The 72089-nt window shown below is 36.6% G+C and overlaps 3 protein-coding genes and 1 pseudogene across 5 annotated transcripts; 2 read left to right on the top strand and 2 right to left on the bottom strand.

The window, feature by feature from the left end:
* Window positions 1-36158: 36158 nt before the first annotated feature.
* On the top strand, window positions 36159-38466 carry LOC136218675 (transcription factor bHLH104-like). Its single transcript, XM_066005711.1, has 5 exons — window positions 36159-36484; window positions 36720-36788; window positions 37432-37515; window positions 37706-37868; window positions 38006-38466. Exons 1-5 carry the CDS (start codon window positions 36381-36383, stop codon window positions 38246-38248), a joined length of 663 nt encoding a protein of 220 aa, XP_065861783.1. The 5' UTR covers window positions 36159-36380; the 3' UTR covers window positions 38249-38466.
* A 924-nt stretch (window positions 38467-39390) lies between these two features.
* LOC136218674 (WAT1-related protein At5g07050-like) lies at window positions 39391-44405 on the bottom strand. 3 transcript variants are annotated; one of them, XM_066005709.1, is made up of 8 exons: window positions 44357-44405; window positions 42051-42271; window positions 41902-41964; window positions 41719-41835; window positions 41247-41481; window positions 40993-41151; window positions 39972-40123; window positions 39392-39900 (listed from the first exon to the last, which is right to left on the bottom strand). In XM_066005709.1, exons 2-8 carry the CDS (start codon window positions 42263-42265, stop codon window positions 39735-39737), a joined length of 1107 nt encoding a protein of 368 aa, XP_065861781.1. In that variant the 5' UTR covers window positions 42266-42271; window positions 44357-44405; the 3' UTR covers window positions 39392-39734. The 3 variants fall into 3 exon arrangements, with proteins under 3 accessions (XP_065861780.1, XP_065861781.1, XP_065861779.1); XM_066005708.1 differs by lacking the exon at window positions 44357-44405 and having other exon boundaries at window positions 39391-39900; window positions 41719-41796; window positions 42051-42362; XM_066005707.1 differs by lacking the exon at window positions 44357-44405 and having other exon boundaries at window positions 42051-42359.
* Window positions 43038-43156, top strand: LOC136221393 (5S ribosomal RNA; annotated as a pseudogene).
* Window positions 44406-47265: 2860 nt separating the features above from the next.
* LOC136218673 (uncharacterized) lies at window positions 47266-54756 on the bottom strand. The gene is made up of 8 exons (XM_066005706.1): window positions 54622-54756; window positions 50045-50196; window positions 49649-49944; window positions 49389-49562; window positions 48688-48874; window positions 48549-48622; window positions 48353-48454; window positions 47266-47594 (listed from the first exon to the last, which is right to left on the bottom strand). Exons 3-6 carry the CDS (start codon window positions 49813-49815, stop codon window positions 48605-48607), a joined length of 546 nt encoding a protein of 181 aa, XP_065861778.1. The 5' UTR covers window positions 49816-49944; window positions 50045-50196; window positions 54622-54756; the 3' UTR covers window positions 47266-47594; window positions 48353-48454; window positions 48549-48604.
* Window positions 54757-72089: the final 17333 nt, after the last annotated feature.

Raw genomic sequence — 72089 nt, 5'->3', positions numbered from 1 at the left:
TTGCCTATTTAAGGCACGGATCCCAATGCATTTGAGGGGGGATTTGGGAGAGCTTCTCACACTATAACATTTTCTAGAGAGAGAAAGTTGATTTTTTTGGGAGAAAACATTTTTTTTCCTAAAAATTGAAAATCTCCAAAAAGTTAAATATTTTATCAAAAATATAAAAAACACCGAAAAATTTTAGGTATTATCCGAGGACTAGACTCGTTTTATTTTATTTTATTTTATTTATTTATTTTTATGTTATAATTTTATTTATTTATTTATTTATTTATCACGTTTTATTTAATTTTTCGTATTTATTTAATTTTTGTCTCGTATTAGATAAACGATCGGTTTTATTTTAAAATAAAAACCTCGTTTTAACATCCCAATACGAACCGTGATCCGACTCAAAGGTAGTTCGGGATTAATAAAAACGTTGTAATTATAAGTTTTAAAAATATTTCAAAATAACGTTTTAAAATAAAAACGTCGTTTTAGGAACCTCCGTTATAGACTATGATCCATTTTTGGTAGTTCGGAAGTGCAAAACGATAGAATAGATCTAATTTAAAGCTTTTGAATAAATCTGGAAATAGTTGGAGCAGTTCTGTAATTTTCCGTTTTCTGTCAGTAAATGCTGTTTACCGACGGATGTTCCGTCGGTAAAGCTGCTGAAATGTAAAAAATGCTGTTTTGATCCCTCTTTCTCAACTTTTAGACTTTTGGTCCTTTATATATATATGTATATTTATGTAATATATATTTGCAAGCTATTTTTAAATATTTTGTACATATATTTATTTAATGTGTTTATATATCATTTATTTTCATCAATTTGATTTAGAGTTTATCCTCTATATATTATTATGTACAAAACTATTTTGATTTAGAGTTGATTTACTTATTTATGAATTTTATTTTCTATCTTTACATTATTTCTTAAATAAAAATCAAAGTGTATTTTAATTAGCCTTATCCTTATTTTCACCTATATATGTATTATTACTTTTCTTATCATATATTTGATCTACATATATCATTACTATTTTACCATTTTTACATATATGTATAAATATGTATATTTATTCTCCATTTGGATTTCCTATAGGTATATATTCTTTAAGTATATTTGGGTTGGGTGACTTTGAGATTCAATTTATTATTTGTTGATTATTGTATTCAAGTAATGGTTAATTGAGTGAAAAGGGAAAAATGAAATCACAAAAAGAGAGTTTAATTTGCTTATTTAAACTTAAAGTTTTCTAGATATTCTTAAAATGTAAATAACGTTTTCTTGACCTTTTTAAACCATTTCTTAAAACATCACGTTTTAAAACCTTAATTCGTTCCAACGACGGATTAAGCGAACCTTGTAATTAAAATTGCTTTTAATTGTAAATAATAGAGCTTTTGAATTGTTTTCATGACTAAATGGTTTTTGAACAAAATAAATCGACTTGTATGTTTAATCACGTTTTCTTGTTAAAGCTTTTATCTCAACATTTTCAAAAGCACGAGTCGTTCCAACGGCGATTCGAGTGAACGTCATTAAACGGGGTTTTGAAACGTACCTAAATCGTTCCAACGGCGATTGAGGTACAAACCATGTAAACAACCTCATTTTTGGGAAGTGAGTTTAGTTTAGAGTTAGTGTGTAATACGAAGCATAAATCATATTGTAAACAAATCAATTCTTTCCTCTTCCCTCTCTCTCTCCTATGTATTTTGAACTGATGTAAATGGGTGATTCTTTACCAAAATGGCTTTCAATAATATATGCTCAAAATGGTTTTTCAAAACGAGAAAGAAAAGGTTTCAAATGAATTTTAAACTTAAAGAAATATGCGATTAGTCCGTTATCGCCTAACACGCTGAGTAGGAGGCCGGTGGTTCATAACCGGGCGATGTCGGGGTGCCTAGTAGCCTTTCTCCGGAAAGGAGCTAGCCTTCTCGGCTCGTACCTAAGTTTCCCAAACCCTCACCGGTCTCCCGCAAGGGATCGGTGTTCATTTTCCCATTCGTGGGTGGCGACTCTTCCATACTCCGAGCTCCGGTCCTGCCGAGCAGCTTGATTCCACGATTGGTTGCTTTCAGCGCCAATCACCGCTTACGTCGCCATGAGGTGTCCACCCCCTGGTCCGCCCGGGAGATTAGGCCGCGGCACCTCGTCTAACAAGTGGCGACTCTGCTGGGGAAGCGAGAAATTTGATTCCGGAAGGCGTGTATTAAGCCCTTAACGGGGACGGATCGTATTATTTCTTTTCGTATGCATTCATAAGCATTATTGCAAACCTTTTGGGTAATTTCCGCGAAACCTCGAGCGAGAGTCCATTCGTCGCTTGAAAGAGGCTAGTGTAAGTTCCCCCTTACAGTAAGGCGCCAAAGGGTCCCCATCCATTCGTTAGGGGCGAATTTGTGCGGTCCTGTGAGGTCCCATGATCAGCTGTGTCCGCATATAGTAGCCTTAGAAGTTGCCATAGGATTACCTGTTACTATTTTTGATGTGATAAATGAATCAGTTCGTGTTTTCAAATTGCCATGATACGTGTCTAATCCTAAAAAATGTAAAGAAAATGAAACGATACGTTAATATATACTCGTAAACCGATGTACAAACTACCCCGAAACATCGAAACGATTCGAACTAAAGACGACTTAGTCATCTCGTATAAATGAACTTGTGCGACCCGCCTGGTCCCTTTCCGTGTCCCGAAGAAGGCACATGTTCAGGAAATATGTTGTGACGTAAGCACATATTAGTTCAAGTCGCTTTGATATCAAGGATAGTTATATCTCGATTCAAAAGACTATATTAACAGTAGCCGTTATTCACATTCTTTAAATAGGTTGGGATAAAACGAGATTATGACAGAACGAAAACAAAGAACATTTCTGTTTTGAATGACCCCGTTGTAACGTAAAGAGTTTCACAAATGTGGCCCGTCCTTTCCGAATAAAAGACGAACTCTTACGTTATGCCTTGTGTCGTTTTGAGAGAAATGGACGTGTCCGCAAAAGTGACTAAGAAAATAAAAGGAAAGCAAAAATAAACAAACGACCAAAGTCATTCTGTATCTACGATATATATCCATCCCGAGGGTAGTTAAAGAAAATGAACCAATATCGTTAAATACATGTCTCGAACTGGTATATACGCCGCTTAAAAATCACGAAGCCGAATTAAACCAAACCGCATAATTGTGCCATATGGACGAGACTGTGGATTTAACTAATGGCTCGATCATTTCGACCGTTACCAAAACTACAAGAAATATGGCCCGATATGCGTGTTTGCTTAACTCGTGCCTAAATGAAAAAGAACGGTAATATCCCTGCTTCGAATAAGCATGCGATTAAACGAAGCGTTGATTTTCTATAACCACGCTAAGGTGATATATCCCGTAGATTGGAAGGAATAAAGAGTTGTTGCTAACCGAAAGATTACCATGCGCTCGAATAAGACTCACCGTCTTTTCACGTAGCAAAAACGAGCAAACGGATTCTTAACGCTAAAAACAAACACGTTACGCGATGAGTCCGTTCCTTAAAATAAAAAGTGATTTCATCACTAAACAAACACGTGGTTGCGTCTCTCGATAGATCCAAAAGATCCCGTCGTAATCCAAAAATCGAGACACGAACCCACGCGAATAAAAGGGAACGAGTCATTGTCAATAACGAACGGTTGAACTAAAAGAATAACTTGTACCACGTCTAAAAACCGAGATGCGCTCAAAGGGAGTCAAAACCCAAACTAATGCGTCTCGCAAAATGACGAAAGACGAGTTATTCTGAAAAGACAATCCAATTTGGTCGATATCTTAGTCACTGAATGTTGATACGTCAAAACGAACTGTATTGTCTGATGGATGATTTACTTTTTCCGCAATAATCGACGGCATCACGCGTCCCCTGGACCGCAAGGTGAGCCCCAAACCAAAATCCTAGGAAAGAGACTTGGACCATCGAGTGTGTGGAGGAATAAGGGTGGAAGAGAGATGTTGTGATACGTGTAATTAGACTAACGTTTGTTCTTCTTATCTTATATATCCGTAAATAAATAAACGCACACACCACAAATCATGCATATAAAACCATGCATACATACTAATGGATGCTGTTCGCGCAGACGTCATCATTAAGCGATTGTGGTTCCGTGAGAGCAGTCGGCTAGTTAGGCAGTTTGATCAGTTACAGATTGACAGTTCCGAATCGGCAATTGTGGCTTCTGATTCATCTTCATCCTGGTATACTCATTCTTCCGTCAGTATGTCTGCGACCGATGAAAAAGTGGCCGGATTGGAAAACTCTGTGAATAACATTAATGAGCAGTTAGCCGCGATAGTGGCCCAGATAGCTAAGTTGGCCATGAAGGATGACAAGAGTGGTAGTAAGCACGCTGAGAACGAGGTGGACGATGGGCCCCGCTTTGGTAATGAGGACGACTATCAGGATTATATCCGGAAACAGCTTGAGAAAGAAAAAGCTAAGGAAGAGGAGTGGAAGCAACACATCACTCAGGAGGTGCAGGATCTACGTGGGGGAAGTTCCGGGAGTCAAGACTTTTATAACTTGAAGAATTGTTTATCGGCAACTGCTTTGCCTTTGAAATTCCGGCTCCCGGACATGAAAAAGTTCGATGGAACTGGAGATCCTACTGCTCACATGAATCAGTATGTTGCCATGATGAAGCAAACGATCCTGACTGAGGATCAAGTCCTGGGGCTATTTAACACTTATCTGGAGGGGGCTGCCCTCACATGGTTTCATGCGTTGCCAATGGTGACGAAGAGAGATTGGAAGGAGTTAGCAAAGTCATTCATCGCTCAGTATAGCTTCAACACCATGCTTGAGGTTACTTTGAAAGAGTTAGAGAGCACTAAGCAACAGACTGGGGAATCTTTCTCCGATTTTGTGAGGAGATGGAGGGCCAAAGCCGCAGTTATGAAACAGAAACCGCTCGAGCAAGATCAGATCCGAATGGTAATCGGCAACACATTGCCATATATCAAGAATGAGTTGCGGTATATGCCTTTCACCGATTTCAGTCAGATGTATAGCTGCGCCTTGACAGTCGAAGGCGATGGAGAACCGAAAAAGGCGTATACCAAATGGACGAAGTCTGGATATAGTGCCGGAGGGCCAAGTACGAGTGCAGAATCTGCAGCAGTGAAAGTGCTTGATCTTAATGCCATCGAAAAAAGGCAGTTCGCCAAATTCGATCAGACCTACGCAAAAGTTTTCGAACGATTGCAGAAAAAGGGGTTGCTGAAAGCTCTTACTCCTTATAACAAAGCTCCACCTTCTCCGCAGATACAAGCTAGGGGATACTGCGAATTCCACAGCAGTTATGGGCATACTATTGAGAACTGTGAGAGGTTGAAGCACGAGATCCAAGATTTGATTGAGGAAAAGAAGATAGCTGATCCTTCGTCATTGAACCCTTCCACTAGGCGTAATCCATTGCCTAATCATAGGGTGAGCATAATCGGAGTCGGTCTGAAAGAAAGTGTAGTGATGGAATCCTTCGAGGAAAATGAAGAGGAGTTGTTGGACTCCGACGAAAAGAGAAATGTAGGAAATGGTCTATATGTGTCCTTCCTTGGCGAGGAACAGGAAAGTGAACCGATGGATGAAGGTTTGGACGGTGGAGCACCGTATGATGAAGATAGTGTCGAAGAGACTGGGGAAGGGCCATCTCGGACTATTGTGCCAGAATTGGGTCTGTTTAGTGGTGGAGAGGATCCCGATGTGCACTTGCGTGAATATATGCATAATATGTTTGTTGAATCCTTCGGAGTGGACGAGATTGCTCAGTGGTTCCACCATTCACTAATAGGCGAGCCTTTGGGGTGGTTCCACTCGTTACCCGAATCTTGTAAGCATGATTGGGAGCGGTTGTCAAATTTATTCCTAGAAAAGTACCAGAGAGCTAAGGACAGGACCGCAGAGCGCTTTGCGATACAGATTGGACCTATCAAGGCGTCCGTTACCGAGGGTCAGTAAGTATAATGTCAACAAGGATCCGATGGAACATCTTCACTTCTACTTGTCGGCCATGGGGCCTTTGGGTTTTAATGAAGGAGAGATCACCAGCTTGTTCTGTAATTCGCTGATGGGTGAGCCGTTGATGTGGTATATGTCACTTCCGATGCATGTCAAGACCGACTAGGCGGCAATGACGAAGAGGTTTATCAAAGAGTATACGATATGGATGCTGGCAGAGCAAACCCCGGACTCGCCCTCTTATGAAACACCCGAGGCAGTGTTAGCAATGCCTAGGTATGGTGGATACCGAGATCCTATTGAGCATGCGAGGATATTTCGCAACCATATGTATGACGCCGGGTTCCCTCAATGTGAATTACATGAACATTTCCCAGAAACCCTCATGGGAGAAGCCTTGTTGGGGCACCAAGGCCTATCAGAGGAGGAAATGGGTCATTGGATACCGCTTAGGGATGCTTTTGTGGCGAGATACGAGATGTATGTTCCATGGACGGGATCCCTGGAAGATCTAGATAGGATCAGGCAATTCCCCGAGGAACCATTCGTGGATTATGTTAGGAGATGGAGGCACCACTATGAGCAGTGTCATGAAACGATGAGTGATAAGGTGCAGCTCATGTGCATACAGAGAGGCGCAATTCCGTTGGCGGCGAGGAGGATGAGTAGGGTATCCCTCAGGGATTATGATGATTTGATAGGCTGGGCTTTGTATGGATCAGCGGATCCCTTTTATTTGAATTCAAACATTCCTCACGTAATGGACCTGATGATTGTGGATATTTGGGAAAGTTCCTCGGACGAGGAGGATACTGATCGGAGAATTCCTATCAATATTTGGGATGAATCTGATGATGAGCCGGAAATCGCCGTCATGACAAGATCAGGTCGAGTGGCCGAGGGAAAGGCACCTATGGTTGAGACTGAGATAGGGGAAGGATCGGCTCCCAAGCCAGATGATCAAGTCCTCGAGCAGTTGAAGAAAACACAAGCTAAGTCTACGGTGTGGGAAGTCCTATGCCATTCCAAGTACCACCGTGAAAATCTGATGAAAGAGCTGCAGAATTTGGTTATTTCTACCGATACTGAGCTGGCAGCTTTAGTAGGGGAAATTATGGCCCGGAAGAAGGCCGAAATCACGTTCACCGACGAAGATCTCCCAGAAGAGGGGAAGGCTCACAACAAGCCTTTGTACATCCGAGCTGAAATTAACGGGATGAAGACTAGCTGTGTGATGGTCGATGATGGATCGGCCATTAATGTTTGTCCACTAAAACTTTTGTCCAAGTTGGGGGTAGAAAGAGGAGATTTGACTGCCTCGGAAACCGTGATCAGGGCCTATGATGATAGCCGTAGGCACATCGAAGGAGTTTTTAAGGCCAAGCTGAAAGTGGGGCCGCACGAGGAGGAAACAGAATTCATGGTGCTGGATATCCCGGTAACCTTTGCCGTGTTGTTGGGACGCCCATGGTTCCACAAGTTGGGAGGTGTTCCCTCCATGCTCCATCAAATGATCAAATTCCCCTTCGGGGAGGAGATAGTGACAATTAGAGCTGAGAAATTGAGTTCGGTGGCGGCATTGGGAATCGAGCCTCAACTTTTCTCCGGATTCCAAGTTTCTGGGATCTACGAGTCTAGCATGACCTCCGATGTGGTGAAAATGATGAAGGGGGGTTTCATCCCCGGTATGGGCTTGGGAGCACACCATCAAGGGTTGCCAGAATTTCCGGATTTCAAGAGTCAGAAAACCCGGAGGGGTTTGGGATATGAGCTGGGAGGTCCGTCCAACGCAAGTAATGAAGGAAAAGTGGGCCTAAGGAAGTATTTTGTGAATGAGGGCAGGGAAAGGTTTATTCGGGGACTCCCGAGTCATGGACTAGCGCCGAAGGAAAGATTCTGCCGGGCTTTGAGATCTTCAATGATGTAACCAGCTGGGGCAAAGGAGGGGTGAGCTGCTTTGTCGAGGAGATCATGATGTTAGACCTGAATGCCGAGGAGCAGGTGATCACTATTGAAGCAACTGTGGGAGCGGTAGATGAACCCGGTACCTCCAAAGCTTATGAGAAACCCGAGAACCCTGATGATGAGAATTGTATTACTGCTTTATTTGAATCCGATGATGTACTCACCAACACTATCAATGAAATGAATTCTGATTTTGCTTACTTGCTTGATGTTGATCGTGATCATTCCATGCATTCTCATTCATATAACATGCCTACATTTGAAATCAATACAATAGAAATGTCAACTTTCAATCTTGGCACGGATGAAAATCCTAAACTTATACAAATTGCTCAAGAATTAACTATTGAAGAGAGGAAAGAATTTGAGAGAATAATTAAAAAATATGAAATAGTGTTTGCTTGGACGTACGAAGACATGCCAGGAATCGATCAATCAATCGTACCTCACCGTATTCCAACATACCCCGACGCGAAGCCCGTGAAGCAGAAACTCCGACGCATAAGACCAGAATGGGCAGATAAGATCAGAGAAGAAGTGAAGAAGCAGTTAGAAGCAGGGTTCATCGAAGTAATCGACTATCCCCCTTGGGTCGCAAATGTAGTGCCCATCGTAAAGAAGGACGGCAAAGTGAGAATGTGCGTCGATTATAGAGATATTAACAAGGCGTGCCCCAAAGATGAATTCGCGTTGCCTCATATTGACGTGTTGATCGACAGTGCAACATCGAGCGTCTTACACACGAATGTGGACGGTTTCATGGGCTACATGCAAGTTCAGATGGCCGAGAAACACAAAGCAAAAACCTTGTTCACAACTGAGTGGGGAACATACTGCTATAGGGTGATGCCGTTTGGTTTGAAAAATGCCGGGGCAACTTACCAGTGAATGGCTACGGCACTGTTCCATGATATGATACACAAAGAGGTAGAAGTTTATGTGGATGACATGATGGTCAAATCGGAGACAAGAGAGGGGCATTTCGCTGCACTTGAGAAGTTTTTGGCCCGAATTGCAGAATTCAAACTAAGGTTAAACCCGAAGAAATGCTTCTTCGGCGTTTCATCGGGGAAAATCTTAGGCTATGTAATCGGAAACAGGGGAATTGAGGTAGATCCCGATAAAGTGAAGGCCATACAAGAAATGCCGGCACCAAAGAATGAGAAAGAAGTGAGGGGGTTTCTAGGGCAGGTCCAGTATATCAGTCGGTTCATAGCAAGACTCACTGCAATCTGCGAGCCGATCTTTAAGTTGCTATGGAAGGATCAACCCACAATTTGGAATGATAAGTGTCAACAAGCCTTAGAGAACGTCCGGAACTACTTGTCTAATCCACCAGTTCTGAGACCGCCTAAACTTGGAAAACCCGCTTCTCCTCTATGTAGCAATCGAAGAGCGATCTATTGGGGCAATGCTGGCCCAAGAAGGGGACACCGGGGTGGAGCACGCGGTGTATTATCTGAGTAAGAAGTTCCTGGAATACGAGCTTAAGTATAACATGATCGAAAAGACATGCGTGGCAATAGTATGGCTAACAAAGAAACTACGGCACTATTTTCAATCTTACAAAGTGATCATTATTTCCCGGATGGATCCCGTGAAGTATCTGTACCGAACTCCGTCTCTAACAGGGAAGCTACCCCGATGGTTGCTGCTTTTGTCCGAATTTGATATCGAATATGTAACGAAGAAGGTTATCAAGGGGAGAGCCGTAGCAGAATTTCTGGCCAACCAACCTCTGAACGTAGAAGAGGAAGAGATAAACTATGATTTCCCCGATGAGAACTTGAACGCGATAGAAGTTATACCATGGAAAATGTTCTTCGATGGAGCAGTTAATTCGAATGGAGCCGGAGTAGGGGTGCTACTTATCTCACCAGAAGGAGAAAGGATCCCAATGGCAAAGAAGCTATCATATGTTGAAATCTGGGGCGACTCAAAACTGATTATCGAACAAGCGCAGGGAAATTGGGAAGTGAGGGAAGAAAGGTTGCGTCCATACCTAGACCAGTTGGAGGGATTGGCGCAGAAATTCAGCGAATGTCGTTTTTATCACATTCCTCGAGCATAGAACCAGGCAGCGGATGCTTTGGCCACTTTGGTATCAGTATGGGATAACCCTTGGAACCTTGCCTCGAAGCCTTTGGTATTGAAGAGGTCTCACAAACCATGCCACGAAGATGTAATGCAGTTGGGGGCAGATGAAAAACCTTGGTATTTCGATATCGTAAACTTCATGAAGAGCGGAACATACCCTGCAGAATCAAAACTTAGGGATCAGGCTGTGATTAGAAGGTTAGCACAGCAGTTCGTCATCCACAACGACTTGCTTTACAAAAGTCACACCGATGGTTTACAACTGAGGTGCTTGGATGCGGGAGAAGCCCGTGAGGCAATGGAGTCAGTACACTCAGGAATTTGTGGAGCCCATATGGGAGGGGCTGTATTGGCAAAGAAAATCATAAGGCAAGGCTTCTATTGGCTCACCATGGAAAGAGATTGTAACGAATATGCGAAGAAATGCCATGATTGTCAAATCCACGGAGATTATAATCATTTACCAGCTATGGAACTGCACGTGTTAGCACCCATTAGGCCGTTTGCGGCTTGGGGCATTGATATTATCGGAGAAGTGAGGCCTAATGCTTCGAATGGGCACAAATTCATTGCAGTCGCTATTGATTATTTCACCAAGTGGGTGGAGGCAGAATCATTTAGCAAGTTAGGGTCTAAACAGATGAGGAAGTTCATTGAAAAGCACTTGATCACCAGGTTCGGAGTGCCTCATCATATGATCACGGATAATGGGGTCCAGTTTCAAGGAGAAGTGAAAAGTCTATTCCAAGAGTACGGTATTGAACATCATAGGTCTTCTCCGTATCGTCTGCAAGCTAATGGCGCAGTAGAGGCAGCTAATAAGAACCTTAAAAGGATTCTCGTAAAGATAGTAGAATCGCATCGGAACTGGCACGAACAGCTCCCGCTCGCTTTATAGGCTTATCGCACGACAGTTAGAACGTCAACTGGGGCAACGCCGTTCTCCTTGGTATACGGTGCAGAAGCCGTTCTCCCGATTGAGGTTGAAAAGCGATCGTTGAGAATCGCAGTAGAAGCAGAGATTCCCGAGACGGAATGGGTGAAGAAGCGGTATGAACAGTTAGCATTGGTGGACGAGAAAAGGATGGAGGCCCTTTACCATGTGCAGTTATATCAGCGAAGGATGGCCCGGGCCTTCAACAAAAAGGTCAAGGTCAGCCCTATCAAAGAAGGGGATATGGTGCTAAAACAGATCCGTGTGACGCACACCGACCCGAGGGGCAAGTTTAGGCCAAACTGGGAAGGGCCGTTCTTCGTGAAGAAGATACTAAGCAAAGGAGCGGTGAAGTTAACTACTATGGACGGCATGGAATTCTCTGAACCTACCAATCTGGATAGGCTTAAGAAATACTTTTCGTAAAAAAAAAAAAAGAAAGAAAAATTCCCGATAGGTCGAAAACCCGCAAAGGGCGGCCTATGCAACAATAAGGGACATCCCAATGAGTGAAAACCCGAAAGGGCACTCATTTGAAAATTCTGGGATAGTAAAAGGAGAGACGAAAAATCGCTGGGATCTGAAAACCGAAAAAAGGCAGGTCCTGGTAACGGTAGTTATATCTTGAGCAATTATAAAAATAATTTATAAGAGGCTAAGTATTTCTGTTGTTTGTAAATAAATAAAGGCATGAATATATTCGAAGAGAATGTATGGAATAATTATGATTGACTGAATGCATAGTGTTACAAATCATGAGTTTTTTTTCCTACTAAAACCTCGCCCAAACCGAAAAGCCATAATCAATCAACTTCACTAAAGATTACAAACACCACATGTGGGTTATTAGAAAGCATAAAATGGTACAACAAGCCCAAAACCTCGACCCTTTTAGGCCCTACGGTTGGCCTCAGCCTTCAAAGCCAACACCCTCGCCTTGTAAGAATCATCTGTAACGAAGGTGGTCCCAAACCTTGGGGGTGAAGTACGAAGAAGTCCATGAAGCAAGGACCTCCGGGGTATAATTAGGCCAAGAGCAGCAGCTATAGATATCCGAGCGGTTGTCCCAGTTAACCTCTAGCGTCGCCAGGCCACGGGCCGTCAAAGGAAGGACCTCTATTACCCCCAAGTCAGGGGTAAATGCTTGGAACACATTGTATTGGCGCGACACCCGAGGGGGATAATAGCAAGAGGATGAGCGAAGACCAGCGCAAAACATTCTCCTCCCGCCAAAGCCGGTCGAGACCCTAGTCAAACGCCACCAGGGGCACATCCACATGATATCCTGATCAGAAGCACCTTCTAAGAAAATTCTCCATTGATCAAAGGACAAGCCTCGCACTCTCAAAGTCCGGTGGAGATGCCACTTGGGGGAATACGACGAATAGGGTCCGCCGAGGTCATACCGAGTCAATGGGGGAGTCATCATTTGGAACTTCTCTTGAAGCCAAATCTAAAAAGAAAAAGAAAGAAGGAATGAACCGATGGAACTCAAAGAGATATATACTGGAGCAAAGAGTATACCTGAAGTAACAAAGGGCTCCCAGACAGATGAGAAGATCGTCCAGCCATCCAACTTCTCCGACAGTCATCCAAGCCCAACAGTGTCTCCATGAGGATGGTGGGATAAACAGAGTAACCGTTTCCCATCCGGGTGAGCAAAGTCAGAATTTGGTAATCCCCTTTTCCAGTAGAGGATATTAGGAGGTAATGGCTGAGAAGGAGAAACCTCACCGAGTTTTTAAAGCCGGCAGTCGAGGGGGAGATGCTCAATATATGGGAGAGGAGATCCGGCAACTTGACGAAGTGGTGCTGGTCTGTCAAAGAATGAACCCTGGCCTTGGAAAGCTCGAGAAGGGAGCACATCAATCTCGGGTATGGGGGGTTAAGATCAGGAAGGGCTGGTCGAGGAGGGGCAGCAAAATGAAAGTCCATAATGGCTTCAAACTCTTCTAAAAGGGGACACAGCTCTTGAGGACCGAAGCGGAACACATGGTAGTCACGATCCCAAAAGGTGATGGCAGCCCGGATTAAGAAAGGATCTATTTTGACATCCCGTAAATACTTCAAACCGGCCAGCTGGGGACAATCAAGAGTGTCCCAATCTAGACGGCGCACAAAAGAGGGAAGAACATCAGAGTTGGAATCAGCCATAGTGAGAGGTGTGGGAGAAATGAAGAAGGGGAAGTCTTATTTATAGGCAAATAAGATGATGTCATGGGCGTGAATGATGTCATGGACGTGAATGATGTCATGGGCGTGAATGATGTCACAGGTGTTGATGATGTCATGGGCGTGAGAGCAAGTGATGTCATAAACGTGGATGCCGTAAAACATCGTTTGTGCGCATTCATTTCATACATACATGCATACACCATTACACACACGTAAATAGTAAAAAGTACGAAGTGACATAAAAGATGAAAAGTAAATAATTAATTACCAGGTGCACAGACCTCCGATTTGCAGTCCGTTTCAGCCTGCATTTCTGCCAGACAGTGACCAATAATGTCGAGATAGAACTCCAGATGACAGCCAATTTTTACAGAACAGCGGCACCAGTCAAAATACAGACGACAGTCAACAGAAAAATAATTATTAGTTTGAATCATTCCGGACTAAAAAGACGTTCCTATCGAACCATTCAAACCTCCAAGACACTAGCTCCAGTGAGAAAATACAGACAACGGTGTTTTAAAAGAATTCAGAATTGTTAGAAAGAACCTTTGCTTTTGAGCCGTTTTACCCGCGGTCGTGGACCAGGGTTGCTTTTGAGCCATTTTACCCACAGTCGTAGACTAGGGTCGCTTTTGAGCCATTTTACCCACGGTCGTAAACTGGGGTCGCTTTTGAGCCCTTTTACCCACAGTCGTAGACTAGGGTCGCTTTTAAGCCATTTTACCCACGGTCGTAGACCGGGGTCGCTTTTGAGCCGTTTTACCCACAGTCGTAGACTAGGGTCGCTTTTGAGCCATTTTACCCACGGTCGTAGACCGGGGTTGCTTTTGAGCCATTTTACCCACGGTCGTAGACCAGGGTTGCTTTTGAGCCATTCCCCCCCCCCCCCCCTCCGGTCGTAGGCCGGGGTCGCTTTTGAGCCATTTTACTCGCGGTCGTGCACCAAGGTTGTTTTTGAGCCATTTTTACCCGCAGTCAACTTAGGCTAGGGTCCGTAAGAAGAACATCCACCGGCAGCCGATTCAAAGGCAAGGACAGAAAGAATCGAGAACGACGCCGGAACGCGCAGCGCAGAGGTCAGGTATTCTTCCTCCTACTCTTTACGTGTCTCTTACTTTTATATGTTTTACATTGCATGTGTTGCGTTAGCAAAAAAACGTTTTCAAAACACACACATCACTGTCAAAATAGGAAAGTAGGGGCAACTGTAGACACCGAGTCGGAGGACCTGTGACGAAAACCTGTAAACAAGACGGTCGAAGCGGTTGATTCCGGAAGTTTTAAAACAAAAATTTATAATAAGAAAAGAAAAGTTAATGTGAGTCGCGGTCGTCAAGTGGACGGCTCGCGAGAGCTCAGCGATGTGGTGCGAGCGCCTAGCGGCAGCTGACGCGTGTCCGACGATAGTTGGACGCACGCCCGGCAGCGCGGGGCGCACGCTCGACGTCCGTTGGGCGCGCATGCCCGGCAGTGCGGAGCGCGCGCTCGACGACCGTGGGGCGCGCGCGCCCGACAGCGCAAGGCGCACGCCCGATGGCCGCTGGGCGAGCGCCCAGCGACGTTGGGCGGACGCCCAACGATCATTGGGCGAACGCCCAACGTCAGTTGGGCGCGCGCCCAACTGAAGTTGGGCGTTCGCCCAACCATGTTGGGCGTTCGCCCAACTAGGTTGGGCGTTCCCCCAACCGGCTTTGGGCGACGCCCAATTTTATTTGGGCGTCGCCCAAAGCTTCCGGGATCCGTTGCCTATTTAAGGCACGGATCCCAATGCATTTGAGGGGGGATTTGGGAGAGCTTCTCACACTAGAACCTTTTCTAGAGAGAGAAAGTTGATTTTTTTGGGAGAAAACATTTTTTTTCCTAAAAATTGAAAATCTCCAAAAAGTTAAATATTTTATCAAAAACATAAAAAACACCGGAAAATCACAACTTGTGGAATCGACCGACTTCGACTGTTAGATACCGAACTTGAGGTATTATCCGAGGACTAGACTCGTTTTATTTTATTTTATTTATTTCTTTTTATGTTATAATTTTATTTATTTAGTTATTTATTTATTTATCACGTTTTATTTAATTTTCCGTATTTATTTAATTTTCGTCTCGTATTAGATAAACGATCGGTTTTGTTTTAAAATAAAAACCTCGTTTTAACATCCCAATACGAACCGTGATCCGACTCAAAGGTAGTTCGGGATTAATAAAAATGTTGTAATTATAAGTTTTAAAAATATTTCAAAATAACGTTTTAAAATAAAAACGTCGTTTTAGGAACCTCCGTTATAGACTATGATCCATTTTTGGTAGTTTGGAAGTGCAAAACGATAGAATAGATCTAATTTAAAGCTTTTGAATAAATCTGGAAACAGTTGGAGCAGTTCTGTAATTTTCCGTTTTCTGTCAGTAAAGGCTGTTTACCGACGGATTTTCCGTCGGTAAAGCTGCTGAAATGTAAAAAATGCTGTTTTGGTCACTCTTTCTCAACTTTTAGGCTATTGGTCCTTTATATATATATATATATATATGTATATTTATGTAATATATACTTGCAAGCTATTTTTAAATATTTTGTACATATATTTATTTAATGTGTTTATATATCATTTATTTTCATCAATTTGATTTAGAGTTTATCCTCTATATATTATTATGTACAAAACTATTTTGATTTAGAGTTGATTTACTTATTTATGAATTTTATTTTCTATCTTTACATTATTTCTTAAATAAAAATCAAAGTGTATTTTAATTAGCCTTATCCTTATTTTCACCTATATATGTATTATTACTTTTCTTATCATATATTTGATCTACATATATCATTACTATTTTACCATTTTTACATATATGTATAAATATGTATATTTATTCTCCATTTGGATTTCCTATAGGTATGTATTCTTTAAGTATATTTGGGTTGGGTGACTTTGAGATTCAATTTATTATTTGTTGATTATTGTATTCAAGTAAAGGTTAATTGAGTGAAAAGGGGAAAATGAAATCACAAAAAGAGAGTTTAATTTGCTTATTTAAACTTAAAGTTTTCTAGATATTCCTAAAGTGTAAATAACGTTTTCTTGACCTTTTTAAACCATTTCTTAAAACATCACGTTTTAAAACCTTAATTCGTTCCAACGACGGATTAAGCGAACCTTGTAATTAAAATTGCTTTTAATTGTAAATAATAGAGCTTTTGAATTGTTTTCATGACTAAATGGTTTTTGAACAAAATAAATTGACTTGTATGTTTAATCACGTTTTCTTGTTAAAGCTTTTATCTCAACATTTTCAAAAGCACGAGTCGTTCCAACGGCGATTCGAGTGAACGTCATTAAACGGGGTTTTGAAACGTACCTAAATCGTTCCAACGGCGATTAAGGTACAAACCATGTAAATAACCTCATTTTTGGGAAGTGAGTTTAGTTTAGAGTTAGTGTGTAATACGAAGCATAAATCACATTGTAAACAAATCAATTCTTTCCTCTCCCCCCTCTCTCTCCTATGTATTTTGAACTGATGTAAATGGGTGATTCTTTACCAAAATGGCTTTCAATAATATATGCTCAAAACGGTTTTTCAAAACGAGAAAGAAAAGGTTTCAAATGAATTTTAAACTTAAAGAAATATGCGATTAGTCTGTTATCGCCTAACACGCTGAGTAGGAGGCCGGTGGTTCATAACCGGGCGATGTCGGGGTGCCTAGTAGCCTTTCTCCGGAAAGGAGCTAGCCTTCTCGGCTCGTACCTAAGTTTCCCGAACCCTCATCGGTCTCCCGCAAGGGATCAGTGTTCATTTTCCCATTCGTGGGTGGCGACTCTTCCATACTCCGAGCTCCGGTCCTGCCGAGCAGCTTGATTCCACGATTGGTTGCTTTCGGCGCCAATCACCGTTTACGTCGCCATGAGGTGTCCACCCCCCGGTCCGCCCGGGAGATTAGGCCGCGACACCTCGTCTAACAACACTCTTAACTAGGACCATTTCATATATCCATCTAAGAAAGCTCATATTCATTTCTTATCCAACCATTATCCAGTTCAAGTATGTGCACAAGGCTCAACATGCCATGTTTGTACTCATAACACTGAAACTTACTCAATCATATAACTTTCGTATCAATCACAATGTATCACAAACACTCAAACATTATTCACATTATTCACATCAGATTCAACCACATCTCACACTCAACAAGTCACAATCCACAATACATTCATACACATATATAGGCAATATGTTTACCGTCGCACTCGGTTTGATCTATTCTACATGACCGGGTGTGCGTTCAATTATTAAACCTACTACAACTAGACATATATGGGTATAACATATTCAAAATTCACATTAATATCACTTCTACACAATATATGTCATGCAAAATAATTCTGTCCAATTTCCAGCCAGGAAACAGACTACCCAGCTTTGCATCTACCATAATTCACTCAACCTAGCTCACAATAAACATAATGAATTTCCAAATCCTTTTACAGACATAACCTTAAAGTAGTTAGGAACACTTTTATATAGATAAACTTTCCTAAATTCTGACTTTAAGGTCCTCAAAATGCTGCATCAACATGGCTTCCTCACATGACATTCAATTTCGAGCCAGTCATGATCCATCTAGGTTTTCTTCATCTATATATTGAATTAAAGTTCCATATTTTACAGAGAGTTTCTTAACATATATATTAAAATAGTTGATTCTTTATGTCTTTCCAAATTGGAACAATATCAAGATGAAAAATGTGTTCCAAGATGACTGAAAGCAGTACCCTATATTTCTGTTTAGGACACTTGATACCTATCTTTCATTTAGACAGCCTATAACCAAACTCATAGAAAAGAAGCTAAAACAGCATACTAACCTTCAATTTGTGTCTATCACCTAGTATGCTTCCTAACTTGACTTGTTTGGCTTGAAACTGAAAGAAATTAGAAGGGGTTTTTTTAGAGAGGTTTAAAGTATGAAATAGGAAGGTTTTCTGAAGATATGGTCAAAATTTGAGCAGCAAATGATAAGAATTGAGTCATATACATCTTTTTGAATCAAAGAGGTGTATTTTGTCTTAACCATGAGTGACACCTCATGCTTAGTGAGGTGCTTGCTCACAAACTTCAATTTCAGTCCTCCAAGATTGTAATTTAATCAATTAAGGTCATATTTATTCATTCATTTAAGTTCTAACTCAATTAACCAATCGTTACATCTTAACGACACACTAATCGCCTCCTAATCGCATTATGCATACGAAACTTCCAATGACAATGAGATGAATCTAAAATGTATGTATTCAATCATGAAAACATATATGAATGTGGGAAGACTCATATGTTATGGTTTTAGGGATATGACAAAATATCTTCATGCCTTCCGTAAGACTTTTATCTGCTCATTTTTATCTTCATAAAATCTTTATGAAGAGTACTTGTAGTAAGATAAGAAAAATGGGAAAAAACTCATTCTTTTGTCAAGTCAATTACTAAGATCTCCTCCTGATTGATATTGGCCAGGGGAATTCGTTCAATGCGACAAGAACATAAATGAGACCCATTTGGGGTTGAAGCTAGCTTTGCCAAGTGACCAGCCTCCTCATTCTCCTCCCTTGAGATTCACTGAATTTCTAGACTCCAGCCTTCAGACTTCCCTTCTTGCAAGAATGATTTGACTATGGTCAAATATTTCTTCATATTTTGGTACGAGCTTCAAAATTTCCAGTCAATTGACATACCACGAGCTGAGAATCACTCTTTAAAATAGCCTTGTACGACTTTCTAATGCTAGGGATTTAAAGTCCTTGCAAAAATGCTTTATATTCGGCGACATTGTTGGATGCAATAAAGTCTAAAGATGTAGCATACCGAAGTTTGATTCCATTGGGTTATTGGACAAAAACTCCAATGCTTGCCCTTGTTGGAGTTTTATGTCCTATAGACAATTGTTTTAGGATATAAATATTAATGAATAAATTTTTTATTTAATCATTTGTTTTAATAAGATATGGTATGATTGAAACTATATAAAAGGCATTAATCTTTTGTGAATAAAAGTAATCCCAAGTTTATTTAAAGTAGTTATAAAGTGTTCATACAAGCATGAAGTGAGACTATACTTTATAATAAGTTAATAAACTTAAAACCAACCCAAGTCAAGTAATATGTTAAAGGGTTTGGCATATTACTATTGAGACTTGCATGTAACAATATTTTCTGTCGAGACAGAGAGGTGATCTCACAAGCTTTAGATATGAAGATATCTAGGCAGTTATATGGATCTGGTGAAGGAGTTCATTAGGATTGGGACCTGACTTGAGATAATAGTATGGATAGATTTATCTAAGTGTCAACTGTTCATCTCATTGGTGTTAGTAGGTATAAGTAATCTTCAGACTCAAACAATCATTAATTAGTGATTCTAGATTAGGGAGTGTGATGCTTTGATTCTGTGCGAGCACGATCCACTACAGGGGAGGCCTTGGGGTGTGTGAGAGCAGGGTTGGGTATCACATAAAGTAATTACAGGATAGTTAATGATAGATTGAGCATTTGTCACTCCTAATAAGTAGGAGATATATCCAAAGGGCCGCTTGTGGTGAATTAACTAAAATCCTTGCAAGGTGATAGAGTTAAGAGTAAAAATGGAGATTTCACTTAACTTATCTTTCAGAGTTAATTCCACCTGAACAAGTATAACACATTATTCGTTATATGTAACATGACACGTTCCATGGTTGTAAGAATTGTCTAAAGGATATAATTGATGAATGATTGAATTATACTGGACCTAATGCGGAAAGGTAAAATGTCAGTATTCAACCTGGCTTCTTATTGCACTGGGGGAATGTCTAAGGTTCTGCTAGTAACAGCTCGCGAAGCCATTCCATTATATATAAGTTGAAATTAATCAGTATAAATTAATTCCAATATATATATAGTGAGGCTATAGAGAGGGATTCCCTCACTTTTTATTCTAAGGGAAGAATATAGTTATTCTAATTACCAAACAATATTAGAGTTATTTAATTAAACAAATTTAAGGGAATTAAAATCCTAACATGTATCTTTCTCTCTCCTCCTCTTAAACACGTTCTCTCCCTCTCTTAAATATTCACGGCTCTCTCACTCCTCCTTTCCTTAAAGGATTCAGGACTCCGACCAGGCCAGAAATTAGTGATTTTCTATCAACAATGATCTCCATTATCTAAAAACATTCTATGATTCGTCTTATTTTGTTCCTATTATTGCGGTTTATCTCGTTCCTATTTCTCTGATCCATATTTCAAGAACTGGAAGTCTATGCATTCGTTTAAATTCAATTTCCACGATAGAAAAAACAAATGTTTAATCCACTGAAGATCAAAGAATGGTTCAAAAATTTCATAGAAATACTGCACATGCCAAAAGGCTAAACGCACTGATGGAGTAGCTGCAAATGAGATACATTTGTATAAATGGCACCATGGGTATCAAATGTTGAAAATTCAAAATTTGATGAATAATAAAAAAATACATAAAATGTTAATAATATGAGTGGTTCAAAATTTGTGTTTGTAAGGCTTGTTTATCAACATCTGGATAACATTTATTTTTCCTTCAACATACTTGTCTCTTCACAACTCAAGTCCACCATGTTTTTAGATAATGGAGATCGTTGTTGATAGAAAATCACTGATTTCTGACCTGATCAGAGTCGTGAATCGCTTAGGGGAAGGAGGAGTGAGAGAGCCGTGAACGTTTAAGAGAAAAAAGGAGGGGGAGAGCGTGTTTAAAAGGAGGAGAGAGAAAGATATATGTTAAGATTTTAATTCCCTTAAATTTGTTTAATTAAATAACTCTAATATTATTTGGTAATTAGAATTTAGAATAACTATATTCTTCCCTTAGAATAAAAAGTGAGGGAATCACTACCTACAGCCTCTCTCTCTCTCTCTCTCTCTCTCTCTCTCTATATATATATATATATATATATATATATATATATATATATATATATATACGGCTAGTAGAAATAAACATCTTTATGGGTCGCACATGAGACTTGGAACCAGAGAACGGAACTGTAATTTAGAGGGACTTAATATAGTGGGCCGAAATTTATAGTAGAACTAAGGATAAAATAGTTTGATTAATAATTATAATTGGATTATAATTGTAAATTAAATTATATGATTATCTGATAATATTAATTAGAAATTTTAATGTGATTATAACTCTAATTAATTATCCCTAACTTAAATTAATATCTAATTGGATTAGAATTATTATCTAAATATATTTTGATATTATTAAGATAATAATAAGTATTTATTTAATTTTCTAATTAGTAATTCTATTCCGAATTGGATTCTAATTGATTAATTAAATAATACAACTAGGGTTAGGATTTGAGAAGTCTATAAATAGACCCCTCACCCTAGAAAATTTGGCCAACATAGTTCAGCGGCTAATGAATTATTCCGAAATCATCCCGTCTAAATTACTCTCTTTTTTACTCTCTCTTTGATCTCGTGTCGATTCCTTTAGAGGCAATCAATTTAGATTGCTATTCATTGGTTGATTACTAATCACTTTTCTTTTCTGTTATGATCATTGTTCATGATACACGGATTAAGAGTTGTGGGCACTTCGTTTGCAACTGTAGATAGTTCGTCAAAAAAGGTATTTCGTTCTATCCCTCTTTGTATGAAATAACGATTAACGGATCTTGGAAAAAAGGAAATAGATAAAATAGATAAAATTTTTATTATTCCGCTGTGCCTAGACTTGTCTATTTTCCTTCAACCCTTTCCTTATTTGAGCTGCCATCGATGAAGATTTCCCAGATATTTGAAATCTTTGAGATAAGACCCTTCTCCTCCGAAATTTAAATTAAGAAATTAGCTAACATTTTTCCTTTAAATGCCTTCGAGGTTCAAATCAGATGTCGAACTCCGTTAACTTCAAAGCCCATTCAACAATTCTCCCCAATCTTTCAGGCCTATGTAGGATTTTCCTTAAAGGCATATCAGTTCTGACAACAATAGAATGGCTCTGAAAATAATGCCTTAACTATTGTGCAGTGATAACCACACAAAAAGCAAGTTTTTCAAGTTTCGGATATATGACCTCTGCATCCCTCAAAACTCTACTGATATAATACACATGCAATCGCTCTATTACCTCCTCCCAAATTAAGACCATGCCAATCGGATCCTCGACTACACTTATATACAAATATAACATTTCACCATGCAAAGGCCGACTAAGTAATGAAGGTAAAGCAAAAAAGCTCTTTAATTGCTCGAATGACATGTGGCATTCATTCATCTAGTCAATTTTTTTTTTTTACCCTTTTTAGGCTCTTGTAAAAAGGCATACAACACTTGGCCAAACAATAAATGAAATGCCCCAAGACATTGATCTTTTTGTTAAGCTTCTGCACATCATTGATCTTCTTTAGAGGTTCCATGTTGACTATGGCCTGAATTTTATCAGGATTTGCTTCTATGCCCCTCTGAGATATCCTAAAACCCAGAAACTTCCCTAAAGAAACACTGAACGTACACTTCTCTGGGTTCAACTTAAGGTTATGCTCTTGCAATATGGAAAAAACTGTGGCTAAGTCTGCTACATGCTCTTTTACTGACCTACTTTTTATGATCATATCATCAATATATACTTCAACTTTATCTCCAATAAGGTTTCCAAAAATTTTGTTTGCTAGTCGTTGGTAAGTTGCTCCTGTATTTTTTAGGTCGAATGGCATAACATTGTATCTGTACGTTCCTTCGCCTGTTTTGAAATATGTATTTAAGAGATCTTTGGGATCCGTTGGGATTTGATGATACCCTGCTACCGCATCTAAAAGGGAATAAATGGCGAAGCCTGCTGTTGAATCGATAAGCATATCGATGCATGGTAGTGGATAAGAATCTATAGGACATGCTTTGTTGAGATCCGTAAAGTCTACCCACACAAGCCATTTACCATTAGCCTTTTTCACCAAGACCACATTGGCTATCCACTTCACATGGATTACTTCTTTGATGTGATGACAGTCTAATAACTTTTTTTTACTTCGACTTTAATGATTTTTTTGCTTCTCTAGACCATGATTTCTTAATTTTGTTTAATAAGAGGAGCATCCTTTTGAATGTTCAAAGAGTGCATCATAAGATCTGGAGAAATTCTAGTGATATCCATTGGGGTCCAAGAAAAAGCTTCGATGTTTGCTTTCAATGTTGAAACAATATTTGCCTTCGGCTGTTCTGGGATTTCTAAAGCAATTTTGACAAACTTTCCCTCACTAACCATAAAGTCTCCAGTGCGCCCCTACTGGCTCAGCTCGCTCTCTTTCTTCTTCCATAGGATCTTGTGCTGGCTTCATGTATAAAGAGGCCAGATTAGTCGCCTGAGCTACAATTTGATTTCCTTAAGCAACTACCATACCTACTTTTGTTCGAATCTGCCATGCCAAATGATGTATTGACAAAGCACCTGCCGATTCAGACAGAAACGGACGTCTAATTATGAAATTGTATGGTAGTACATAATCAATCACCAAGAACTCGACCTTAGAATGCCATTTAACCGGACTGTCCCCAATAGAAACGACCATCTGTACACTGCCAAGAAGAGGTACTGAATGCCTTGATATCTCCACCAGTGGTAACGGAGTTGGAACAAGCCTATCATCTTCAAGACACAATGCCTCGTAGGCCTTACAGGTAATAATTTTAACGATGGTTGTTATATCTATGAATACCCTACAAACTTTGATTCTTCCAGCAAAATTTCAATGACCAAGGCATCGTTATGTTCTTGTCGCCTGAAATTACCGAAAGAAAACTCAGACTTTGATTCAGCAATTCTTGGGTAAATTTCATCAATGGTGTACAACCTTTGCCTTATTCACACTTTGGTGTACAACCTTCAATTTGTCTCACTAATATGTACGACCTTATAGATGACCTCCCATTATAGTGTACAGCCGGTTAAAATGACCGGTCAACGCTTGGTCAATGCGTCACCTCATCATTTTTTAACTCCAAAAAAATTGAATTGTTAGACCACTAATTAAAATTACTTTTATAACCTTTTGTTTTCCCCTAATTAAAAACCCATCTTTCTTCCTCCCCCAACTTCTCACTCTTCCACTCTCTGTAACTCCTCTCTCTCTCCACTCTTCTCTATAGTATCCATATGCAAACCCAATTCATTTTGAAACCCCAGATTCATATTGCCTGGTTTTAGTGATCAAATTTCACACCTATCCAACCCAATTTCATCATCTTCTCTTTTACCCATATGCCGGAGCTATACTTTCCCCTCCGCTGAAGATGTTAGATCGTCGGAGATGCAAACACTGCCTTCATGTTGGGCCTCTACTCTGCTGAAGAAGCTATTGCGGAACGTCCGAGATGCAAACGCCGCCTCCGTAGCGAACTTCTCCTCCACTAAGGACGTTGTTGCAGAACCTCGAAGGTGTAAACGCCGCTTCCGTGTCGAACTTCTCCTCTGCTGAAGAAGCTGTTGCAGAACGTGGGCGATGAAAACTCATTTGAAATTAACAAGGGTTGCTGGATATAGAAAATAAATCTCAAAGTAGAACTGGTTAAAAAAAAAATAATCTCAAAGTAGTTGATTGATTGAGAGATGTATAAAAATTAACAGAAATAAAAAATTGTTTTTATTTGTTTTATATAAGAACAAAAACAAAAATGTAAAAGATGAATAGAAAAAAATACTTAAAATCTGTATGAAACAAAAAAATAAACATGAATTCTATGGAGAAATGTTTCCAGATCCACTCAAGAAAAGTAAATTTAGAGAGAGATGAGTGAGAGAGAGGAATACAGGAAAAGCAAAAAATTGAGAGATGAGTTGGATAGGGGTATTTTAGTAATTATATTAGGAATAAGAGTATTTTTATAATTGTAGAAGGAGTGGGTCCCACTTTTTAAATGGGTAGGATGAAAAAAATGATGAGGTGGCGCGTTGACCATGCGTTGACCGATCATTTTAACCGGCTGTACACCATAGTGGGAGGTCACCTATAAGGTCGTACATATTAGTGAGACAAATTGAAGGTTGTACATCAAAGTGTGAAATAGGGCAAAAGTTGTACACCATTGGTGAAATTTACCCAGCAATTCTTTCTTAGTCTTTATGAATCCTCCATCTTTTTGCTGAAAGAGCTTTCTTAGGCCGTCAAGCAATGATATTAATGAGTTCACGAGAAGCCCTTTCTTCATATTGCTTACCTTTTGAATCTTTTGACTTGATTATATTCTTCCAGAATTTGTCCAATTTTCCTGCTTCAGCCATTTTATTCAATTCCATAGTTAGCTGTCTATAATCTTTCATATCATGCATGGCCTTCACTCTTATGAAACTCACAATACAGGTTGTTATGCCTTTGGCCAAAAGTTTTTAGATTCAGATGATACTGAATGTGCTGTCTGTTTGCTTCCACCAAGTAAAAGATTTCTTTTCAAGGAGCATTCAGAGGAGTATAATTTCGATCCGAGTGTTCTTTGGATCGTTTATTATCCTCTCTACTTTTTTCGCTCTTGGACTCATTCGCTTGATGAATCAAACTCAATCTCTCCTTAAACAAGGGGTTCAACTTATGACTATCCCATTTGACGAATTCTCTAGCACTTCTCATCAAATTTGGGAAGTTCCTTGGGCTTCGGGTGGTTAGTTCCTTGGATAAATTTTTGCTTCAGTAATTACTTACCATAGCTTCCATCGCCCCATCAACATTCATATGCTTAGTCTGAATAACCACTCTTTGGAAACATTCAACCCATTCCTTTAAAGATTCATTAGGCTCTTCCACCAAAGAGCTAGGATCTTGCATTGTTTTGCTCTCAGGAATAGAGGTGATAAAATGATCTGCAAACTCCTTAGACATTTGTTTAAAAGGTCTAATAGAGCCTGACAAGAGTTGGTCGTACCAATAAGCAGCCGAATCTCTTAGTGTCGTTGAAAATAAACGACACATGAGTGCATCAGTTGATGTAGTGGTTTGTAGTTCTAAGAAAATTCTTCACAATAAGGGTTGGATCTGTCATACCATTGTAATCTTTAAGTAGAGGATATTCAAATCCCCTCAAAATTGGCTGACTCATTATCTCCGCACTTAAAGGAGTGTCCACATCCATAGTTTCTAGCATCCTGGACTCTGGTCCTTAGTCCTTTATCACTTGCCGATGTTCACTCTTGATGAGGTTATAAACTTCTTCCTTAAGAGAATATTCCTTTTCATTTGGCTTCGATTGCCTTCGGTCATGATATTCAAGAGATCTAGAAACCTCCAACTTTTTCTTATGAGCTTTGTAACGACAAATCAGAGATTCGGTGGAATCATAACGAATGCCCATACACCGCTTTAGGGACCTAGATCCTTCTAGCTTCGGAACATGCTTATTAGGCGAAGTTGAATGGTGACGCCTTCGATGTGAAGGGCATTTAGGCCTTTTCTTTGATCTTCCTCTAAATACCTTAGGCTGATATTCTTCAGAAAATCCCCGCTTCCTAAGACATGTTTGAGCAACATGATGTCCAATAGAGCAAGCAACTGACCCTCTTCGATCACTATGTCTACCAGCATCCATTGCCTCCTTCAACTTCATATGCATAACCTCCATTTGCGTAGCATGATCAACTCGAAGGTTGTTCATTGACTCTTGAACAGATCCCATATTGTAGATTAACTGCCTTGTCAAACCATCCATAAAACTATGTTGTTTAGGATCTAATGACCCGAGGAAGGCGTCAATCCTCTGGTCCAAGGTTGGTGTAACAAGCAGTTTCAATAGTGGATGATTACAAGAATTAACCAAGCCACGATGAAATGCGGCTGAAGTACTCAAAATATCTTCAAGTCTTTGATTAAGATGAATTACCGGTTCAACTACAGACTGGACTGTAGGTTGAATTACAAGATGAGAAACTGAACTCTGAACATGGACCATTTTATACGAAAAATGTCTATGCTCACCACACCAAATGATGTCTTCCTTTTTACAATCTGTCCCTTAGCTGTTTCTGGTAACTTGAAATGATAACAACCGTCAGAAAAGGGGCCAGAGGACCGGTGAACCCTCTCTGATGCTTAATTCAGAAGAATACTTGAGGAAGTATTAAGTAACTTGAAAGAAATTAAGTAAGAGAGAATGTATATGTGATTACATACTTTTAGCTCTGATTCCCAAGCTATTTTATATGTAAGAAAGTGTGTACATGGACACGTGGCAACATTTAATTGATCTTTAAACCATATATTTCTGGGGTAAATTACATACATGGTGTACAACATTTACATGTTATCACACTTTGGTGTACAACCTTAAATTTTTCACACTAAAGTGTACAAACTTCAGGTGACCTTCCACTAAAGTGTACAGCCGGTTTTTTGTGACCGGTCAACCCTATTAACCACTTGGTCAACGTTACACCTCATCAATTTTCACTCCTTAAAAATTAAAAATGATCCCCACATATTATTAAGTTACTTTTATGTCCTTAATAAAAAGAATTTTTCATTTCTCTCTCCTAAAATTTATTTTGTCCAACATTATGGGTAAATTACATACGTGGTGTACAACCTTTACCCCAAATCACACTTTGGTATACAACCAAAATTTTGTCACACTAAACCGTACGAACTTCAGGTGACCTCCCACTAAAGTGTACAACCGGTTTTTGTGACCGGTCAACGCTGGTCAACTATGCCACGTCAGCATTTTTCATTGTAGAATTAAAAAAAGTGGGACTCACTCTTTATGGAATGACTAATATAGCCTTATTCTTTATAAATTTACTAAAATACCATCATCTTCTTCCTTCAACCCCTTTCTCCCATTTCTCTCTCTACATCTTCTCTCTCACTCCTCTCTATACCATTTCTCTCTCAACGTCTTCAACCCTCTCTCTACCATTGAGAATTTATTGAAAGAATCTTTTGCGACATCGAGTAGATCCAGGGTCCTCATACTTAGACTTATTGACACACATTGATTCGAAGTCAGGATTTGACACCAAAAGCGACCCACCTCTCCATACACCTAGTATGGGACTGGACAAGCATCACAAGACCACCAAATAAGAATCAGTGTGAAAATTAAGAGACAAATTAACACTTTCCAAAAGTGAGTTTACTTTTCTTGTGTAGTTATCTTCACTTGATACTCATCTGCGACAAGAGGTCGGAGCTCCATTTCTCTATAATTTTATCCACTGATATAATCTATTGTCCAAATGTCAATAAATGTTCATAGTATAAAATAACACATGCAAGAACATCAACATACAGTCTCTCAGCAAATCGAGGAAATAATGTGCTCCCACCAGTTAATATAATGCTACATAAACAAAGGTTTTGAACATTCATCAATTGCTATTAGGACATCATTAAATATTTGCTTAATACTAAGAGATATGTAAATCATCAACTGCTGTCATATTGCTCTAGGAATCGATATTAAGCCATGGTCGATGTGGTTTTTTTTATTCTAATTCTTAATGGTAGCGAGAGGGTTGAAGACGTTGAGAGGGAAATGGTTGAGAGAGGAGTGAGAGAGAAGATGTAGAGAGAGAAATGAGAGAGAGAGGTTGAAGGAAGAAGATAAGGGTATTTTAGTAAATTTATAAACAATAAGGCTATATTAGTCATTCCATAAAAAGTGGGTCCTACTTTTTTTAATTATACAATGAAAAATGCTGACGTGGCATAGTTGACCAGCGTTGACCAGTCACAAAAATCGATTGTACACTTCAGTGGGAGGTCACCTGAAGTTCGTACGGTTTAGTGTGACAAAATTTTGGGCGTGTATACCAAAGTGTGATTTGGGGTAAATGTTGTACACCACGTATATAATTTACCCCCAACATTATCTCTCTAAAACCTCTCTCCCCTCTCTCTCTTTGCAATTTTTTCATTTTTCTGCAACTTCTCTCTCCCTTTCCCTCTCTAAAATCTGGGTTTCTTCAACTCTCTCTCTTAAATATGGTTTCTTCAACTCACTAAAAGAGTAAAGGCTGTCAAGCATAAGAATAAACCCTTTGAATAAATCATGAAAGCAGACAACAGATAAATCTTTAGATCCTAGATCATGGATTAGTGATGGAAGAAAGGCCCTAACACAATATGCTGGGGAATTTCCTAATTTTGATCCCAAAAAAACCCTAACACCAACACCGTGCAATCCACCGACTATATCAAAAACAAAACGATGCAGACATTGGCTAAACTCTTCCACTTCTTAATTTTGATCCAAAACACCCTAACACAAAGCAGGTAATTTGTGTGAAGCAAAATTAATAAGACCCACTTGGATTTGGAAGCGGTGAAGGAGGAGTGGATTTATCCAGCAACAATAGAAAGAATCAACGAAGAAAAGAGCGATAGAGGTAAGGAACTGATATACTGAAGGAGCTCAGGGAAGGACCAGTAAAGGTTAGGAAAGCCGGTTATAACTGAAGATTATCGGCGCCGATTTGCCAGTTGGGAAATTGGAAGCAAGGCAGGGAAGTGGAAGAAGTGGTGACTGCTGAGGGTTTGTAAATTGAAAGAGAGGGTTTATAATTTTAAAAAGCACCTCGAGGTCCCTGTTTTTTTTCATGCTGCTGATCAAATGCATCATTGAGAAGAAAATCACGCTAAATCGGGTTCTGTGTTTGGGGAAGCAACCAATGTTTCCATAGTCAGCAAGGATTTGAGAGAGAGAAACTTAGAGAGAGTTGTTAGATAGATAAATATGAGAGAGAGATGAGTTAAGGAGAGAGGATCTAGAGAGTGAAAGGAAAAGAGTGAGAGAGGAGTTGCAAAGGAAGGTGACAAGACTATTTTAGTAATTTCATAATAGGGTGTCAATTTTTGACTTTTAGAATAGTCAAATTGCTGATGTGGCAGCGTTGACCTGTGTTGACCGGTCATAAAAAACGGCTATATACTTTAGTGGGAGATAGGGGTGGGCACGGTTCGGTTAACCAGTCCATTAGGCAAAAAAATTAACCGAAACGTTATCAATGGTTTTTTAACCATCCAAACCGAAACCGGTCCATATCAATCGGTTAACCATACAACCGGTTAACCATTAATTTCGGTTAGGTTTTTCAGTTAACGGTTTTTAACCAATTCTCACCAGTTAACTAAAAATCAACGGTTAACCATAACTTTTACCCAAACCTAAATTTTTAAAGAATATTAAAATAACATAATTTTAAAAATTCAAACGAAATGAATTCATATAAAAGTTCATAATTCAAACATAAGTACCGAACTAAAAAAATAATCCATCAAGTTTACAATTTAAAACATAAAGAAATGTAAATAATATTTCGTCAAAGTACTTATTACAACATTAATCCATCAAGTTTACATTCAAGTACAATCTATGTTATATATTTATATTAATATATGTTATAATCTATGTTAAAGACTTTTTTTTTTAATCTTATATGTTATATAATTATATATTAATTTTTTTTTTAAAAAATTATATTTATTAAAAGGTTCGGTTAACCGTTAACCGTGGTTTTTGAAACTCTAACTCGAAATCGAAACCGGTACCTATATATTTTTTTAACCATTAAGAAAATCATCGGTTCAGTTAACCGTCTTTTTCGGTTCGAATTACCGGTTTTTGGTTCGGTTACTGGTTTGATCGGTTTTTTTGCCCACCCCTAGTGGGAGGTCACCTGAAGTTTGTACATTTTAGTGTGCAAAATTGAAGGTTATACACCAAAGTGTGATAACAGGTAAAGATTATACACCATGTATATAATTTACCCTATCTTTCTGTTTTGTGTCAAATATGAGTTGGCGGAGCATGCCTTTGGGATCTAGAGTGATTATTGGTTCACGTGTCCCTTGAGGAAACTCCTAACCGAAGCTTTATTCATCCATTATATAACCTAATGTATTCTTTCATAGGCTTGGACCCAAATGCTAGATTCATGCCTTAACCGAAATCCAAACGTTTAGCCCATTCAATTATTACCATATCGGATGGAAAAAATTGCCTAGAGGCGGGGACCTCTATCCCATCACATGGTGATCTATATCCCCATACCATGTCCCCATAAGAATGTCTCATGTCTATTCTTAAAATTATATATTTATACGAATTTTTTTAGATGTTTAATTTTTTATATTTGGATAATTTTTTATTTATTTTTAGATTTCATAAATTGATAGGTTACTTATGAATTATGATTCATGCATTGTTTGTTTCAAGTATAGTACTATCTTTTTAGATAAAAGAGGTTCAACAATTCTTAGAGAGAAGCATTCCATTTTAGGATTGGAAAAGACACTACTAAATAGACCCATATGATCCACAAATACCCCCAAGCCGATTGTACTGATGTTTGGATGACAAGAAGCATCAACATTAGGCTTCAAATTTCCCCATAAATCCCCCTAACTACTAACCCATAGCCAACAACATATAACCCATTGGAAGGTTGTAGATTTGTAGCCAAATAATAATTGAAGAAAACTCCATTGTATTTGGATCATATCCACTCTTCAACTTCTATTGAATTAGAAGGTGGCTATCAAAAACCCATGTTCCACCATTTAGAACTCCATTCACATCAACCATATGGAAAAATTGAAAATGAAAAGGTTAGTTCGGTATTTGATGGGTACACAATCCCTTTCCAGGTCAACATATGCTACCCAACGAGTGTTGCATCGAGGCAAAATGCACATATCGATCATTAAGAACAGAAATCACTAGACAGTGATCAATGATAACCGTTGTCCTTTTATCAGGATTATTTTCTAGCACCACCTCTTTTGTGTCATCCTCTTGGAGTGAAAGGTTAGCCAACGTATCTTCCAAGTTCCATAGTTAGCACGCTCAAGCAAAGGGAAACATGAAATCAATATAAAAAACTCTCAAGGACGGGGAGAAAAAACCCTAACTCTCACAACAATGGTGATACTAATTATCTGTAGGAAAATAGACAAGCCTAGGCGTAGCAGAATAATAAAATTTTATCTATTTCCCTTTTCCAAGATCTGTTAATTGTTATTTCATATAAAGAGGGATATAATGAAATACCTTTTCTGAAGAACTATCTACAGTTGCAAACGAAGTTCCCACAACTTCTTATATTTAATCCGTGAGCCACGAACGATTTGTTCAACAAAGAAAACAATAACTTATCAGTAATCAACCTTAATAATAAACAATCGCAATGATTGTCTCTAACAGAATCGATACGAGATCAAAGAGAGAGAGAGTAAGAAATAATGTAAATTAGCCGAGACGGAGACGGAACGATTCCTCTTCCTCTTCTATTGAGTGTGTCGAAATATAGGGCCTACGGAGTCTATTTATAGACTTCTCAAAACCCTAATCCTAGTTGTATTAGTTAATTAATTAATTAGAATCTTATTCGGAATAGAATTACTAATTAGATAATTAAATAAACACTTATTATTATTATCTAAATAATAATTAATTATATTTAGATAATATCACTAATCAAATTAGTAATTTAATTATCAGATAATCATTATTAATTTAATTCACAATTATAATCTAATTTATAATTATTGATCAAATTAATTTATCCCTAATTTAATTACAAATTTCAACCCATATATTAGTGTCTCACTAATTACATTTTTGTCATCTGGTTCCAAGTCCCATATGCGACCCATTAGGTCCTTTATTGCTACTAGCCGTATATATCCTTTGAAATTAATTCATCATGATTAATTCCAACATATATATAACGGAATACTGTCGCGAGTTGTTACTAGCAGAACCTATGATATTCCCCCAGGGCAATTAAGAAGTCAGGTTGATAACTGACGTTTAACCTTTCTGCATTAGGTACAATATAATACGATCCTTCATCAACTATATCCTATTGGTCAATTCCTTATAACCATGGAACGTGTCAAGGTTACATATAACGAAGAGTCCGTTTTACTTGTACAGGTTGAATTCACTCTGAAAGATAAGTTAAGTGAAATATCTATTTCTACTCTTAACTCTATCACCTTGCAAGGATTTCAGTTAATTCACCACAAGCGGCCATTTGGATATATCTCCCATTTATCAGGAATGACGAATGCTCAATCCGATATTAACTATTCTGCAATTACTTTATGTGATACCCAACCATGCTCTCACACACCCCAGGCTCTCACCTGTAGTGGATCGTGCTCGCACAGAATCAAAGTATCACACTCCATAATATAGAATCACTACTTAATCGAATGTTTGAGTCTGAGGATTAGTTATACCTACTAATACCAATGAGATGAACAATTGACATATTTAGATAAATTAATCCATACTGTTATCTCAAGTCGGGTCCCAATCCTACTAAACTCCTTCACCGGATCCATGTAACTGTCTAGATATCTAAATATCTAAAGCTTGTGAGATCAGCTTTCTGTCTCGACAGAAAACATTGTTACATGCAAGTCTCAACAGTGATATGCCAACCCTTATAACATATTACTTGACTTGGGTTGATTTTAAGTTTATTGATCTTATTTTAAAGTACATTCTCACTTCATTCTTGTATGAACACTTTATAATTACTTAAACAAACTTGGGATTACTTTCTTAATGAAAGATTTGTGCCTATATATATAGTTACATTTTAATATTATATATCTGACTAAACAAATGATTAAATAAACAATTTATTCATTAATATTTATATCCTAAAACAATTATTTTTAGGACACTTTATAAACTCCAACATTGTCCTCTTAACAGAATTATTTTCCAGCACCACCACCTCCGCCTTATCCTCTTAGATTGAAAGATTAGCCAACATGTCTTCCAAGTTCCATAATTAGCACGCTCAAGCAAAGGGAAACATGAAATTGATAGAAAAAATCTCAAGGGCGGGGAGAAAAACCCTAGCTCTCACAACAACGGTGATAACAATTGTCCTCTTATCAGTTTCCAGCACCACCTCCTCCGCCTTATCCTCTTGGAGTGAAAGATTAGCCAACATGTCTTCCAAATTCCATAATTAACATGCTCAAGCAAAGGGAAACATGATATCAAAACAAAAACTCTCAAGAACGGAGAGTAAAACCCTCGCTCTCACGACAACTATGAGAAAAGATACAAAAAAATCAATTACATATCTTACTTTGAGAAAAAAATTAAAATATTTTAAACATATGATACTTCTTAGATGACTAACTACAAGTATTCTTATTCAGATAGTTATGATTGTGGTTTATTCATAGTTAAGGCTCCTCATCTAATTTTCTATTTATTTATTATATTTATAAATGTTATGATACTTAGATAAGATATATTTAATGGGTAAATTGCATACGTGGTGTACAATATTTACACCATTTCACATTTTGGTGTACAACTTTCATTTATACACACAAAACTGTATGAACTTATGGTGACCTCTCACTAAAGTGTACAACATGTAAAATGATCGGTCAACCCAGTCAAACTGACACATCACCAATTTTTAATAAAAAAGCGAGACCTACCATCTTCTTCAACCTTATATTTTCATCCTCATTTTCTCTCTCCTCCATTTTCTTTTGCAAGCATCACTTCTCTCTCTAACTCTCCCATCTCTCTCTTTCTCTCTCTAATGCTCCTCTCTCTCTAATTCTATCTTTCTCTCTCTAACTCAAGGCATAAGTTGGAGCATATCTACACGAAGATAACGTAATTATTATTAAGATTAAAATCCTGCTTATTTATCATTATAAAAACAATTATAGTTAGCATGGTGACCATTGATGATCGGAGATGGAAATGAAGAAGCATTTCTCAGCACACAAATGATGATGATATGAAGGATAACAGATATGAGGAGAATAGTGACTCACGTGTTATGTGTTTGTGTGTATTACATCTATCCTATCTCTAGAATAGTGACTCGCTTTCAAGTTGATGGATTGAATTTTATCTTGATGTGGTGGATGTGAAAGGAAGCATATTTTGATGTTTTGGGGTCACCAGCTGCAATTGCGTTAATTAATATTTCATAGTCAATTTATAAGTATCAAACGGCACTAATATCAGTAATAACATTGCCATGTAAAATTAACAGATAACATCACATAGTTTAATATAACTTAGAGAGAGAAAGATAGAATTAGAGAGAGAGGAGAGTTAGAGATAGAACATGAGAATTAGAGAGAGGAGTGATGTTTGTAAAAGGAAAATGTAGGAGAGAGAAAACGAGGATGAAAATATAAGGTTGAAGAAGATGGTGGATCCCATTTTTTTTATTAAAATTGAGTTAAAAATTGGTGATGTGGCAGTTTGACTGGGTTGAACGGTCACTTTTACCTGTTGTACACTTTAGTGAGATGTCACTATAAGTTCGTACAATTTTGTGTGTAAAAATGAAATTTGTACATCAAAATGGGAAACAATGTAAATGTTATATACAACTCAAAATAAATACTCATTCTATTCACTTATATAGGTCATTCTAGCAAATTAGTTTTTCGTCAAATATAAGTTATTCTAGGATTTCAAGAATTTTTAGTTTAGTTTTTTGGTCCAAATAAATATTAAAATTTTTTATATTGGTATATGTGTTTTTTAATATTCCAATGCTTATTCCCTAATAGTGATATGAGAGAATTTTTTTTAATTAATTAATATATTTTTTAATTTATATGAAATATTAGAATGACTTATATAAAAAAAAAAAAAATAGAGGAAGTATCTTTTAAAAAATGAAAGTTATTTGATGTATATATATTTAAAAGAATCAGCAAAATAAATGGGATTATAGTTTTTCTATCTCCATCAAGTAGATTATATTGTTGAGTGGATGCAAATATATTCTTTTTAAAGACATATCAGAATCCCTCAAATGAGGATATTTTTAAGAAACAAAATTTTACAAGTGGCAAGGTCAACCAGTTAATAGGTGAGTAATTATGGGTTGGCGCAGCCCCATTATGACCATAGCCTCTGATGCACCATTGGAGAGCACAATATATAGTGCTCACTACGTTCGGTCCTTAAAACGCGACGCGGCGGCGCGCAAAACCAATCATGTTTTATTCTTCCACGTGCTCCATATCTATTGGACCTCTTTTTTCTAACCTAGCCTCTGCTGTTTCCTCCCTTCCCAAAATTCAATTTCCTCAGTTCCCAACCTCATACTATCTTCCTTGTTATTTTTGAAACAAAAATCTGTAACTGAATCGACTCATTTCCAATTTCGCATACCCAAATCCATAGATATGGATTCGTTGGAGGAAGGTTCTTGCTGGGATTTTCTTGATTACGACTTCATCGAGGAAACCACAACCTCTTCTGATTTCCTATGGCCGAATAATACTCACAGGTAATTTCATTGCTTCTCTTTTCCTTTCCAAGGTTGTTAATTTTCAGCAATCACTTTTCCATTTCATCAACCTTCTATTCGATTGCTTGTAATTTGATTAATCCATGTGCTCTAACCCAATATTTTCGTTTCGTGGGATTGAATTAGGGGTTTCTTTTAAACTCCCTTGTGCTTACTTTTAAGAATTGCTTTGAGTCAAGTTTTTGAATTTTTTTGACATATTAAATATCTGCAGTGGTGGCGTGGACATTGATTTTTCATCTGGTGGAGTTTTATCGCATGAAAACCAGAGCTCGCGAAAGAGGTATACTTTTCTGTCCTTGATTTTCGAGCTCAACATGATTGGATTTTCTTTGGAGCATATTCCTCTATTTGCTTATGATGATTTATTATATGAGTTTTAACAACTTTTTTTCCAAGTTCTGTTGAATAACAGCTATATATGTTGTTTATTATTATCTTCATTCATTGTACTTTTCATATATGAAATTTGAAATTTCTCAGCCAAGAGTAGCATTCTGATTATCAATTTATCATTATGCATAGATTTGTTTCTGTGACTGCTTGATTTATATGCTAAGTATAGATTTTTAATTGACTGTTAATATGTAAAAGGACAACTTTTAGTCGTCTTTTAAATATTCAGAGATGGTAAAATATGCATAACCTTTAGAAGCTGCATCCATACATGGGTTCTCACATCTCCTTTAACTCCATCTTCTTCAGATTAGTTTGTGAACTTTACCCTTTTATAAAATGAAGTTGATTCCTGTTGTTCTAGCAAGAAGAAAACTTGTAAGTAAGTTATGCACAGACTGACTTTGATTTGTCCTTAGTGAATGAACCAATTCTTCCCACATTCTATGTTGCTTATGATGAATTTTTGCATCCATGTTATTGTATTAGCGGGCCTTGTATCTAATTTTGTTTCTGTTAACAATATACAGGGGACGCACTGATTCTTGCAGCAAAGCAACTTCCACGACTAAGGCTTGTCGTGAGAAGTTGCGGAGGGAGAAATTGAATGACAGGCATGCTTCTTATGGATCACATTCTTTATTCATGTCATGGCCTTGTTTGCTTCTAAAGAGAACATTTTGATTTATAAATGCATAGAAGATTAGTGTCTAAGCACCTTGTTGCAGTTGTTGAAGCTTTGGTTTGTTCCTAGAAATTAGTATATAAATACATTTTGACTAGATGAATATACAATGACGGCAGGTTTCAGGATTTGAACTCTGTTTTGGAACCTGGGAGATCTGCTAGAAATGATAAACCGGGCATACTTGATGATGCAATTAGAGTTCTGAATCAACTGAAAAATGAAGCCCAAGAGCTCAAAGAAACAAATGAAAAGCTAGTAGAAGAAATTAAAAACCTGAAGGTAGTATTCCAGACCATATTCTTTGTTGCATACAAATATGATACTGATGAAATATACAATGAAATTGATTTCGAGTCGTCGTGATGACTGATATTCCTTCAAGTTCTAGCTCTCTAAATTTTTTGGCCTTGCAACAGACTGAGAAAAATGAACTTCGCGAAGAGAAACTCTCCCTAAAGGCAGATAAAGAAAGGATGGAGCAACAATTGAAGATAATGGCAGTTGGACCACCTGGATTCATGCCAACCCATCCAACAGCCTATCAAGCTGGGATGAATAAGTTAGCTGTTTTTCCGAGCTATGGTATGATACCTATGTGGCTGCCTCCAGCTGCCCGTGATACGTCCAAAGATCATGAGTACTGGCCGCCTGCTGCATAAGTTGGTGTCCGTTTTCAATCAATATTCTCTTAGCTATGGATGCTTTGTTCTTCAATCATCCAACAACTTTTGCCTCATCAAATGTAAATATAACTACTGATTGTTCACTTCCTGATTTTGACATTTGATTATTCGCAAACATTTTGTTGGGGATTGACAATAAATGTAGTTAGACGGCAATTGTTTTCTCAAATGAATCTCATGGTATCTTCTCCTCATGATCTTGATGAAACTTCTCATTCTAGGTAGCTTTTCTACTTCAACCTTCTGTTCACCAAAACAGAGATAGTCAGAGATGATTAATGTCATTGCTCTCGCTAATTAATTATTTGAAGTGCGATAGTATGAGAAAGTAAAAAAAAAAAACAATTCTTTTTTACTTACTAAAATTTATCATTTTGTTACTTTATATTTTAACTTTGGTACATTTGACATCTGTATTATTATAGTATTTTTTAAAATTTGATAATTGATACAGTTTTAATAATAGTTTATCATGTACACTGTAAGGGTGATTTTGGCTCTTATTCTCTATCCTTCAAGACTGCGAGTCTTAATCCCCCCAGGCTGCTAATGATCTGATAATCGTCAATTTCTCTCCTGGTGCAAGCCTGATTTTAGTTGAATATGTTTTGGTCAAAGCCTTGTTTTGGTTGGATAAAATTCAATGCTTGATAGGGTTTTATTGAACAATATCTGGAAGAAAGGGGTGATATGGTGGCTTGTGATTATAAAGGTGCTGTTTTACCATGCCCGGTCGCAAGTATTCACTGTCTTCTAGTTGTTTGATGGTTGAAACTCTTGCTATGTGAGATGGTGTTTTGCTTGGTCTTGAAAAGAGGGTATCTAAAGTTGACTTGGAAGGTGATTTTCTTTATTCATCAAACCTATTAAGTAGTTTTCGGGTTATCAATGTTATTATTTCTGATATTTGTAGTTGTCTACTGGTTTCAAGTCCGTTTCTTTTCGGTTGGTTCATAGGTTCTATAATTGGATTAGCTCATTCGGTAGTTCAAAAGGCTATTTTTTCAGATATTTTTTGTTCCAACAATGTTTTAGCTTGTAACCTGTTAATTTATAAGAAAAACTTTCTATTGTATTTGTTTTTCCACCGTAACCGTATATGAACAAATGAACTAAATAAGTTTGTGGAAAAGATGAATTAAAGCTCAGAATTGATGAGAAATTAAAGTAGAAAAAGTCAAGTGTACAAAATTGAGGTGCAGAAATATGCCGAGTACAAGTTTAACTGAAGTAGAAAAGGTAAAATGACAAATACGTAGTGGGATAAATGTGTCAAAAATCATAAAAAGCATGTTTGACAAGTGGACATAAATCCCATCCACGAACATTTTCACCTATTTCAGCCGAGGCATGGCTTAACAAGGGCTTTGTGAAGCGAGAGCATCGTGACTGACATGAGTAGAATTGATCCAAACCAGATAGGACTTTGGCAATTTTGGGTGTGTTTTTCAGATAACATGGATTAAGGTACCCCCTCCCCAGGTGTTACTCTTTTTTCAAACGAAGAATCTCTGTTTATCTTGTTCTCGTTTGCATCAATGTTGGTTGAACTATTAGATTGTTGGGCATCGTCTTTTCCCCACAGCAGCAAATATAAGCCAATAATGACAATCACAGCTCCCACTATGCTGCACAATATTGTATATTTCAGAATTACTATTTGCCTGCAAACTGGTATATACATTGAACTTAAATTTACCTGCCCAGGTAAAGTTTTTCACCGAGAACGAAGTATGCGAGAGTTGCCACTAATATTGTTGAAAGAGGATTGAACATGGTCACAAAAACTGGACCTTTTGCTTCTGTGCACCACAGCTGAACGAAAACTATTAAACCAGACACCACAACTCCCTGCCATAATTCATCATCCAATATAACATTGATTTTAGCTACGGATTAAGAAACAAATATTTAGGGGTTAATGGATGAAAATCTGAAAACATTACAGATTTTTTTAATCAGTGACGGATAACTCCATCAAGACTCTATCACTGATATCAATTCCAATCAAAATTATCGATGAGAGTTATATATTTAGTGACGTACGTTCTACATTATTTAGAAGTCCAAATTTGTCCAACGTTTTTTTGGAAAGTGCAGATGTACCTCCGAAGTAACAAATGGTAAAATTTTATCCTCAACATTTTCAATGTGAAGCAACTTTGTGCGTAAATAATGATGGAGTTAGTCTTTAACTACTTGGAGTGTAAAAGATAAACTAGGCTTCAATTCTTTTGCCCTACAAAAAGACGATGGCATTAAGGGGCTGGGGCAATAAAATAAAATGCATTGCCCTTCATCTACGAGGGATGCGACCAATAACTTTGCAAATAAAGAAGAGGGTACTCAGGAGCAGAACTATCTCTATAAGAGTTGGTTTTAGGGATAGTTCTAGATAGCTGAGGCTTGCCATTATGGCTCCGTCCCCTACCTCTACATTTGGATCAAAGTAAAAGTTTCTATGAGTTTTATTACCTCAGCCCATAATTGCTCCAAATTTAAAATTTTAAGAACAAAATTTTAGAAATATCATTACGTTAGAGGTATCATTGCACTTTCTCAAAATGTTAGTACAAAAATTTATCCCTACATATTTTTTTTTCATTTTTTTCTGAAAGTCGGGGATGACTGGTTGACCCAGTCACTCCGCCCCCTGATTGGTTTCAAGAATCTGGCGCAGAACCGAACAGAACATTACTGAGTTAATTAATCCTACTTACACCATACACAATGGACCACAAGTCAATGTCGAAGCCGATTGTCCAAGCAGATTTTGTATGTTGTACAATCACTGTAAAAAAAGCTGATTGTGCAGCCCCAATAAAGCTCATCCATGTTGTCAATGATAGTTGAGCTGGATACCTTTTTAAGGTGAATGCCTGAATTTGATTTTATTTAGTCTCAAAATTAGCAACGTTTCGTAATTGATTGATTGATGTAACTAATAAGATGATTGATGGATGCAGAGTTAAACCTGCATAATATACCATATGGACCATGTTATACAACTTGCAACTGTAAGAATTGAACCTTTTAACCAGCTTTCAGTATTGTTGGAGAGACTTCCATGAACATGAATCAAGGGTTTCCGTACATTTTTCATAATAGGCCCCTTATATAAGCTCATAGTCATTACACCACACAAGGAGATCAAGGTCCCCATAAGTTTTGCTATTCCCCTAGGATTTCGAAGATCAAGACCCTCCATCCTGCATAGTGTCATAATCAGAACAAAATAATGTTAATGTACTAAGGTATAGATTCTTTTTAAGAGTTAGCATTAGTGACGGATGCCAAATAAATTGAAATTGATGGCGAAAGTAGACATTTAGCGATGGATAGGGTTATTATTTATTTCTCTGATGAGTTAGGCCTGTCCCTGGATATAGAATTATGTGATATGTAATGTTGAGGAAAGATAAGATAGAATAATAAAAGAGGAATACCTTAAACCGACAGCAATAATAAAGGTTAAAGAAGCAATGGTGTTAACCATGGATGCAACAAAAGTTGGAGAAGTATATCTGAGGCTTGCAAAATACATGTTGAGAGTTAATCCCACCCTGCAAACCAAATCATCATTCAAAACAAACATTCTTGTTGTTGGTATTAGAGGGCAGAATAGTTACCCCAAGAGAGAAAGGACGAAAATCTCGAAGAAAAGAGGTAAAGTGAGGTTTGGCCTTTGCTTTCTGCAGGAAAGAAAGATAGCTAGCTAGTGAGGTCGTATCTATCTATGTACATGTAGTAGCAGAAGCAGAAGCAGATAGTTATTTACCTTTCAAGGAAAAAGGCAAAAGGAAGCATAACAAAACCACCAACGATATGGCGATAAGTGATATAGACATGAGGATTCAAGCCATGTTTGAAGGAAGCTTCTGTGATTATGTAAAGCAAAGTATAGCCAATCTGTGCAGCTACCATCAGCAGATGTGCTTTGTATTCCTTCATCGCCATAATTCTCATACTTGTTTCCTTAATTTCTTTGTACATATATACCTGAAAATGAGCAAAATAGAGGACACCTTGATTCTTGTGCCATGCCATGTTGAACTTGGTATCATGTTCTTTTTTTCCATTTCGAATACTGCTGATTCTATGCCCATTTTTCACTCTTTTTTATTTATTTCTTTTAAATAAAAAACGCAAACCAAATATTCTCTTAATATGAATAATTACAACATTAATGTTTTACCCGTCTATTGTTCGACAAACCAACCTACTTACCACACTGGAAACTTGCAACTTATATTAATATTAAGATGCATGCCTGCCCTAGCGACGGAGCTACAAATCTATATCTCATGACTAATTTTAGCTTTATCGTTATGAGTAATTTTTCGAAGTCTAGGCCATTAGGAATGGGCAGAATTTTTTTAGCCTCCGACACGCGCTAGCTAAAATTTTGTGATTTTAATATGTTGGTAAAAAAAATTATAACATTTTTACACTTTTATTTTTAGCTACAAATTATATAAAATTTAATTCAAAAATTAAGTTATTTGAGTCTCAAAAATAAGAATTTGATTTTTTTTTTTTTTTATGAAAATGAGATAATAGCAAAAAAAATTTAGCCATAACACACTAAAACTTTGTGATTTTGGTATGTTTTTACACTTTTTTTTATTATTATTTTTAGCTATAAATTATTTATAATTTTCATAAAATTTAATTCAGAAATTAAGTTATTTGAATGTCAAATGTAAAAATTTGTTTTTTTTTTATGAAAATGAGATATAATAAATTCTAAAAAAAGAGATATAATGGATCTGATCATACCAGCACTAATGCACCGGATCCCATCAGAACTTCGAAGTTCAACGTGCTTGGGTAAGACTAGTACTAAAATGGATTACTTTTTGGGAAGTCCTCGTGTTGCATCCCAAAACATAAAATTTAATTCAACAATTAAGTTATGTGAGTCTTTTTTTTTTTTTTAATAAATTCTATGTTAATAAAGAGCTCATTTAGAAAAATAAAGTTCAAATAAATAAAGTTTTTTTTTTTTTAACTAAATAAGTTTGGTGGGGATTGAATCTATGACTCTCACTTTAGAATAAAGCTTTTAAACAAACGCAATTACCTTCAATTATTGAAATAAGGGTTAAGGTGCAAAAATACCCCTAACGTTTTGGATCAGGAGCAATTTTGCCCCTAACGTTTAAAATAGTGCAATTTTACCCCTAACGTTAAAAGTCACGAGCAATTTTAGCCCTAATGTTAATAAATTGGGTCAATTTGAGAAATAATTCATCACACTATCTTCTCGGTCATTAATCTTATCATCTAAACTTCAAACGTGTGTTATTTTATCAGTAACAAATCACAAACATATGTTGGGATGTGAAAATAAAATAAAATATACTGTCTTTTTGCACAAATTAGACAAAAAAAATTCAAAAAGTTCACCGAATTTTTAAATATTAATCTCCAATTCTATTATTAAATTATAAAAAACATGAAATCCTTTTTTCTAGAATGAATTGTTATACAATTGGTGCAGAATAAAGAACAAAAATATCGTTGTTTTATAATAGTGTCTGAAATTGACCCAATTTATCAACGTTAGAGGTAAAATTGTTCTTGGCTTCCAACGTTAGGGGTAAAATTGCACAATTTTATACGTTAAGAGTAAAATTGCTCATGATCCAAAATGTTAGGGATATTTTTACACCTTAACCCTTGAAATAATACTACATCAGTTAAATACAAACCAATATTTAGGGGGGTAGACGGAAAAACTAATGGTACCCAAAAACCTCATCCAATGTTATTACCCTCTCCAATGAAAACTTCAATCCACTAAAATGAAAATAAAAACCAAAACAATCAATATTTGAGGATGATTTTTGCCAAATTAAAATAATAAAAGGTGCCATTTGCCTCAAGCATAGACTATGTGTGTCATCCTACATTTCTACCATTTGTCATTAGTTGAATATATGCAAATATGTCCGTAATTGAAATAGTTGAGCTATTAACCAAGTAATTTATCATATTATTTAATGTGATAAAATAAATAAATAAACAATGATCAAAGGTGTGAGAAGTAAATTAAAATTTAAACTAAAATTAAAATCATACAAGATAATGTAGACGATTGTCTCTCTCTGCTTCTGTCTGCCAACCAAACTTATTTAATTGCCTACTATATCCCCCCTCTAAAAAACTACTTTCAATCAGCTCTTATTTATACTTGCAATCACTCCTTTTGGAGAAATTTGATGACTTGAGGTGCTCTATTAGTGCTTTTCTATAAAAATAACTTCCATAAAGTTAGTCTGCGCTTTTCAACCAACTCAAGCCCTCTTCGTCTTTTGATCTATTATTGCGTCCGACATATGTACTCAAATAATAATTTGATAAAACACGTTATATATTTTAGGATCCATAATTTATAATTTACGGTTTGAGATTTATATTTTTAGACTCCAAAGTTTATATTATATAACTAATCAATTAAAAAATATATAATTGTATCATTGACTAAAATATAACATGATATTAAATTATTGGTCCGCTCTTGAATAACATAATACACTAGAAAGAGTAAAATCTCTTCTAATATTTTTTTAATATGAAAGTAATAAGAATATATGCATTTTAATTTGTAATGACCTAAATAAATAAAAAAGAATTTTCTTGTTTGCCATATCAATTTATGAATGAATCATTTTCTCATTCTGTTTCTCTTTACATTATCTTATTTCCTTGAAATTCCTTTAATAATAGTTAAAAAGCCAAATTTATTAGTTTAAAATCATGATCATGGCCCAGTTGGATTGCATTATATCTTTGCAAGTTAAGTTATTCTGATTTATTTTTATAAGGTGACGTAGTCTCGTATCTCTTTCTGTTTTTATATTAATTCAACTATTTGCAGGAATAAAATGAGAATATTACATATATGTTATGGCTGGCTGATTACTTAATTAAGATTTTGAGTATTTATATTATAATATGCAGTAATAATTTTACATTTAAATATAATAAAAATGTTATCGGCTTCAACAATCAACTTTGAGTCAGATCACACTCTCACTAAAGAAAAGTTTGTGACCCATATTATTTAAATCAAGCAAAAACTTAGATCCAAATGCTCAATCCATTTCATTACCTAATTAATTTTATAACATATATATATTCCATCTCTTTAAATGTTTGTTGCATGCATGCTGTTTTAAAATTTTGGTTTTATTAATCATTTAATGCCCCACTACTTTCTGTAAAGCTTAAAGCTTAAGATAATAATTGAATGAATAATTGTAATTGTATTAATAGGGTTTACAAGAAGAGTATATTTATACCTAAAGAGCTATAAACTTATACTAAGTCTAAAGTAAACCCTAGATAAAAGATAAGTATACATGATAATTATTGAGGAAGAGTAATTACACCGGAAGTCTATGTACTAACAATCCCCCTCAAGTCGATAGCGGAGGATCTAAGCGCAGGCGATCCTCAAGTAGAAGAAATCGAGTGCTCGATAGAGGCTTGGTTAATATGTCTGCAATCTGATCATCAGTCGGTATGAAACGAACTGAGAGAAAACCACTAGCAACTTGTTCACGAACAAAATGATAGTCCATCTCAATATGTTTTGTGCGGGTATGAAAAACTAGATTAACAGTGAGATAAATAACACCAACATTATCACACCACAACTAAATAGGTCGAGGAATTTGAAATCTTAGTTCCTTGAGAAGAGATTGGATCCATAAAAATTCAGTTGTGGCATTTGCAATTGCCTTGTATTCACTCTCAGTTGAAGAACGAGCAATCGTGGGTTGTTTTCGAGTGTGCCAAGAGATGAGACTGTTGCCAAGAAAAAACACATAATGCACCAATTGAACAACGATCATCGGGACAACCACCCCAATTACTATCAGACACTACGCCGAAAAGCCTTTCAGACGACGGTTCAAAACCGTCGTCCATAAGAAATAAAACTGCCACGGGACTCGCTGCTGTCTGATGGACCTTCAGACGACGGTTGGATTTTGTCATGTGAATGCACGTCACATGACATAAGCCTATTTGTAGGTTAGCATATTATGCGTGTTATGATGATAACTTATTTATTATTACCGTCACCTATACGGTCATTTCATGACATCCTGATAATTAAAAACGTCAACGAGATATATGGAAAATTGGCTTTTTGGTATTTGCAATGATAGTTTGTATAATAATTGCTGTCGTTGTAGTTTATTCCTCAATAATTAGACTTTGTTTATTTTTGTGTCTTCCTATTGTTGTTTAGATGATATTTTTTTAATTGAATGTGGCTCTTTGCTTTCATATTTGAATGAATTTCTGATTTTTGCCTGAATAATGAAACATACTCAAATGAACATGAAATTCTGTATGTCAATGGTTTTAAATTAATTGGAGACCAATGCTCATAATCTATTTACATTTGTACAAATAAATTTTTGAATGTAACACTAGTACAGAAATGGCCTATGGCCACGGTCGTTTACCCTCATTAGCCACGGTTTCACGACCGTGACCAAAAGAGGCGTGGCAAATGCTTGGAATCTTTAACCACGGTTGTTCGACCGTGACCAAAAGGGCATTAGGGTCGGTTTTTACATGTAACCGACTCTAATGTTTTATGTTTTAGCCATGATTGTTATGAAAAACCGTGGCTAAAGGGGGTCTTTAGCCACAGTCTTTCATAACAACCCACTCCAATGCCCTGATCATTAAAGTCGGTTGTAAAAGAACCGTGGCTAATGATAAAAGCATTGGAGTCGGTTGTGGAAACAACAGACTCCAATGCTTTAATCACTAGAGTCGGTTGTTTTGCAACCGTGGCTAATGTTATTGTTTTTAACAATTTAAAATCAGCAGATTCAAATTAAACCTACTCTGTTTTTTTTGTATTACCGTAATTAACGGTAAACAAGATTTGTTATGCTCAGTCATTTACTGTAACAAAAATTAATCCTGATGTATGACTGAAATTAAATGCAAAATGAATAAAAATGTACACAAATATAGGTAATTAATTAATCAAGAAATATTGATTCAATATTCACAGTATTTTCAAGTATTTAACCAACTGCATATTAATGTAAACACAAAAAAAAAAAAAAAACTAAGATATACTAGTTCTCTATCATACTACTCTAGACATGCTAATGTCAAAATAGCTATATTTCTTTGTTTCTTTTGATAAGTCACTAATCTAACTCAACTTCATATATTTTCCCGCATGAGCAGTATTTCCCTGTCCATAAATCAAACTTTAATTTTGGAATCTGAATAGTGAATACCTTCTCTTGATCCTAACACGCTTTTCAGTTTTCTCCATAACCTGACCCAAAACAAAAATTGAAGTATAATCAGCATTCCAAACGCTAATTGATAAACAAAAGAAAACGACAAAGACTATAAAGCATCGTGCATTTCAAGCTAAACATAGAGATGCAATTATTTAATACAAAAATAAATTCATGTGACAATAACTTCTACGGACAAGTCAATACATATACCTTAATGCTTCAATTACGTGCAAATAATCTTCAGCAGACCCTAAATTCTAATACTACTTGCCCCCAGTCAATTCTCAGACGATCTATACCCGAAAAAAAGAGTCGATACTACAGAATCCTTTGAAGAAAATTACACCATAACCATCATATTTCAGCAACCATGGAGGTGACATAGCCATGTGATAAATTGTGAAGAGGCAGCCAAATTAAGAGGGATAACAACAATTAATATTGGACAAAGTGATGTATCTAGACATGTTTATATTCATTCACTTTTGTAAATTGCTTTTTTTTGTTATGTATCTACCAGCTCCATCCGACTAAAAGGAAAACTCTAATGCTATCAAACAGTGAACTCACTCTCTCTATGATTTATTTATGCAGAACTTTGGAGGAAAAGAAAATATAACCTGTTTCCCAATATTTCAGAAACAGAAAACCTGAGATCTGAAGTCTCATCTCTATCATTTTCTTCTAAAGCTAGTAGCTACCATAAGAAATATTACATTAAAACAATAATAATATAAACATGAACTTCGCAATAATAATGGCTTAAGAACAGTATTACATTACAACATACCTAATTCATGACGCAACATAAAAAGGACATAAACCGTGATGCCCAAATATCCAAAACCTCATTAAGCTCGTCCTCGGTATATGGTGAAGTTCTTCCAAAAACCTTATTAAGTAGAAAAGATAAAATGTAAATACATTATCCAAAAGTGATATACATAAATAAGGATACAAATTAAAATATATACAACAAAACTTACATTTTGTAACTCTTGAGAATCACGGTGTTGCAAAATTATATCCAACATGTATCGCATTACAAAGTATCCACACTCTGTATACAATTATATAATTCGACTCAACAAACCACAAACTAAACAAACTTTAATAGGTACGTACCTTTGCAACAGTCCATTTCAACGGTGTTTTAGCCTTCCTTTTAGATTCCATCTGTTGATATCCCAAGAAAGCGCTATTCATGTGTTCCTTTATTGGACTGCCTACAAACTTCAGCGAAGTCCTTTTTGGATCAAAAATGTAGACCTCATTATTCTCCGTACATAGCACAAGAAGAATCCAATGAGCGCTACATTAAAGGCAAAGGGAGCATTAATTCATGTTGGAGTATTGATGAAAGTGGTTTATCCATAAATAACTAATTTTGTAATCACAATACGGTACACATTCATTCACGACATGCCCTTTATTAAACTAAAGTAACACTCTGCAACTGCACAAAAATATCCAACGTGGCTGCTAGAAAACGAGCATAGCACAAAATTGGTCCAATCTCTAATTTCCTATCAAATGTCAAAAGTTACTGGACAAGAATAATAATAAGACCCCTTGCTTCTTAAGTAGAAGCCTTTCAGATTAATCATACAAAATGCAAAGCAAGATAGTGGAACCAATTGCGATTTTATTCAATCTGCATATGCAACTAATTTTGACCATATACAATGTCGTTTTTACATTATAATTTTAAAATAAACAATTAAGCGATTCTATGATCCCAGCACACCCTATTTTAGCGAAGAAAATGCTGTATAAACATAATAAAATTAGAGGTATAATAGGTTGATGAAGGTTTGTAGATATACCTTTCATGGTATGGAAAAAGGATGAGACGTTTGCCTTTGTATTTTATGAATGCGTCTATCATGTATTTCCTACACTCGACTTCCTTCTTTGAATTTATCGCGGTAGCCGAAATCAAATGTGGGCACATGAATCCAATAGAGTCAAGAAGACGATTGTGCATAGTTCTCAAACCACTATGTAATAATATATAATAAGAGAGATAGATATTTAAGGAAATACTCAAAATTGGAAACAAAAATAAGTTGAAGTGTTATCTTACGTAATGAACACTTCCAACACTGAAGTACTGAGCCACTCTCCATGTAGTAGCTGATCCACATCTTCTCTTCCAATAAAAATCTGAATCTCTTCTTTACTCCCAAAAACATGGTCATCAAGCATCTCAAACATATCATGTGTGGGATTTTCATCCAACATTCTCCGCATATATTTGCATTTCTTAGTCAACTTTGGTAACGCAACCTCATTAAGATCTAACTTTTTTGGTTGTATTACCGACTCATTTCCACTTTGATCATGTTTCTTTTTACTTGTATCCCCCTTAGAATAGCTTGCCTATAATAACCGATTAATTAATAGATATTAGTAAACATCCACAACCATATAAAATGATTAAACTATCAAAATTTAATTAACAATGTGAATTAGTTATTACCTTATCTCCTAAAAGCAGAATCAAATTCTTTGGCCACTGTGTGAAAGATCCACTAGCTTCACCGAGAATTTGAATATGTTCTGATGGCACTGGCACAGGTAAATCTCCATAACCATTTTCATAATTAATGCTATCCTTTTTCTTTTTCAAATCTGTAAGATGATGGAAAGGTTTATATATAACTGTTGATGCATGAAAACACATAGATCTATTCACATCTACAGATATTACATGATGAAGTACTAGGAAGCTGAATCTATAACTAAGCTTTCCAATAACTACTTGCTACACAGAAAAACAGACAACCATTAGAAAATTGTTCAAGCACATACATTTATTTTATTGCAATCAGTGCCAAAAAAGTTAAATCTCAAAATGAGTTACTTTAGTATCTTGTCATTTCAGATTCTATTCTATTGCATCTTCCTTTATTTTTTAAAGGTAATCATCAGAACATGTGGTCTCCATACTCCAGTTGGTCTATTTTGGCATGGAGATTCCAAAGCAAATGCACAGTTTTTTCTAAATAGAAAAATAAAAATAAAAAATTGTTTAGGTCTCCCCTAATTGTCTAGGGGCAAGCAGCAGCAATGAACATAAGCTTGTTATAACAGAAGGGACATGGGGGCCTTGTGACATGTGACATGCTTTTTATGTTTCAGAACAAATTTTACAATCTTTGTGGATCTCAATGCAAACTCAGTGGGAGGTACACGACAAAAGGATCAATATTTAATATATGCATCTCAGGGCCTCTGTTATTATATTTTGTAGTCTGTAATTGTGCCAGCCATGCTAAGTTTACTAGCAGATGTAATGAAGTGCTTGTAAAAGCATCCCAATGGATGCCATTTACTTGTTACTTTGAAGTAAAAAGTTGTAGCTAACCATTAGATAGGTTGTGTCTAAATATAGTTAGTTACTTTCTGTAGTATAAATGTGTGCCAGATGAGGCGCATCTAGCGTCTCAAACTGCAGCACTTATGGTACGGGCACTAGCTTGAGCTAGTTAGGATTGACCACTTTTGCTTAGTTGGAGAACTAAAAAGAAATATGTTCGAAAGATTGTTTTATTAACTGCAGTTCTTACCAAAGAAGAAAAAGGAGTGCTAAGGCTCACAGAGCGAAGTCCCACTAAGAAGTCAAAAGAACTTGGGGTATCATACAATAAGAAAGCTGCGGATAAAGCTTTGGGAAAGAATTCCTTCTTAGATACAGGATCAGTAATGCTTTTACTTTAACAATTATGAATTCAGTCCTTTTTAGTTTATTTATATTTTGATCTCTACAAATTATAAAATTACTAAGACTCTAATGCCATGTTACTTGTGGGTTCTGAAAGGATCTTTGAAGAGTGGGAGTCCCGATGACACAGATTATAACTTCCGAGTACTGAATAGCCTTCTTATCAGTTATTGTAAAAAGGGGTTATTGGGAAAGGCTGAAGCAGCTGTAGGGAAAGGTGCAGAGTGAAGAACACCTTGTGCTAGTACTTGGAATATATTGGCAAGGGGATATATAGAGTGAAATCAAATATGCAAGGCAGTTAAAATGTTTAAGAGAGCGTTATCGGCGCTTGTTTGGACTAATTGGAAGTACAAGGAGATGTTGAAGGAATGGAGGAACTCATCAAGTCATTGAAGAGCTTAGAACTTTTAACAAGAGATATGTATCATAGATTAATAAGGACTTGCATTGCGACTGAAAAAGTGGATGATCTTGATAAGAGTTTGATGGATAATTTTCCTGCTGATGAAGAAAAAATCAGGTGCATAGCCCATCTGAAATTCAAGCGTTTATCTGTGGAAGAATAATTGCTGCCAATTAGTTGAAGTTTGGTAATAGTCTTTGGTAAGTATCTCACCTTTATTGACATCATTGGATTCACTAAAAGGGCGGCCCGGTCGCATTACGCGTCCCCGCTGAGCGAGGGTCCGGGGAGGGGTCCCACCACAAGGGTGTATTGGGGGCAAGCCTTCCCTTGTCAATTTAATTGGCAAGAGGCCGCTCCTAAGACTCGAACCCGTGACCTCTGGTCACACGACAACAACGTTTTACCGTTGCAACAAGGCTCGCCCTCACATCATTGGATTCACTATAGGGATAAAAAGTTATGAAGCTTTCTTTCTTGTTAAATCATGGCTTACTACATAATTACATACCTAAACTTGTGACGTTTTTCCATTTGGTACCTGGACTTATATTTGGACCTATCACACGCTTAAATTTGTAATTTTTTGCGGCTTGCCACCCTTAACTTGTCAATTTTGGATTTCTAACACCCTTATATTTGCTTTTTTTGGCAAACTTCAAAAAAAATCTGTAGTATTTTGATGTTCAGGTCTCTTGACCCCTTGGACCCATCATTTAATTTGATTCATAGCATTAGGAGGATCCAACAGAAGGCAGATGAGGACGGCTGGGCAAGAAAGTCAGGTGCACGAGATAATGTGAGACATGTATACTGAAATTTCTCTCGAATGCAAGATATTGATCATGTGCAGTGGCCCTAATTAAAATAAGTCGACAATGACATTAGTGAATTAATCTCCAACCTAATACATGATGAAATGGTAATGAAAACTAAAGAGAAAGTGGTCCACTAAATAGCTAAGTCATCAATTATGAAATGGAGACAAAATAATTCTTTAAACTTGACATGCTTCAATGTTTTAGGAGTAGGTATGAAGCAGTTGACCAACAAAATTAAGATAATGGATGGATTCAGTGAACTAGGTGATAATTGTTTGTTTATAATTTTGTGTTATTTGCAGGGATTAAACTAGTGTTTGAATCAGAGAAAGGAGAGTGGGCAAGAAAGAACGAAGTAATTGGATGTGGATATGATCCAAGGGAAAAGAAAGTGTTTTTCACAATAGATGGAGAAGTAGTACAAGTTATTCATTGCAAAACAGAGGAATTCCCATTTCATATGTTTACATTACAGAAGATGTAATAGTAAAATAATTGAATTGAACATGTGAGCTGTAAGAATTAATGGGTTCATTGCAGTACTTATAAATATATGAAAGTCTGACCACAACCACATTATGTCAGAAGCAAGAAAATTGGTATCAAACTTAGAAATTAGAATGGGAAAAGTCATTGGAGGCGTAATGGAAGTAGTAACAACCATCTCCACATGGGTTATGAAAGCAATCAATGCATCACAAGTTGCAAGTTAAGTTGTTTTCAGATTCTTTAACTACAATACAACGACCTTAAACGTGAACTCTGATTATGGATGTTTAACATAATTGCACTCAAACTAGCCTTTTAGATACAATTGAATGAGAAAATATAAGGCCAAAAAGGTATGATTTTCTCTCAAGAGAGCCCTGGATTCTTGAGGGTCTTTACTCAATTTATGTTCATCTCTCATCACTTCCTCCTGAAATCAAGCAAATTGGGGAGATCTTGTATAGGAGTGAAAAAATTATGGATTCAAAGTCTCCTTCAACTATAACTTGTTGTCAGTAGGAAGCTTGTATTGATTCACACATTTGTGGAAAAACTAAAAAATTAGCAAAACATGAAGTGGAAAACATATCATTATGCAACAAAACCGGATATACCAAACCCCCAACTAATAATTAATATAATTGAGTTGAACTTGGTAAGTCATTGACTTGCTCAGGAAAAAGACAATGTTAGAATATATGTATAAAATATGTGATAAGAAGAACAATTGCAGCTAATAATGAGATAGTTGTTTTAGTGAATTTTGGACAAAGTAGTTTCAGTTATGTTCCAGCAAATGCTCAAAGAACCCCAAATCCATGCTTCATAGGGCCTCTTGTGAATTCATCAGCATTGGGGTATGAAGATAGTAAAGAACTGTTTTCAATGGGAAGAATTGATGCCCAGTGGCATAGCAGAAATGCAACTAAAAGTAGCAGCCACAACAAGGGGGTTAAGTGCTTATGGATCTCATTCATTTTGTAAGATCCCTTGTTCCAGATCCGGTGTTCACGGAATCAAGATAAGATAGACTTCCATCTTCTTTCTACTTATTTATACAAAATTGTATCTATCTCTATCTTACCGCATCAAAAACAGATTCAACATCCAAAAGTTAAATATAATGTGACTGTGTATATAAATGGAGTAGAGGGAAGTGTTAAAAATATATTATCAAAATTAATCATACTTAATTATCAAAGCTGTGGATTTAATCCAAAAGTTAAATATCATCCACGTGGCTGATAATTTGGGGGTTATTAGAGTCAGTGTTGGATTATCGTTATCAGCAATCCCTAGAAAATCAATGCTATATTGAATGGCATCGACATAATGAGGATTGTAAATTCGCCTAGTTTAGAAAGAAGATTGAAGAGTAGTCAAGAAGCTCAGACACAAATTGAAACAAGAAATTAAAGAACGAACATGAACATGGACAGAACCCAGAAAATCAAAACCAGCAAAATCCAGAAGAATCAACACTAACCCGGAACGGAATCCAGAAGTTCGAACACCAGTAAACTCAATTAAACCCATAAGAAACGACATAAAAAAACAAAATCATAAAGCAACTTAGAAGATAGAATACAAAATCCATAAATCAAACCCACGCTAACCTCTTTTCTTTTGCTTTTGCCGCAATGAAACACGAACGAAACTAGTGGATGAAACTTCAAACCGAGCTAAGGAGAGGAAGGACGAGAAAGCTGCTAGGTTGCGCAAAGGAGAGTAGAAGAAAGGAGGAGCACGATATTTCGTGCTTAACAGGGATTTTAGAGTCGGTTATTAACCGACTCTAATGAGGAATTGGCGTCGGTTTTCAGTTGAACCGACCCAATTAATCAAGTAATTGGCGGCAATTAACTCAGTAATTTGCGTTGGTTCAAGCGGAACCGACACCAATTACTGATTAATTAGCTTCGGTTTAACGTAAACCGAGGCTGATTATTGGGTCATTGGCCTCAGTTCAATAAGAACCGAAGCCAATGACCGGCCAAACCGAAGCCAATGATCGGTCAACCGCTGACCATTTTTTAAAATCACATTTAAAGTCGGTTTTTTTTAAAAGCCGACCCTAATAACATATTTATTTGAGTCGGTTTTTTAAATAACCGACTCTAATGACCTGTAGCCACGGTTTTTTAAATAACCGTAGCCAATAAGGCGTGGCCATAGGCTATTTCTGTACTAGTGTAATATCAAAAAAATAAGCAACACATATCCAATGGGAAACAAAATCGATCTTGATGTATCTGCATATCTTAAAGTCATTATTAGGCCTATAATCCTCAAATCTTGATATCTGCAAAATCAAAAGTAGGTCATTAATACACTAACATCATTTCACAAAACCCTAAACGCACTACCCTTTCCCCTTCAATGACCTTCACTACGCCAAAACCCTCTTCAGACGACGGTTAAAATCCGTCGTCCCGCGAGATATAAATCTATCACGGGGCTCGCTGCCGTCTATTGCACCTTCAGACGATGGTCAGGTTCTGTCATGATTCGTCATCACACATGACATTAGCCTATTTTCTTACTGTCATTTTACCCTTGTTACGATGCAGCTTATTTATTACTGTCGTCACCTTTAATGTCATCAAATGACATTTTTACAATTAAAATCGTCAGGTTAGCGTGTGGGAAATTGACATATTTAATTTGAGATGACAGTTCGTATAATAATTCCTGCCGTTATAGCCTGTTTAGATGACACACGTCTTAATCAATCATGTCAAAGGATTTTTTTTCATGTGACAAACACATTAATTTAATGTCTTTTTATTGCTGTTTAGATGACATTTTTAAAAATTAAAATGTCACTTTATGCCTTCTTCTTTGTTTGAATTTTTGGTTTTTATACCTGAACACAGAAACATTCTAAAATATGAAGATTAAATTATGTATATCAATGATTTTAATTTTATTGGAGACCAATACTCATAATATGTTTACATTTGTGCCTAACGTCAATCCATATCTTGAAGAACCAATACATTTCTGAATTAAAACATGTAAAAAAATAACCAATCTTCCATAAGTTAATCTATATATTAGAGTAATAATTAGGCCTATAATCCCAAAGGTCTTGGTACCTGCAAAAGCCAAGCAGGTCATTAATATTACACACAACCCTAAACTCAGTAGTAATTACATGACCCTTCCCCTTTCACAGCCTTTCACTTACCACAATCATATCACTATAAATATATGCATCATAATTCAGAATCATACCTTCAACAACCAGAAAACTTACCAACAATGGATCCCCTTGTTGAAACTCTAGGAGACATAATTGATGACTTGAATACGTTGTACAATGAGAACCCAGGGTGGCTTCTGGCCATCAATGGTACGTATGTCAATCCATAGTTGTTCTGTAACCCTTTCTGGTTTCTTCTGTGTATTTTTAATGATTCTTCTTGGATGATAACGTACAGGTCCTCTCGATGGTAACTTCTTCACATGGTCGATCAGGATGAAAGGCCCCCAATACACACCATATGAAAGGGGTGTATTTGAAATCAGAATCAGCTACCCTCTGGATTTTCCAAACAGGCCTGCAAGATAATATTAACTCAGATCAGTAAGATATAATCAACTACATGAAACATACACTAATAAATCTCTCCTCTTATTCTCAGTTTTGGTTCCGGAATAGGATATATCATCCTAACGTGGCTCCTCAGGGGTTGATTCAACTTCCCCGTATCCTTAATAACCATCGCTTTTCCACTGCCACGGTATAATACAACCATTTATCTATTTCATTTGATAAACATACAAAATCATATTTTTGTTCTAATTATTCTATGCATTTTGTAGTGTATGTGGCACATATATGATCTACTTCTACAGCCCCACAGCGAGGAGCCATATCCTGGGCAAGAAGCAGTTGTTGAGCAATACCGCAACAATAGGGAAGAGTATGAGGGGATCGCCTGGATATGGACTGCGGAGTATGCAAAGTGGATATGAGGGTGTCCAAATCTCCTAAACTATCTTGGCTAAGAGAAAGGAGAATCGGAAGGCAATGTGAGCTCCAAATGTGGTTCTCATTCCAATTCCAAATTTCCTTTCTATAGTCAAAATAGTTAAGGAGCTTTGGACCTTTAATTCCCCCCCCCCCCCCTTTTTTAATATATAATGTAGAGCTTTGTGCTCCTAAACTGACCCTTTTGTAATGCTCCTTCCACTTGGTAATGAGGGTTATGATGCTATCACCACAAGGGACTCTGTTTGTGTTGAATATGAAGGGTGTTCAAATCTCCTAAGCTATCTTGGCTAAGTGAAAGGAGAATTGAAAGGCAATGTGATATCCAAATGTGGTTCTCATTCCAATTCCAAATTTCTTTTCACTAGTCAAAACAGCTAAGGAACTTTGGACTTTCAATTACAACCGAAAGGCAACACTCATCCCCCCTTTTGTAATATAACGTAGAGCTTTGCTATTCAGTTTGTATGTATGTGCAAGTAGACTAAACTGACCCCTTTTCAATGCTCCTTCCACTTGGGTTGTACTCGTGGTACTCTAAACTTGGTAATGAGGTTTATGATGCTGTCAAAACAAGGGACTCTGTTTCTGCGGAATGCATCATAAACCTATCAACATGTTTAATGTTGTTGTTACGATATCAAATCGAGTGGAAAGGAACATAGTAAGAGTATGGCCAATGCACATACATAAGGCTTTATATAGAGCTTGTTATTCAGTTCGTATGTATATGTATATTCTATCTAATCAAAATATATCTTATCATTTGCAAGCCATATCGGTACATGCAATTAGACTAAATTTACCCTTTAATACATGCTTCATACATGCTTCATAAACGAATTGCATTCAGAATCCTTACTTATCATTTCGAATAAAAATGAGCCTGTTGAGTTCATAACATTTTCAGCTTTAAGAGTATGCCTAACATGCTATAACAAGTAGACAACTTATTCAAGTAGACATGTATATTCAAGTGAACATGCTATAATAAGTAGACAACTTATTCAAGTAGACATGTATATTCAAGTGAACATGCTATAACAAGTAGACAACTTATTCGTGCATGTCTATTCTTTACTTATTCAAGACAACTTATTCCTTACTTATCATAATAGGTCATGTTCAAATAAAAAAGAGTATGGTGATATCTTATCATTTGCAAGCTATATCAGTACATGCAATTAGCCTAAATTTACCTTTTAATACATGCTTCATACATGCTCAATGACCCTTTTACAATGTTCCTCTAATACTTGATGCATGATTAATAAGCTACATGCCAAAATGAACAATCGTACACATACTCATACAGAACCTCAAACATAAACATCAACAGAACATCATACATAAACATGTTTCATACACATACACATACTCAATCACTTCTAGCAGTATAACTCATAGGTGTAAGAGTAGTGACAATCTCAATGAACATTCAAAGCTTTAGAGTATGCCTAATCAACCACATGCTTAGTGACCCTTTTACAATGTTCCTCTAATACTTGATGCATGATTAATAAGCTACATGCCCAAATGAACAATCGTACACATACTCATACAGAACCTCAAACATAAACATCAACAGAACATCATACATAAGCATGTTTCATACACATACATATACTCAATCACTTCTAGCAGTATAACTCATAGGTGTAAGAGTAGTGCCAATCTCAATGAACATTCAAAGCTTTAGAGTATGCCTAATCAGCCACATGCTTAATGATCATTCATACATAAACTCTATGAGTCCTAGCTTCCTAAACAGTTATATCTAACCAATCAGTTCATACCAATCATTTCATCATCACCCAAAACATCATACATATATGTAATCGTTCAGTTCGAACCCACATAACAATATATATACTAAATCAGGCTACTTTCCTAAATCTATGAGTTCTATGTTCTAAAACAGTACATCAAACATACACAATCACTTCTAAAGGCATGACCAATCAGTTCAAACCAACATAACATTAATATATATTCAGTAAGTTAAAGAAATCTTCCCATATGCTAAAGGCATGAACCGATTGACAATCTCTTCAGTCAGCCTTCCCATGTACTGAAGCATTCTTACTATCTCTACAAATAGTGTTCAAATAAAAAGGAATCAGATGAGTTCATACCATCTAATGTATCAGGCACTGTCTTGCCCTAGATTAAAAAAGATAAAGACCCAAGCTTTACAGCAGTGAATCTAAATACAATAAAATCAGTGTAGCTAAGCGAGAGATCTAAACCTTTCAACGATAGGTCTGAAAATCACAAAATCATTATACCAGCTGCTGAAATCGACATACACCAAAGTAAATCGGATGAGGAAAAGATAGAGTAAGGAACAATGATACTCTAATACAGCTAGGAACGAAGAAAATATGGCTTGCCAGTACCATGTTTCGAGCTCACCCAGTGAATATTGCATGTTCAAATCAACCATGGAGATAGAGCGGGATGAGAGGGATGAAGCTTGCGTAACCTAAACTGGGGTTTGGGATTGAGAGAGGGTTTATATATCAGCTGAAATTTTAGTCAAATGATATAGAGTGCCTAAAATTTGGTATGGCCGTGTAAGTGAAATTTCATTTGCCGCTTTTTTATTTTCGACATACAATGACATTCATTTATTAGAAGTGTCATCTGTTGAGTGCATCAAATTTAACGAAAACGCGCATTTTCTTTAGATGACAAGATTCTGTAATCGTAATGTCATATGAGAATCGAGCGCATTTTTTATTTCACCTTCAGATGACATACAGTTAAAACACTGTCATGAAAAATATTCAGACGACACGAAAAAAAATGTATGTCATGTATCTTATGTCATGTGAAAGGGAAAATGGCATAGTTTTAGTCACTCTCAAACATTATATAAATATTAAGCTTTTTACTCGTTCAGTTTTACAACATTCTTTACATTCAGACCCATAAAACTTACACAGTATAATGGCTTTCTATGAACGTGTTCAGAGACTGGTCTTGTTAGACCTATGCAGATTTTACCAGGAGAACCCAGGGTGGCTTATCGCTATCGAAGGTATTACTGTCAATCCATATTTTCTTCTTTCTTCCTGATTTCATCTTTCTACCTGTAATGATTCTTCTGATCTTTAATGCTAACATGTTCTCTGGATGAAAACATATTACAATGGGGAGTCAAGATAAGAGGCCCCCAATACAACCCTATGAAGAGGGTGGATTTCAAACTTTAATCTACTACCCTTTGGAGTTCCGAGCTAGACCTCCAATAGTAATAACAACTTATCTCATTAAGACATATGACCCTAAATCATATTGTATATATATATATATACACACACACACACACACACACACATATATATATATACACACACACACACACACACACAAACACACACACTAATGAAACGATCCTCCTATTTTCAGTTTTACTTCAAGAATATGATCTATCATCTTAATGTGGCTACTCAGGGGATGCTTTCTCTTCCACATCTCCTTTCTTGCCTTGCCTATCCCACTACCACGGTTAGATTTGCCATAATTTATCTAGTTATTTGATAAATATTTAATCATGTTTGTGATCTAATTAGTCTATGCATTTTGTAGATGTTGCGGTATATATATGCACTGCTAATACAACCCTTCATTGGGGAGCCATTTCCTGGGCAAGCAGAAGTTGTCGAGCATACCTCAGCAATAAGGCAGATTATGATTCAACTGCCAGGAGATGGACTCATAAGCATGAAAAGTGGGCATGAGGGAAAACACTAAGCAGTTCCACAGCTCAAAGATTAAGTTCCCCTTGGTTTTCAAGTGTGTGCTGCTTAACTTTTTTTTGTCCAAATCTCCTTTACTATGTACCTTCCACTTGGATTGTACTCATTGAAAAGTGAGCATGGTGATGAAGTTTATGATGTTGTCACCACAAGTTTAAAACTTGTGGTGATAACATCATAAACTTATCACCATGTTGAATGTTTTTCTATAAGATAACAATCCAAGTGGAAGGTACATAGTATAGAAGATTTGGAATTTCAAGGAGAACCGAAAGGCAACACTCAAAGAGATGGACATAAGAGCCAGCAAGAGGGGCATGATGTGCGAATAACATGCAAGGGGGGCATGATGTGCGAATAGCATGCAAGGAGGGATGCATATGTATATTCAAGTCGCACTAGAAGATATATGGCCCTTTATTTAGTTGTAGCATCACTATGCCATTTTCCCTTTCACATGACACAAGTTACATGACAGAGATTTTTTTTCCTATCGTCTAATTATTTTTCATGACAGTATATTAAAATTCTATCATCTAAAAGCTTAATTGAAAATGCGCTCGATTCATATGTGGCCTTCCGATGACACAATTCTGTCATCCAAAGAAAACGCGTATTTTCGTTAAAATTTACTAACTCATCAGATGACATTTGTAATAAATGACTGTCATTGTATACGAAAACAAAAAAAACGGCAAATGAAATTTCACTTACGCGGCCAACTAAAACATATACCAAATTTAGGCGCTCAATCGTTTGACTTCCCTTTCACAACTCATATATAAACCCCTCTCTCTCATTCCAAACACCATTTTAGGTTTCGCCATCTTCATCCCTCTCATCCCTCTCTACCTCCATGGTTGCTTTCTACATGCAATCACTATGAGTGAGTGGGATCGAAACACGGCACTGGTAAGCCATATTTTTTCGTTCCTGGATGTATTAGAGTTTCATTGTTCTTTAATTTATCTTTTCCTCATCTGATTTGTTCTTGTGTATGTGGATTTCAGCAGCTGGATTAAGGATCTATTAATTTTCAGACCTTTTGTTGAAAAGGTTAGATCTCTCGCTTAGATACACTGATTTTATTGTATTTATTGGTAGATTCACTAATGAAAAGCTTGAGTCTTTATCTTTTTTAACCTAGGGCAATATAGTGCGTGATGTTGAAAATGTTATGAACTCATCTAATTCTTTTGTATTTTAACATAATATTTGCAGGGATAATAGAATGCTTAAGTACATGGGAAGGCTGACTGAAGAGATTGTCAATCAACTCATGGGAAGATTTCTTTCACTTATTTAGTGTATATATTGTTATGTTGATTTGAACTGATTGGTTGCATGTATGATATTGTTGTGGGTGATGCTGAAATAGGTTTACCATATATCTTCCACTTGGCTTGTTATCTAATTGAAACAATTCAGAATGGTGATGTGTTTTCGATGCTATCAGCATGAGTTATGAACTTTTGGTTACAGCATCGCAAACTTCATCACCGTGCTCACTTTTCAACGAGTACAATCCAAGTGGCAAGTATATCGTAAAAGGTTATGCATGTGCATTGCTATTAACTGTTTAGGTGATAAGCCCAAAATATACCTAAAATATCATTAATAATTACGTTAGTTTTGTATTAAAATCATGTTAATTATATTCATTTAGAATATTTTTATGTCTATATTTGTTTTTATTGTGCAAGGTACTTAATTATTTGGAAAAATCCAAATAGGAGCTAAAATTGAGCAAAAACAAGAGAGAAATCACATTTACAAGCTAAAAGGCACATACAATTCAGAGACTGAAACAAAGAGTTGTGAAACGATCTACGAACATAGACAAAAGTCTCTGTCGCGATCGAGATTCCTAATATCTCGATCGCGACATGCATGTTTCAGACTTTAAAACATGCGTTCGTACAACATTCTCCCTCAACCCAAAGCCGCGACCGAGATTCCAAGAATCTCGACAGAAACAACAACTTTCCTGCACAGATTTCACATGTTTTAATTCGAAACAACGCGTCTGTTCGTCCGGATAGAAGCGACTCTTCACCAACAGATACGACCCTTCAAACACACCTTTTGGAATATTATAAATAGATGTAGAAATTCAGAATTAATGTTGTTCAGTTGAATGTTTCTAATTTATGTTAGTTTTTTTACACAAACTTGTTATAAAGTTACAAGTTGTGTAAATAGTTTGAGATACAATATGTAGTTATTATAGTTGTCGTTTAGAGTTCGAGTTTTGTTCGAAGTTGAGTTTACGCTCTGATAGTGGATTCAACGATCTCTATTTCGAGGATTCAGTGAGAAGAATTAGCGGCGGAAGTGCCCCAGGGTCTGACAAACCTACGAAGTTTGAGCAAAGGATTGACAACCTAGAACTCAAATTAGTTAAAATGCTATCCATATTTCTTATTCTCTGTTAACTTGTGACGATTCATAGCTCATTAATAATGTATCTTTTCAATTCAATTTATGTTTACTGTTGTTATTTTGAAATCTGTTCTAACAAATGTTCTTCAAAATAATAAACTTGTGTTTTCAATAAAACCCTTTTACACAAAATATATTTCAATGGAAACTTTGTTGAACACTTAAAAGAATATAGGATTTATGGTTGATATGATCGATAGCTCGGCTTATCAAACATAGAACACCAATTTGATTAAGGTAGCAATCTGTTCCGACCGTAGAAAGATTGTCTGCAGTTCGAAGCCCAGCAGTTGCATTATTAGATAAATTGTTACATCTTAATAATCTGATCAAAGTTATAAGTTGCTTTCTTGCTTTGCGTAAACAAGTCTTGAATTCTATTTTAACCTAAACATAATTGCTATAAATTGCAATATTAACTATAACCAAAATTAGGATTAGAAACTAATTTAAACCATTTGAAACCATTAACGATTTCCTATAAACCTTGAAAAAACGAATGTAATCAAGACAATAGGTTCTAATCAAATTATCATACGTTCTTTGTGGGATCGATATTTTATTACTATAAGCGAAACCGTGTACTTGCAGAATTCGCCTAACAAGTTTTTGGCGCCGTTGCCGGGTAACGGTGTTGATATTTGATTTTTAATTACTGTTTTATTTTATTCCGAATCTTGGTTTATAGACTTATTTTTAATTTATGTATAAATTTATTTCATAGTTTTTTTATTGAGGATGGTCATTAGGACTAAATCCTCGTTGTTAATTAACGTTTGCATTTAGATGTTTGTAGATAAAAAAAAATCCAAGTTTTCTCAAAGATGAACAGGAGATTTGATCATCAGTACAAATTCACAAAAGAAGTCTACAGAAAAGAAATTCAGCATGCAGATACATCATGGAAGAGAAATTCGAATAATCTATTTCCAAACACCTTTAACTTTTTTCTATAAACTTAACCCTTCACCAAAACATCATATCTCTTTGCAAAAATTTTATTCAAATCGTACATTAAAACTAAATAATTTCTTCTTTTATCATATCATTTCGTTAAACACCTACATTTATCTTTCTAAGAAATAGCAAATCAACTCTTTTCAGACAGATATATCAGAAAGTAGGAATGAGGAATACAATCATTGAAATTATTTTATCCACTAGGAAGGAATTGTCTACTTTTAACATAATTTTGAAAGTTTCAGTTCATGCGCGTAGTTCCTGTTCATGCGCAGAACTAGAAGTTCGTGCATTTAACCGGAATCACTAGATCCTTAAATTGAGAAAACGCTTAAAAAAAATAAATTCGAAGTTGGGGATAAAGTTTTACTTTTCAATTCCCGATTGATTGTTTCCAGGTAAGTTAAAATGGATGAGACCATTATTTAAATCCGATCCAAGTAATTGATTTTGTCCATGATTTTGATTCTCCTTGGGAATTCTTAAGGATTATCACATTTTTAGTTTCTAGTTTTTCGTATTTTGATTTTTACATTTCATAGTTAGTTTAGTTTACACATTAGTCTTTAGTTTACTTAGATTAATAATGATTTTTGATTATTGAAAGATACCAAAAACATTGTTATGTATCTTAACTATTTGTAATTAATTAGAACAAGTGTCTTTAGATTTAAAAAAAAAATTAAAGTTTCTGTTTGTATAGAAATTAAAAAAAAAAAGTCTCTACAGTGACTTTTGTTTGAAGTTTTATAAATTTCTGCTCATGCAGAGATTATCAAAATCTCAACAGAGATTTTTATTTTTCATCCTTAGAGTAAAATCTCAGCAGAGATTATTAAAATCTCAACTGAGATTCTTGTTTTAAAGTCGTTAGTAAGTTTCTGCTCATGTAGAGATTTTGATAATCTCTATAGAGATTTAGGGAGGTCCAGCGCGCATGTCTTTGCCAGTGGGCAAAGCATATCGCGACCGAGATTCCCAGAATCTCGACCACGACACGTATTATTTCTGCGCTGGTGAGTTTATTTTCTCCTCTTTCCCTTTTTCTCTTATGCATTAATTTCGAATTTTAATTTTAATTTTTCACCAAAGACACCTTTTCATTTTTAAATAGTCACGATTTTTGGTTAGAAACTTACAAATTAAAAACTTGACATATTTTTCAAACTTACAATTTTAATTCTTAGAATTTCTGAAATCTTTGTTTTAATTCATCAGTTTTAAACACCAAAAATTCTTTCAAGGTAATATTGTGGATTCTTCACAAACATTAAATAGAAGGTTGATATCTACTTCCCGTTCGAAGAACAAGAAAATTGGATTTGGAAATTTTATTTGTTGTATATTAGAATTATTAACCATTCTCCGTCCTTCATTTCATGTTCTTGGAGAACGAATGATTTGTCAAACATGAATATTAACTATTTCGTCTTGGTCCTTGGTTTCTTTCTTCAAAAGAAAGACAGTACACAATTCATGTAAATAAACAAGGCTCAAGCACGAGGAATTTTCAATTAATGAAGATGAAGATTAGATTTGTTTTGTTGTATTTAGAATGTTATTCTCTGTAAATATGTTTCTATATTTTTGTTTGCACATCTTTCAATTTTTGTGGTTGTGTATATGTTCCATGTTAATGTAATTATATATTTTATAACTCTTAGTTTAGGAAAGCCCTTAAGGCTAACTTTTTATTTAATTTTTAGTTTTGTTTTTTAGTTTTTACAGGTTTAAAATATCATTACAGGAACATTATTGCAAGAAGAAATAGTTTTTATAAGTTGAATATGTAAAAATACAAGTTTTTGGCCTAACAGCACAAAAATCCCTGTAGAGATTATCAATATCTCTACAGAAACAGCAAGTCAGAAACTTAAGCAGGAATTTATTTCTCAATGAGAATCTCTATCGCGATCGAGATTTTAAAAAATCTCAGTCGAGATTTTCGATTTTCGGCAAAAAAATTGCTTAAATTTGATCTTTTTCCATTGTCTTCTCTCATTCAAATACTTTTTCTTCTTCCATATCAAATCACCTTTAGTTTATACCAATTTTTCACCTATCCAACACACTTTTTTTCTTCCTATATATTAATTTTTGATTTTCAATACACCTTTTTACTATTCATCTTTTTCCCCAAACATAAACTCCATAACCTAATCCTCCATTTTTCTATCTTTTTCTCTCATAAAGTCCGAAATTTTATACACTAAAAAGGTTACTCACAAAGTTTCCTCCACCTCTAACAATCGTTTGCATGTTGAATATAGATCCATTCGACATTATTTCAGATGAGAAAGGGAAGTGGTAGAAGCATTTTTATGAAACAGACATTATTGACTTTTGATTACTCTTTCCTATGCTAAAAAGAATGAGAGGATTGCATTTAGGGATTTAGGTAAAATTTATGAAAATTGTGTATGAGGAGATAGGTTATTGGTTTGGCTTTCCTACGCAAATTTTTTTTATGATAAGCCTAAACAATTTTCAAACCAATCTGGTTTGGCAATATTTGACGAATTTGGATGAATTTAATCCCAAGAACACTTCTAGCAAGTTCATTAAGGATCATTGTAATTTCTATTTTCATATATTTTTATCCTATTCTATTTTTGGGCATGTTGAAGGGTAGAAGGTTCGACATCGGGATTTGTTCGTTTTCGATTGCATTTTTAAAAGGGTTTTGTGGTAGATAGCATTGGGATGATTTTTGACAAATTTAAATCGAGCCTCCATTTCAACCAATAAGCAGGTTCCTATGGGTACTTTGATTACGAGTATTGTTTTGGATGCTACAGGTAGTTTGGAGCAGTTTCAATCACTTCCTTATGATGATTATTTTCCGATATTGGTACTTCGAGTTCACATGGGCAAGGTATTCAAGAGGAAGAGGATGAGGATGCAGATGTTGGTGAGGATGAAGAAAGGCACGAAGATGAGGCACCACATGAGGACGTCGGGGACAATGTAGATGAAGTTGTGGGTTGGCAATGGGTTTTGGATCAAGTATACGGTTATTAGAGCCATTCCCGCAACAAGCAAACAACAAGTTTTTGGCGCAAATAAATGCCAACAATAGACAAACGAACTTAAGCATCGATGAGGTAGATGAACACATCAATCATTTGCGTAAGGAACATAACTCCACTCGTCATCGGTCATTATCATATTTCCACCGCTAAGGAGTTGAGTCGACACAATCTCCATATTTTTACTTACGGATTCTCCTTCACATTCAGGTTTTATCTTTCCTTATTATTTGGACTAAATTTTATTTTCATTTTATGCTTGTTTAGTACTACTTTATTTCGTTTTATAACTTCGTACTCTATCTTTTATGAATTATCAATTTTTTCACAATGAGGACATTCTCCAATTTAAGTGTAGGAGGAGATAGTTCACTTATCCTATTTTGAGTACGAATGTTTGTCATATTATTTTTACATACATATTTTCGCCTACGTAAATTTTTTTTAGTACATATTACATATGCTAGAAATAGTTAAATATTTCTACAAGGGCAACAATATTGAATATTATTAAAACATCTCCGAAATAATTTTATAAAGAAAAAGTCTCGAGTAAATGTATATAAGTAATAAATTCTTTATTTGGATCTTTCTTTTCTTTTATGCTAATGCATGATAGTATAATTCTTATTTCTATTTTTCAATTAGGTTTATAGGAATTAATCAAACTAACACTTTTTGCTTGATTTGATTCCATCTTACTTTAAGTAATTCAATTGAAGTTTTTAAGGAAACTATAGTCATAATACATGTTGATTTAAGTCAATAGAGGATGAATGTACTATTTTTCTTTCCCATATTAAAATTTTATTTTTAACTCATATTAATTTAATTAAGTAATAGTAATCTTAACTTTTGGCCACGATTACGACCACCCATGTCATAGTCGAGGTATGAAAGGGAAGCACAATTAGTAAAATGGTACTTTTGACCACGATTGCGACCACCCTTATCACGATCGAGGTATGAAAGGAACGTTAAAATATAAATTAAAAGCAAAATAACGTGTCTAAAGTTTAAAGTCACGGTTGCGTCCACCCATGGCATGGTCGAGACCTCTTAAACGGACACAAATTAATAAAATATTTATAAGTCACGATCGAGACCACCCTTATCACGGGCGTGACTAGCAATTAAGTTAACAGAAACCTAAATTCATATTTATAAATCTTAGTATAAGTTTGGAAAAAGGAAATTTTGTGCTTATAAATGCCTTGAGACCGAAGATCAAAGACATGTGTGCTTATACCCGTCCCTAATGCTTCAATATTTTTTGAATCGAAGAATGGGACGCGGCGGCCGACTGGACATCCCAACTAGGTTGGCACCCCCAGCGCAGACCACCAACCCGAATATTATTAATAAAAAAGGAAAACTGTACAAAGAGATAGGGAGAGAAAAGAAAAGAAGGAGGAGGGAGAGAGAGGAGAAATTAAAAGAAACGAATATGCGCTACATTGCAAATGTCATCAAAAACTAAAGCCTAACAAAAATGAGGAGCCGAGTGCCACCAGGTCAAAGAGTTGGCAGCTTTACCAAAGCCTGCGAGCTGATCTACAGTTTGATTTCCCTCTCTGAAAATATGTGTGATTTTCCATTGCATAGAGGCTAATCTGTGGAGGCAGCGGATCTAATCTCTTCTAACTATCCAAGGAACCTCGAGAGAGTTGCAATTAAGAAGCCGAACCGCATAAGTTGAGTCTGATTCTATCCATAGACTTCTCCAATTTCTATCCCAGGCTGCATCAATTGCAAAGATAATTGCCCGGAGTTCTGCCATATGAGCCTGTGCATTAAGGATAGGAAACGCGAAGCAGCCAACCACGAAGCCTCTAGCATTTCTGAAAACTCCTCCAGCACCTGCATTACCGGATTGGTTGTTAGCTGCACCATCTGTGTTAACTTTCAGCCAGTTACAAGGGGGCGAGATCCATCTAACGAGAGCAAAATCAGGGTCTTTGATTTGGCTGTGATTAGGCAAAGAGGGCATGCATTCTCTAACAAAGAACAGAAGCCTGCTGCACAAAATTTGGATTGAGGGGAGCTCTGAATCAAAAATTGCTTTGTTCCTGGTAGTCCAGATATACCAAATGCAGGTAATCACTGCACAATTCCAACCAATTCTCAAGTTACGCCTAATCCGCACAGTTCTGATTTTAGCAAAGAATTCGGCAAAATCAGCGCTGGTGAAACACGCCATGCCAAAGAGCTGTAAGATCACTCTCCAAAGGCTCCAAGCTATGCTGCAAAAAAGGAATAAATGGTCAATATTCTCTCCATGCTGCTTACAAAGTTCACACCGCTGCACCAAGCACAGGCCACGGGATTGCAGCAGGTCCTGAATCGGAAGCTTGCGATGTATAAGCATCCAACAGGTCATCGCACGCCTGGGAGGAACGTGAGGATTCCATAAAAGTTTATTCCAATCAACAGGAGTCCCTAGATTGAGAGTGAGATAAAGGAGCTTTACTGAGAGCTTGCCGGAATCGGAAGGCTGCCAGATGCAAGTATCTGCGATATTAGTAACACATTGAATGCTATTAATGTTGCTTTGAACTTGAGCTGCGAGCGACTGCAGACCATACCAGCTTCCATTGAGTCTATATTCATGAATGGGGTTAAAAAGCTTGCTCTGAAGCTTTCTTTCAATCCCAATTTGATCAGCAACAGAAGGTAAAATCCATCTGTCTGTCCAGAAGTTTAGATTTGAGCCTTCACTGAACCACTAAGAGACGTTGAGCCGGATTTGGTTGAAAATGGGCCTCACGGAAGTCCAGATAGAGGAATTTGAGATACAGTTCTTGGCTAATCTCGACTTCTCAAGGAATCTATAATGGAGAAGAGAGGGAATATGACTCCGGCCCTGAATTAATTCCCAGCTTAGTTTTCCAACCAGAGCAGCATTGAAAGTTCTGAAGTCTTTAATTCCCAACCCACCATGCTGAAGCTGCTGACAGCAGACTTTCCACGGAACTGTTATTAGCTTTCTTCTATCTCTGTCTCCTGTCCATAGAAAGTTTCTAACTGCTTTATTGACACGCGAGATGAGATTGTACGACCATTTGTAAATTAGAAAGGAGTGGATTAGAGCTCCTGTCAGTGAAGATTTTATCAAAGTCAGCCTACCTGCGAAGGATAGAGATTTCCCCCTCCAGATACTGAATTTGTTGAGGAACCTGTCAAGAAGAGGCTGTAGGTAGCGTGCTTTTGGAGCTCCTTGGAAGATAGGAACCCCAAGATAGTTGAATAGGAAGGAGGCTAGTCTAATCCCGAGGACATCAACCAATCGAGTTCTGCGGGCAGCAGTGACCGAGATGCCAAAAATAACTTGAGACTTGTCCCAGTTGACCTCCTGGCCCGAGATGCTTACATATAGAGTAAAAAGGTCTTTGACACAGGACATGTTTTTTAGAGAGGCTCTCCCAAACATCATCATATCATCTGCATATAGAAGGTGAGAAGGGAAGGCAACATTACCAGTGTAGGACATTGGATCAAATTTTCCTTCCCCAACCAATTTGGACAGCCATCTTCCCAAGAAATCTTCAGCAAGACCAAACAGCGTGGATGACAGTGGGTCACCCTGACGAACGCCACAGGAGCAGCCAAAGAAACCCTTGAAGCCGCCTCCAAAGGCGACATAAATTCTTACCGATCTAAGAATTTCCAATATCCAGCTTCTGAACTTTAGAGAGAAACCAAACCCTTCCAAGACTCCCAAAAGAAAATTCCAATCCAGGGTATCAAATGCTTTCCTAATATCAATTTTCAGCGCCATATTACCCCCATAACACTTCTTTTTCAATAGATTTACTCCTTCTGAGGCCGCAGCAATACAGTGGTGAATACTTCTGCCAGAGATGAAACCAAATTGATTGTCAGAAGTGATACCAGCAGCAATACTCGCTAGTCTATCAGATAGAATTTTTGAAATGATCTTATAGTTGAAGTTTCCCATGGCAATAGGGCGGAATTGCTGAATTTCATTTGCACCATCCACCTTGGGAATAAGCGCAATAATACTGGAATTCATACCTGGGAGCATACATCCAGTATCAAAAAAGCTGAAGACCATTCGACATACATCAGGTCCAACAATATCCCAAAAATGCTGATAGAACACCCCTCCGAATCCATCAGGCCCAAGCGAACTGTCACGGCTCATGCTGAAGACAGTATCTCTAATCTCCTCAGTCGTAGGTTTTTTAGTGAGAATTTCATTGTCTAAATCAGAGACAGCATGAGGGATGACTGAGTTGATAGCAGAGTAGTCTATTATTCTCCTGCTTCCTGTGAAAAGGGACGTATAATACTGCACAATGTGCTGTGAGATTACATTTTCGTTGCTCTCAATATTTCCATTAATTAGCATAGAGTTGAGGGAGGAATGCACCGTTTTTATTTTTGCTGCTCGGTGAAAGAAGCTTGATTTACGATCTCCCGCAGCCAGCAACTTTTCTCTACTCTTATCTCTGTATAGCAGTTCTTGCCTATATAGCTGTAAATCAAGATCCTGTCTAGCCGCCATCTCTTGAGCGTGACGATCTTCATTTAGGCCATTACTGGAGATGGACGCTTGAACTTCTTCTAGACGATCCAGAGCCGCTGCAATGTTTTTATCCGTATGACCAAAGACATCAGCGTTCCAAGTCCTAAGCTTAGGCCGAAGTGTTCTAAGCTTGTGGTAAAGAAGCTGGGCAGGAGGAAGCGAGAGATGACTATCCCTCCAGTGGTCAGAGATCAGCTTGTGGATAGAGCTGTGCGTGGTCCACATGGTAAGGAATTTGAATCGAGCCTTTCTGGAGATACCTGAGGAACAGGAGAGAATAATAGGACTGTGGTCTGAATTGCTTCGAGGCAGGGCCAAACAACTAAGCCTATCCCAGTCATCA

The sequence above is a fragment of the Euphorbia lathyris genome, chromosome 2 (assembly GCF_963576675.1).
Source record: "Euphorbia lathyris chromosome 2, ddEupLath1.1, whole genome shotgun sequence".
In the NCBI taxonomy this organism is placed as follows: Eukaryota; Viridiplantae; Streptophyta; class Magnoliopsida; order Malpighiales; family Euphorbiaceae; genus Euphorbia; species Euphorbia lathyris.
Note: the sequence above shows the minus strand (reverse complement) of the source record. Positions and strands in the feature narration are given on the sequence as shown.

What these genes read in the sequence shown, in the direction of transcription:
- LOC136218675 (XM_066005711.1), top strand. Translation starts at nt 36,381, where the DNA reads ATGGATTCGTTGGAGGAAGGTTCTTGCTGGGATTTTCTTGATTACGAC. An exon ending in TGGCCGAATAATACTCACAG is followed by an intron (nt 36,485 to 36,719) that starts GTAATTTCATTG and finishes AAATATCTGCAG; the next exon opens with TGGTGGCGTGGACATTGATT. An exon ending in AGGGAGAAATTGAATGACAG is followed by an intron (nt 37,516 to 37,705) that starts GCATGCTTCTTA and finishes CAATGACGGCAG; the next exon opens with GTTTCAGGATTTGAACTCTG.
- LOC136218674 (XM_066005707.1), bottom strand. Translation starts at nt 42,319, where the DNA reads ATGGCATGGCACAAGAATCAAGGTGTCCTCTATTTTGCTCATTTTCAG. An exon ending in ATTATTGCTGTCGGTTTAAG is followed by an intron (nt 41,482 to 41,718) that starts GTATTCCTCTTT and finishes GACACTATGCAG; the next exon opens with GATGGAGGGTCTTGATCTTC. An exon ending in GAAAAACTTTACCTGGGCAG is followed by an intron (nt 39,901 to 39,971) that starts GTAAATTTAAGT and finishes AATATTGTGCAG; the next exon opens with CATAGTGGGAGCTGTGATTG.
- LOC136218673 (XM_066005706.1), bottom strand. Translation starts at nt 49,815, where the DNA reads ATGCGGAGAATGTTGGATGAAAATCCCACACATGATATGTTTGAGATG. An exon ending in GTGTTGGAAGTGTTCATTAC is followed by an intron (nt 49,563 to 49,648) that starts GTAAGATAACAC and finishes ATTATTACATAG; the next exon opens with TGGTTTGAGAACTATGCACA. An exon ending in CTTTTTCCATACCATGAAAG is followed by an intron (nt 48,875 to 49,388) that starts GTATATCTACAA and finishes CCTTTAATGTAG; the next exon opens with CGCTCATTGGATTCTTCTTG.